Source organism: Schistocerca piceifrons, chromosome 6 (genome assembly GCF_021461385.2).
Source record: "Schistocerca piceifrons isolate TAMUIC-IGC-003096 chromosome 6, iqSchPice1.1, whole genome shotgun sequence".
Taxonomy (NCBI): domain Eukaryota; kingdom Metazoa; phylum Arthropoda; class Insecta; order Orthoptera; family Acrididae; genus Schistocerca; species Schistocerca piceifrons.
In genome coordinates this window covers 434,226,394-434,298,482 of record NC_060143.1, presented here as the reverse complement: position 1 = coordinate 434,298,482, position 72,089 = coordinate 434,226,394, and positions in this window count along the sequence as shown.

The following is a 72,089-nucleotide window of genomic DNA, read 5'->3' as shown; positions in this document are numbered from 1 at the left end:
ATGTTTAGGTTGAAATTTATAGAATGTAGAGATCCTAAGATCTGCTACAGGAGGTAGTCAGACAGGGCCAAATCTTCATTTTAGCGTTTATTATTTTCCGTTGCGCACATTCATTTTACACCCGCCTGGAATAGCATCTTGGAAAACGTTGGAAGTAAGATGGACTGATTAGGTAAGGAATGAGGAGGTTCTCTGCAGAATCGGCGAAGATAGGAATATATGGTAAACACTCATAAGAAGAAGGAGCTGGATGATAGGACAACTTTTGAGATTACTTACATGGTACTAGAGGGAGATGTAGAGGGTAAAAACTGTAGGATAAGACAGAGATAAGAATACATCCAGCAAATAACTGATGATGCAGGTTGCAAAGTGCTACTCTGAGATGAAGAGGTTGACACAAGCTAGGAGTTCCTGTTCGTGGCAGACTTTGTCAAATCAGTCAGAGGACTGATGCCTGAGATACCTCACAAGAAGAGCTTGTGGCAATTGATACCAGAAGTGTCGTGGACGTCCATCTGTAGCAGGAACTTCATTGGGCTCAAATGTTCAAATGTGTGTGAAATCTTATGGGACTTAACTGCTAAGGTCATCAGTTTCTAAGTGTACAAACTACTTAACCGAAATTATCCTAAGGATAAACACACACACCCACGCCCAAGGGAGAACTCGAACCTCCGCCGGGACCAGCCACACAGTCCATGACTGCAGCTCCTGAGACCGCTCGGCTAATCCCGCACGGCTTCATTGGGCTCAAACCAAAAGCGCTATCAGCAGGAATGACCACCAGGAAGAGAGACGCGCGCTTAAGTAACCGTGGACGAGCAGAGTTGCAAGTTGCAAATCAGACCGAGTCTTTCTGGGTAGTTCCCGGAGAACGTTGGTAGTGTCTTCAAGACTTCAAGTCGTCGAGCGAGATAGGAGCAGTGGCTGATAGATAGATAGTGGTTAGTCTTCAGTAAAAACAGAACAGTGTATAGAATTGTCACGTACGGACAGAGAACGCCTGCCTAGGGATTTAACTAGTACTTTTAGTTTGGAACTGTTCTTCGAATATTACATCAAGATAGAAGATTAGTTTTCTTCCGACTTCAGATCAGAGAACATCATTTCTTGGAATTGTAGTCAACGCAGGACAGATAGGCTAAACCTGCATCCTACAATTTCTGCAACCAGTGTTTAGAAAGTTGAGTAATATTCCGCGTTACTTTCATTGTGCATGTGCTGCCCTTGAATTCACGCATCCTGTCCTACCAGGACACCAGAACACGTTTATTTGCTTCAGAGGCAGCGAGACTTTCGTCCAAGTTGAAGCTCCCAGTCCTGTGGTTCGCATAAAGAATGTTTTCTGGTAACTCTCCGTCTGGGCTCGAATCTCTCTGATTTTATCTTCATGGTCTTTTCGCGAGACATCGAGGGTGTCCAGGTAGTAGGGACGAGTATTAAAGTGATACAGAACATTCAAAACTTATTGAAAATGTAATTTTTTTCTTTTTTACAAATCCATTAAGTAACTTCTCCGATTTACGTATGAAAATTATATCCTCCACATGACCACCCAAAGTCGCATGGCAACGAGCAATGCGTTCATCGAAGTTCTCGATGACGTGTTCACAAAAATCTGATGGGATGCCGTTAATAATAAATTTCATCCTTCAACTGTTGTATTGTTTGTGATTTATTCACGTACATTATTGATTTCACAAATATACACGAAAAATAGCCACAGGGTGTAAGATCGCAAGATCTCGCAGGCCGTTCCTGGTTGTCACGCGAAGAAATACTTTTTTAGGAAACTTTTGATTCAGCAGAGTTATCGTTCCACGGAATGTGTGACATGCCGCACCGTCTTTTTGAAACCAAAAATCGTCATTTTCATGAATAAGAGGGAAAAACCAATCTGAAAGCGTATTTCGGTAGCAGTCGCCGTCCACAGTGACGGCAGCTCCCTCAACATTTTCAAAGAAGTTCGGGCGGATCACTCCTCCTGCCCAGAACCCACACCACCCCTTTGTAGATGCATCTCATCTTCCACAGTCACTTTCGTTAATGTACCCCAAATTCTGCAGTTCTGCTTATTGACGTAGACTCTGATGGGGAAGTGCGCTTCATTTGTAATGTTCTCGTTCTCCTCTTTTCGAGCCAAGACCCGATGAGCAAATCGATGTTCTCCGTGATCTGCTGGCTTCGACTCTTCTGTAAGTTGAATCCTGTACGCACAAATTTTCAGATCTTTTGAAAGGATTTAATGCAGTGAACTTGATGATAAATTCAGTTGTTGAGATCATCGGCGAAACCCGTTTTTGGGGCTTAAGGTCACGCTGTCACGCACGACAGAAATGTTTTCTTGTTTTCAAACAGAACCCGGTCGTCCTGTTTTCTTAAAGTTTGAAACGGGACCCGTGGTCTCAAACTTTCGGATCAACTTCCTTGAAGCAACATTACGTCCGAGTGTCACAAGCAATTTACGAACGGTTCCCGTGTGACTTTCACTGGTCTTTTTTAACAACTTACTATCACTTGTATACGTTGCTCAGTTGTCATCTGCTCTATGACAAAAATAGACATCAAACAACAAAGTTCACAACACAAAAGCTATCAGGCTACTAATGGGAAGGATCGCAAATAACAAATACGAAAAAACCACGACTACCATACGTCATATGACAAAAAGGCGCAAAATTCAAATTTGTCCTTACTTCCTGGGCACCCGTTACATAGGAGGAAAGAAAACTCTCGGAATTTTAACAGTAATCCGTACCGTGATGCATAACGCTTTCCTTTCCAGCGTCCGCTACTGGTGTTCACTGAACATCTCTGTGATGGTTTCGCACATACTGAATGAACCTGTGCTGCTATTCATTGGATCTGCTCTATTTTATCTATCAATAGTATCTAATGTGAAACCCAGACTGAGGAGCAAAGTTCAAGTATTGGTCTAACGAGTTCCGTGCAAGCTAGTTCCTATGTTGACGGACTACATTTCCTCAGAATTCTTCCAAGGGGTTTCAGTCTGGCATCTGCCTTGCCCGCTTTTAGTTTTAAGTGGTCATTCTACTTAAGACCGCTCTATACGCATACTGCTTCACATTTTTGGAACTAAATGCTTCCAGGGATTGTTCTTGAATAGTGTAATCATACAATAAAGAGTCTTTATGACTATGTATTGGCAATATGTTACATTTGTTTACGTTGAAGTTCAATTGCTACCCCGTGCACCTAGAGTAGGTCCTCCGCAGGCTAATTTTTCTATCATTGCAAATTATCCATATAAATCATTACCGAAAAGCCTCATGTAACTTCCTACCTTAACCATAAGGCCATATAAGTGTATTTTTTCTTTTCTGTTTTTAGTCATCAATCTTCTGACTGGATTGATGCAGTCCGCCACAAATTCGTCTCTTGTGCGAACCTCTTCATCTCAGAGTAGCACTTGCAACCTACGTCCTCAATTATTTGCTGGATGTATTCCAATCTTTGTCTTCCTCTACAGTTCCCTCTAGTACCATGGTAGTCATTCCGTCTTAACAGATGTCCTGTTATCCTGACCCTTCTCCTTGTCAGTGTTTTCCACATATTCATTTTCTCTCTGATTCTGCGCAGAGCCTCCTCATTCCTTACCTTATCAATCCACATAATTTTCAACATTCGTCTGTAGCAATACATGTCAAATGCTTAGATCCTCACAGTTCAAAAAATTGTTCAAATGGCTCTGAGCACTATGCGACTTAACTTCTGAGGTCAGCAGTCGCCTAGAACATAGAACTAATTAAACCTAACCAACCTAAGGACATCACACATATCCACGCCCGAGGCAGGATTCGAACCTGCGACCGCAGCGGTCACTCGGTTCCAGACTGCAGCGCCTAGAACCGCTCGGTCTTACCCACAGCCCATGGTTCACTGTCACACAATACTGTGCTCCAAACATACTCCAGTCGTACATTCTCAGAAATTTCTTCCTCAAATTAAGGCCGATATTTGATACTAGTAGACTTTTCTTGGCCAGGAAAGCCCTTTTTGCCAGTGCGAGTTTGCTTTTGATGTCCTCCGTTCTCCGACCGTCATTGGTTATTTTGCTGCCTAGGTAGCATAATTCTTTACTTCATTTACTTTATGACCATCAGTCCTGATGTAAGTTTCTCGCTGTTCTCATTTCTGCTACTTCTAATTACTTTTGTCTTTCTTCGATTTACTCTCAACCAATATTCCATTCAGCGGATCATGTAATTCTTCTTCACTTTCACTCAGAATAGCAAAACGGCAAGGTGTCGACAAATGTCTTGCAGGGACCAGATATTTATTGAACGGCATAATCTTAGTGTCTCCAGCAAAACTTTACGATTTTAGTACAAATTACAGGGTTAGCCTAAATGATTCATCGGATTTCGAAGGACTGTTTATTTATAAGTATTTGAAGTACATAGACAGGTGATGCATAAAGGATAGGTACACTCACCAACTTTCTGGTACAATACACAAACGTTCGTCGTGGGCGCCCTTGTTCACTCGACACACATCCAAACGGTAATTCATTTCCGTCCTTACATTCACTAGCAAGTTTCCACCAATGCCTGTCACAGCAGCGGTGATTCGTTCCTGCAATTCCTGCAGCGTTCGCATTCGGGATGATGACGGTTCAAACCAGTGTCCTGGTTTAGGTTTTCTGTGATTTCCCTAAATCGCTTAAGACAAATGCCGGAATTGTTCCACTGAAAGGGCACGGCCCCTTTTCTTCTCCATTCTTCCCTAATCCGAGCTTGTGCTCCCTCTCTGATGATCTCGGTGTCAACGGAACGTTTAACACTAATCTCCTCCTCCTCCTCCTCCTCCTCCTCTTGCAGCGTTGTTGGCACTGCAAGGGGGGGGGGCGTTGGTTCATAATCTCTGTCTTTCACATAACCACACAGGAAGGTAACACATGGCGTGAGATCCTGCGACTTTTGGTAAGGGTGGGGAGAGAGTGGGGGGGGGGGGGGGGAGTACTGCAACAGTCAAACATCAACCAGACCAGTTCGCCCTATCCAACGATTAGGCAGCTCTCTGCTAAGAAAAGTGCGGACAGGTTTACTTTAGTATGCTGGAGCCCCGTCTTGTTGAAAGATAAAAGTCGAGGAGTCAGCAGTCATTTGTGGCAACTGCCACATTTCGAGATACACAGTACCTGTCACCATGTGCTCGATGAATAAAAGCGAGGGCACACGTTCGTGTCAGATATGGCACGGAAGACGTTCACTTTGGCGAATCTCTTTCCAGCTCCAGACGGACATGCGACAATTCTATACTGCACACTATCTAACGTGACATCGCGATGTCATCATCATCTTCCGTAGCTTTCTGCGTTCGGATGCAACATTCCAGTTGACAGGCATAGGGTCTGAAATGCAAACGAGGTCGCGCAAAAACATTCCACGCTGTTTTCTGTGGACTGCCTAGTTCACGGCTTGCACGAAAGGTTGGTTTTTGCGGGTTGCGCTCAAGGCTCTGTCTCGCGTTCTCCACCACTTCCTCTGAGACAGGCGGTCGTCCGGCGCGTTTGCCTTTACGCGGACAACAAGCATCACGAGACTGGCGAAACCAACGCAAAATGCTGTGGTGACCAAGTGCAGCTATTCCGTTTTTGCGGACGAATGCACCCTGAACGCTCGTAACCAACGAACACCTCCCATATCTTAACACACGAGAGCTCTTCTTCTGCGTTGCCGCCATCTTGTAGAGTGCCGTCATAGGTCTGCCATATAGCGTACACGCGAACCACGAGGCGGGATGTTTAAACTCGGCGAGTGAGCCGTGCGTCACTCGTGTTCGTGCCACCTCTTATTTGACATCCTGGTTTTGCTGTACTGCCACCCCATTATGTTAGTTTCAGTTAGTTGTGTCACTGAGTTGCTGCTATGCCTGCCCGTGAGCGGCAGCAGCAGCGCTTATCGATAGAAGCCCTGCCGTATTATCTTTGCTGGACTGCTATTACTTCCCGGTCGTCGTGTGTCGATGAGTCAGTTGGAACACGCCAGTAGTTAGTTGGGACCTGGCAGTGTCTGAGTTGACACGCGGCACAAGTTCAGTCGGGGCGCGGCAGCAGCGGGGTCCGGACCGCCATGACTCGCCCGACGCTTGCCGACACACACGATTCGAGTGGCGACGACTTTGGTTGGTCGACGGTCGGTTGTCTTGCCCGACGACGTTTATTTGGCCGGCGATCGCTAATGGGCTGGCTGAGTGTGCCGACTCGTGATTCGTCCCTGTTATTGTACAGCCACTGCCGTTAGTATTGTCTGGTTCTTCGTGCAAGTGTTCGTGAAACTGTGTGTAGTTCTTGTAATTATGGTTGACAAGTTATTTGAAATGTTGTCGGTGTAGGGGCTCTGAGAAGTCGGTCGGTTGGCGTGGAACAGTGAGGAATTCTCTTCGCCGGCCGAAGTGGCCGTGCGGTTAAAGGCGCTGCAGTCTGGAACCGCAAGACCGCTACGGTCGCAGGTTCGAATCCTGCCTCGGGCATGGATGTTTGTGATGTCCTTAGGTTAGTTAGGTTTAACTAGTTCTAAGTTCTAGGGGACTAATGACCTCAGCAGTTGAGTCCCATAGTGCTCAGAGCCATTTGAATTCACTTCGGGGCGTAGTTTGGCCGGGGCCCGTCTGGCTGTCGCAGTATGTGGCGCTGTTCCCATGGCTACGAGGTCCGTGGTTCACCAACCCTGGACACCAAAGTTGAGTTTTGATTTAACCTACCAGCAAGTCAATACTGTTCACATTCTGCCGTTTGGCTGTTGGGATATTCCCGCGAGCAACAACGTGGTTTTCAAGTTGGAAAATTCTAGCCACCCTCCGGTGGAGTTTCACTGTATTTGGTTATTTGAATTGAAGTGCACCAGCGGAATCTTCTGCTTGTGGCCGCTAACGTTCCGGTTACCTGCTGTGGCCGTTGACGTAAATTTCAGGCAGTGTAGTTTCCTCATCGCGTTGTTGCTGTCCAGCACGGTGTGTAGTTTGACAGCTCCGTGTGTGATTGTCTGCTCCAATATCTTCTACGTTGTTCCGTTGAACTCCCTGTTGTGCCCTGGTCGGTGGGTCCTCTGACAGTCGATTGGTTGGGTTGTCGTCGGATCGTGAATGGTTGGCCCGAGTGCCTGTCTCACCTAAGCGAGCGTTAGTGTTTGAATTACAGGCCGACCCTCGAACATCTGCGCGCCCTTGTGTGGACTGCCTTATTTATTTTTTTTTAATTTGTTCTTGTTGTTGGTACTTGTATGGCTTCTAGCCGGTTTTGTGTTTCAAATTAGAGTTGTTTTACTCTTAAGGCCTTCAGCCTAGTTTAAAGTACTGTTTCACGTAAGTCCTTTGGAATTATTTTAAAAAAATTTCAATTTTTTAAGTCTTCGGCCTTCAACCGATTTGAATTTAACTTTTTTACTTCAACCTACTGAATTTTTAAGTCTTCGGCCTTCAGCCGGTTTGACTTTCAGTTGTTTGTTTTCAAGGCCTGCAGCCTAAATTAAAGAACTGTTTCACGTAAGGACTTTCGTATTTTTTTAAAAAAATTAATGTTTTGGAGATTTAAGTGTACGGCCTTCAACCGATTTGAATTTAACTTGTTTCCTTCAGCCTAACTAAAGAAGGGGTTTTAATATAAGGCTTGCCTTTTAAATTTCTGATTGTTTTTCATTTTAAGTTACTGGCCTTCAGTCGTTTTTAAATTAAAGTGACTATCAGCTATTAATTAGGTCCCAAAGATTAAAGCTGTGTGCTTAAAAAAATTTTTTTTGGACTCTTGTAATGTTTGATCAAATAATAAAGTTGTACATTCGAGTGTAACTGACAGCCCCTTAATTTGGCCCCTTTCCACAATGTATCCTATGTGTCCTGTCCTGCGGGTTAAGCAGGGTAATTCAGGGAGTATACTTATCTTTTCATGCTCATCCGTTTTTATTTGTCGTGTGCTTGTCAATAAATAATGCTTTGAAGCCCAATGAATCATTTAGCATCTGCCTGTACATGACATGTTACAGACTATGGGTTCATTTTCGACTGTGAGATGTGAAACAAATCTCTCCAGACACATTAGGAAGCAGGTACACTGCGATAAATGCTATGACCAGGGGTAGTCAAAAATTTCGACCTGTCGCCTTGTTAGGTAACGAGTTGTCAGGGTGTGCTAGGAGCATACAGAGATGTTACGCTAGTACGGCGAGAAGGATTTCCGGCCGCCCCAGGGCAGCACTTTGCAGATGTGTTTTCCTCGTAAAAGCCGTTGCTGATCGGACAGGCAATCTCCCCCGCCCACTGCCCCTTGCGAGGAGGAAGATTTTCAAACGGACAGCATAACCGCAGGACCGGACCGTGGCACGAAATCGTGACTCCTAACATTGCAAGGAATTTGCACAGTTCTTGGTGAATATGAAAGTTTTTAAGAGGATGAAATATAATGGCTTCTCTGAAAGGAAGTCCGCCTCCGTAGGTAATTGGTCAGAGCAGCAGAATGCAATACGAGGGGCCTGTGAAATGGAACCGGTTAGCAAAGTCATGAGCTAGTTACACAGAAAAGAAATATTTTTGTCAAACTGTAACACATTTGTGTCCCAGGATCTTTTTGTTTCTTCTCTCCCCTTTTTTTAAAGGAAACTTGGTACAGTACTAACCCTTGTATGAAATCATCACCAGACCCATGTACTGAGCTCGCTTATTACTGCCTTTATCTCAATTTTAAATAAAAGGTTTCAGCTAAAAGAAAAGGTAGAAGAAAATTTAACATGTTTTTGACGCACAGTGAATCTTTCAGTACTCAGTGAAACCTGGTACTCAAGGAAGGCAGGATTCGGTTACGAATGTGGACGGGCCGTAGTCAGTTACTGTTGGTTCCCTTTTGCAATTACACACATTTATTTTAAATGGAAATTCCAGACTCAGCAATAAATAAATATATCACACGTTATTAATGAAATGATAAACAACTGTGTAATTAATAGTGCTTTCAGTGCGTTACAATTTACCAAATGAGCGTAAAATAGAGACACAGTTAATAATGTTTTAAAAACAAGCCAATGAGATCCTAATTAGAATTATAAGGGAAGTAACCACAGCTGAAGGCCTTTAACGTCAAGAACGGCAATTATAAAAAATTTAACAAACACACTGTAAAACAGCAATGCAATAGGAAAGGTTAATTTAAAAAGACGGGCAACTGATCACCAAACGGGCGAGACAAAATGATGGTTAACTTGGTAGCACAACCACTTAAACCTGCTCTAACGCCAAGAGTGGCAATTATACAACAAATTTAAGAAAAACATACAGTAAAACAGTAAATACAACAGCAAAGATTAATTTAAAAGAACAAGCAACTGATCAGAAAACAGGTGAGACAAAATTATGGTAAACTTGGTAGCACAATCATTTAAACCTGCTGTAATGCCAAGAATGGCAATTATATAAAAAATTTATAAACATACAGTAAAACAGAAAATACAGTAATAAAACACAAGGGTCAGTCACAGACGGTGCACCAGGAATCGACCTCTGAACGGGTCCGACAACAAACACTTTCGCGAGCGATGAAATAGGCAGCCAAGAGTTGCATTCACTTCACTTAAACTAGTAGCAGTCCAACGAATGACTAATAATAATCTTGCTGAGGCTACATGACGTCCAATAAACCAAATGCAAAGATGTGAAAATACGCCAAAGCCACAACCGGCGGTCTGTACTCCATCTGCAGAATACTGTGCTTAGAGCTCCCAGAATGAGAAAGGAATCATTACCACCAGAGTAGAACCTACAATCAAGAGAGCTGTCAAAGCTACACGCCTCACCGGACGGCAGTGGCAAGGCGAGGAAATATACACTGCCGTTACATACACTAACCCCCAGGGCATGTATGGTTCAAATGGCTCTGAGCACTATGGGACTTAATATCTATGGCCATCAGTCCCCTAGAACTTAGAACTACTTAAACCTAACTAACCTAAGGACATCACACAACACCCAGTCATCACGAGGCAGGGAAAATCCCTGACACCACCAGGAATCGAACCCGGGAACCCGGGCGCGGGAAGCGAGAACGCTACTGCACGACCACGAGCTGCGGACTCAAGCAGATAAAACTGAAGGCTCTAAGACCATTAATTCCAAAACAGAAAATATTCACACAATTCTGATAAGATTAACACTACGTACATCTTTCACACAGAGACAAAATTTAATTATAAGAAACACATGAACAAAATCGGTGAATGAACTAGCTTCGGTAGGAACGAGAGAAATGGCGACGTGCTCCTTGCACCTCACACGCTCGTCCAACCGCCAACAGGAGCGAGCTTAATACATAGAATGAACCACGTAACACACAGAGTAAAAAATCCGGGCTACCAGAACGGCAATCACAGTTCACAATAGATACTGCGGAACTGCGGGAGCAAAACAGGTAACAAAATTTTACGTATCTTCCATATAGTTGACATTACAAGGTAGCTGAAGTGGAACACGAATCCAGAAACTGACTGTTGACGGTATTGCCACGAACTGCCGTGTTTCCATCCACCAACTGTCTCTACAGTGTCTTAACGGGAAGCGGTTGACTATTTAAACGGGCAGGCTCGGCCAGCGCTAAGTACCCCACTGACTGCCACGCCCCCGGTGTCCACACAGCGACCGGGTAAAACATACAGGCTGACAATTATTGAACTATATAAAAAGAAACGTAAATTAGTTACAAAGTACGGCGTTCACACACTTTATTCAACATGTAAACGTCACTACAGATATTCGGATATAGGTTATGCCATGCTCGATATGCCCGCCCTCATTGGCGATGACGTGGCGCAGACGAATAGCGAAATTCTGCATGACCCGCTGAAGTGTCGGAACACGTCTGCCGTCGATGACCTCCTGAATGGCTGTTTTCAGCTCAACAATGGTTTTGTGGTTATTGCTGTACAGCTTGTCTTTAATATAGCCCCACAATAAGGAGCCGCATGTGTTCAGATCCGGAGAATAAGGCGGCCAATCGTGGTCCATGGCAGAAGCCTCTGCGTACCACAGAGGCAGAATGCGGTCCCCAAAGTGCTCCACCAGGACATTAGACACTCTCCTGCTTCGATTGCGTCGAGCTCCGTCTTGCTTTAACCACATCTTGTCGAAATCAAAGTCACTTTAGGTAATGGGAATGAAACCATGCTCAAAAACTTTCACGTACCGTTCGGTAGTCACTGTGCTACAAGGAATTCCGCACAGATTTTGGTGTGACTGGACACTGAACATCACATAATCACCCGTTGAGCATGAAGGGACTTAGATCCTCCCCCAGACGCGGCAATTTTACTTATTGACGAATCCATCCAAATGAAAGTGGGTTCCGTTGCTAAACCAAATCATACACCGCACATTAATTTCCATCATGCCCCGCTGTCAACCGTGCAGTTTTAATGTCCTAACGCAAACCCTTCAGAAGTTATCAAGATTTTATTTCATGTACTTCAATAATAGCCGCGTGGTATGTGCAGCAGTGGAATCAAGTATCTCTGACTGACTCCAGAACAAATCGAATCGCAACACGGCTCAGCCTGAGTTCGATTCCCAGTCGGGTCGGAGATCTTCTCCGCTCGAAGACTGGATGTTGTCTTCATTATCGTTTCATCCTCATCGACACGGAAGTCAAGACACCGAAATGGCGCAAATAATAAGACTTGCACCAGTTGACCGGTCTGGTAAAAGGGAGGCTCTAGCCACATACCAATTTCATTTCATTATTAAAGGGAGACGCATGTCTCTAGTGAAAGGAATAAAATATTATTATCTTGTAACAAGGGAAGGCGGCCTTCCTTGTGGCTGGGGAATTTGACGATCGCGTATTGGCTCATTTCGAAACCACGTCGTAGAGTACAACACAGACGCCAGCCTACTAAAACCCGTGATAAAGGTCTTCACTTTTGTTTGCGACTTGACCGGATGGCCCCAGGGGCTGCACAATATTAGCTGAATAAAACGTTCCCTGGAACTGCAGTAGTACACATGGATGAGCAACAGTTACGTAGCGCATTAATTATTTCGAAGATGTCTTTCGGGTACAGATATTTAGCTGTAGAAGTAGCATGTGAGTAAGTGTGAATGCGTTAGCATAAATGTAGGATGATGAAAACAGAGTAGCCAAGAAAGTTTTCAACAATCTTAATGCAAGCAAATTAAAAACCTTTTGGATGAAAGAAGGACAATATCTGCAACAGTTGAAAAAGTCAGAAGTAGATACTGAGGACAGAAAACAATTCAGAAATAAAATCAAAAACAGGAAGCACGAACTAGCCTAAATGAAAGAAACAAAAGGGAGAAATGGACAGACGATAAGAAGAAAGAAACGCAGTGAATTAATGAAGAGATTTTGGGCAGAAAAGAAAAGAAGACAACACAGGCATGAAGAGACGCATGAAGGAGGATAGGTTCAAATGGTTCAAATGGCTCTGAGCACTATGGGACTCAACTGCTGAGGTCATTAGTCCCCTAGAACTTAGAACTAGTTAAACCTAACTAACCTAAGGACATCACAAACATCCATGCCCGAGGCATGATTCGAACCTGCGACCGGAGCAAGGAGGATAGGGAGAGAACGAGGGCACGTAGACTGCTTCTAGTATTTTTAAGTCGTGAATAAAAGTGACTGGTCATAGTTATTTGTGAGCTTTGATTTATAACAGGCTTGCTCCTATAGAGTAACGCACACTGAGCTAACTTATGAGATGTGGAGATAACCTAGATCAGAATCGAATCTGGATGGAGGATTGACGGTCGTGTACACTGGCAAGTCTGAGCGTGATTTTTAGGCAGTTTTCCACGCATATTTAAGCAAATGCTGTGTTGGTGTCAATCACCGGCTCGGAAGGTACGATACACAAAGAGTTAAAACACAATAACTCACAGAACGTAGCTTACACGATTCACAGACAGATGCCCCACATAAATTCCCTACGTAGCTAAACTGAAAACTACGGCGCAGTAAGGGTATACAGTCACAAAATTAAAATAAAATGACTCTGCCAAATTATGGAAAGACAGTAGATCCAGTACAACGATACCAACGCTACGATGTGAAAGAGATACTTGACACTAATAGGAAGCAAGCTAAGGTGTAACCTAAAATGTTTGCTTTCGGATCGATTCACTTAGCTCGGAGAGAGTCGAACCCAGGATTATGCTCCTTGAGGGACGGGAAGGCAGCTGAGCGCTTAGAAATTCTGTACCCCAGTGGCGTCTCAAAATTGCCTAAAGTACCATATTTTACGGCTGCAAGACGCTACGGATTATAATACTCACCTTAATTTTTAAGAATTAAAAATGATAACATTTTTACCTTTTTTGTTATTAGACTGCAAAGCCAGACTAAAAAAAAATCTTGGTTTATAAAACCGAACTGATTTTTAAAATTCATGAAAATCATCATCTTCTAGTTTTGGGCATTTTGCATTCAGTCCTCTATTTGCACATCTAGTCTTCCGCATTTTCTTCGGTTCATCTTTACTTGCCCGCCAATCGCGAACGGTTTTTTCTGTTGGCGGAGGGCCCAAATGCCGCTCAGCTGCACTGTTTCCATGCTCCTGTGCATATGCTGTTACTTTCAATTTATAGCTCGCATGAATATAAAAACCTCTTACTTTATCCTTTACGAAACCAGCTACTAACAAGAAATTGGAAATTTGTGGTAAGTTCCATGGGACCAAACTACTGAGGTCAACGGTCCCTAAACTTACACACTACTTAATCTAACTTACGCTAAGGACGACACACACACCCATGCCCGAGGGAGGACTCGAACGTCCGACAGGGGGAGCCGCGCGAACCGTGACAAGGCGCCTTAGACCATTCTAACAAGAATATAGTACTGTTACGATAGCACAGATCACTTTCAATTCAAGTTCACTGGCACCATTGACTGCAGTGACCCATCATAGGCTAGACAGTGCTCTGGGTTGTGGCACCAGGACAGGAGGGGGGCAGTGTTAGCAAGCTTGTGAATCCTAGAAATCAGTTCGTCGCATCGGTGCACTGATGCTGCCAGTTGAATCCAATTTTGCCATATAGAGGAAAGGTTTCCCGCGGAATCGAACACATGGCCATTTTTAAGACTAGCTGGAATTTTAAAGCAAATAGTTGATATTTTTATATTAATTTCGATTATAAGGTGCTCCTAAATTTTGGAGGCAATATTTCGAAGAAAAAAGGTGCCTCTTATAGTCCGTAAAACATGGTAAATGATGGTGTTTTCTTAATCTACTACACGTAATACCGACTACAACACCCAGAAAATGGTTCAAATGGCTCTAAGCAATATGGGACTTAAGTTCTGAGGTCATCAGTCCCGTAGAACTTAGAACTACTTAAACCTAACCAACCTAAGGACATCACACACATCCATGTCCGAGGCAGGATTCGAACCTGCAATCGTAGCGGTTGCGGGGTTCCAGAATGTAGCGCCTAGAACCGCTCGGCCATCCCGGCTGGCTACCCAGAAAATTTTCGATTGAAGTTGTACTGCAAATAAGTTTTTACTGGAGGACGGGAAGGGGGTAGCCCCATAGCATAGCGATGGCCACACAAATGAAATACGTATAGTTCTTCTAACAGGAAATATAGAACAACATGAGATAAAGTAGTATTTACGTAAGGAACAGCGAAAGATTGTCTAGGAAGTTTAAAAATTACGTCTGCTTGGGAAGCAGAGATTAGAGACGATCTCGAAAGAGATGGAACCACCAAGTTCAAATCTGGTACGGACCTGTAAGCTAAATAGTGATCCGCTGATAACAATATTGAAAACGATTTCCGCTTACATACATCATTAAATAATCGCGTTAACGCTGTTCTTCCTTGAAATGTGTCATGAAATAAATTATAGTAAGATGAACACATTGAAGAACTGTTGTCGAAACTACATTTTAGTAGTGATGAGATTTGTACATAGAGACTTCAAAATGTACGTTACACATGTCATCTCATTCTAAGACCATTTCGCAAGAAGAAGAGTGGCGCGTTGTCAGAAGAGGTTAGACGTCCCATGTTTGCTAAAAACCGTGGAATTCTGGGGGGTATATCGACAAAATGTAGTGTGACGCCAAGCGGTACTTAAATGGTCCCAACAAACATGAGTGATCATACATGGGAAATGCAGATTTTTGACCATGTGATTTCCGCAAGCTGAAAGAAAACTGAGGGGGATATATTTTCTATGACGAGGACGTTCACACAGCGGTCCTCAAATGACTCCGTGACAAAACAGCGGATTTCTGTCCTCCAAGAATAGAACGGCTGGTAGAACGTTCCGACGTTGTTTACGGAAACTAGGTAACTATGTTGTAAAATAGTACCATGTATCTGTGGTCACTTGGAGTCTACTGTTACTTGGCCTGCCATAGTAGTTTTTAACTTGCTGGGGAGGGGGGGGGGTGGACAAAAGTATGGGACGAAAAAAATACAGCACATTACCCTGCCTAATAAGGGGTATGAAAACTGTTGACATTCAAAACAGCCTCCAGTCGTCCCGGGAACGATAAACATAGGTCCTGTGCAGTTTTCAAGGGAATCTTACACCTTTTTTCCGGCAAAATAGTGGCAAGTTAAGGTAACTATGATGGAGGAGGATAGGGGTCACAGAACGCATTAAATAAATTTCGTTTGAATAGGGCCTTCCGTCGGGTAGACCGTTCGCCGGGTGCAAGTCTTTTGGTTTGACACCACTTCGGCGACTTGAGAGTCGATAGGGATGAAATGATGATGATTAGGACAACAGAACACCCAATCCTTGAGCGGAGAAAATCTCCGACCCAGCCGGGAATCGAATCCGGGCCCTTAGGATTGACATTCTGTCGTGCTTACCTTTTTTTTCTTTTTTTTTTAATTAGCTCTCAGCTACCGGGGGCGGACACAAACCGCACTGAAACCTGGTGACAATAGTGGACAGGGGCGATGCGACAGTTCATCCTCGTACTCTCGAAACCAACCCTGGCCGATGCGAGATATGAGAAAAAGGCCCTGTCGTCTTGGACCACAGTACCACAATTAGGGAAGAAACAGGTTACCGTGGAATGGGCTTATCAGCTAAAATGGTCCCATAACCCCAGGCAGTAAGGCGACAGTGTGGAGTAACATCGGTGCCCATGGAATATGCAGCCCAAATCATCACCCAACCGCTGCCATACTTTACTCTTGGGTCGCAAACTTGAGTAGAAGTGGGAAACGATGTGAAACAAGACCCGTTCGACCACATGACATTTTTTCATTGCCACAGGTTTTGTGGCTTCGGAAGTACGTATTTTTGTTACGAGTGTTCTATCACTGATGAGTGATTTTGGATTTCTAGTTCGTCCAACAGTTCTCTGCTTATATTTCGGTACTGAAGGGGCTTGCGAGTATAAGATTCTGTCCTGTAATGATTTTCACAGCTTTTTCTTCGAAAACACACTTTTTCCCTATGACTGCATATGTGTTTTCGGCCTTAGGGCAAATGGTTCAAATGGCTCTGAGCACTATGGGACTTAAATTCTGAGGTCATCAGTCCCCTAGAACTTAGAACTACTTAAACCAAACTAACATAAGGACAGCACACACATCCATGCCCGAGGCAGGATTCGAACCTGCGACCGTAGCGGTCGCGCGGTTCCAGACTGTAGCGCCTAGAAGCCTTAATCCATTTTCATAATCGTCTGACTTGTTTTTGACATCGCAACACCTGAAAATGGCGTAAGATCGTAATCTAGATAGCGAAATACACGCATTATATGCATTTAGACCACGGAAAAATCTTTGCATGAATTTTACATGACTGTGGTACCAGAAAAGAAAAAAAATCATTAATCACTTTTGCAGCTGTTGCCCTCTTACTTCTGGTAAAAATCCTCTTCAGTGACAATCTGCCACGACCGCTCGACAGACACATGCGTCCTCGTTGTGATTTACCGGATGATGTTTCGTTTTGAGTGCATGCGGTATAAATCTTCCATATGGTACCTCTTGAAACACGGTTACGGAACCACCCACCACATAACCACCAACAACTTGCCCAGGTTCTAATTCACTTAGCACCGACATAATGCACTCACAACTACACAGATCAGACCACTACTGACACTCGCAACATACTGAGGACACTGCACAGGTGCCGTTCGTGCTCAAATAGAAAAGCGCAACCTGCTGCCTCGGCTTTATTTATGTTCAACCATCAATTTCCCGCGGTGTTTCCTTTTTTTTTTTTTTTTTTTTTTTTTTTTGTCGAAGACTTCTTGAAGTCTCCTCGTATATGGGGCAGTTGGTGATAACTACTCGAAAAGAAATACATGGAAGTGTTAAAATTCAGTGGAACGGTATTGGCAAATCAAATAGCGTTTTACGCAATAAGGTTTCAAATGAAACGTTTTCAGTTAGTACATATTACCTGCCTGGAGTTTTGGCAGTGATGCATAAACTTCCTAATGCGAAAATTATTGAAAAACTGATGTTTGAGCAGCGATTAACGAACTGATGTATGTTTGGAATTATTAGAAGAAACAGCGAAATAAACAAATGGAAGAGGAAACAGATGGGTTACTACTAATGTGTAAATATAACTATAATTGCAAACTGAGGTTAGCTGAATGGCAGCCAGTCCAGGAAGATGGATGATAACTGAACCAAAGAATTTGCTTCACTGAGTTCCATGAGATAAGAAAAGACTACTACCAAGGGGAAGTTGAGGCGGTTCTGCAACACTGGAGAGGAAAGATTCGGTAAATGAATCATTTAAATGTCCGCCGTCCAGCGATGCGCAGTTGGATGAAGTCTGTATTAACGGGACACGGCGCTCTGTTCTCATCCTAGTGCTAGCAAAGGTCAGTCAATAGCCTCCTGCTAGACCAGTGTTGTGTAGCCGCGGCCGGCCGAAGTGCGGCAGTGTAGCCTGTGTCAACCTCACCACCTGCAATCTGAGACACAAGCACACGGCACATGACGATCGAGTCATGCGTCTTACTCTGTACACACATGAACAGATATATTAAGATATGAATTAGGCTTTAATTTTTCTGTGGTTCCCAAGGGCCCGGAATTAAATTAAAAACAGTTCTCATCATTTGGTTCTATTCAAGGTTATCGAGAGGTTGCTCTTTTTGTAAGCCAAGTTCCACACGAGAAAATCCTTTCCACAACTTAGAATACAGTTCAGGTGTGTGGATCACATACCAAATAGAACTGACAGGAGGATTAGAACGTGTACAAAGAAGGTCAGCAGGAGTGGTCACAGGTTTGCTTGACGAATGCTGGGCTGTTGCAATGGCGGGCATCTGCGGTCGGCACGGTTTGCCTGGCGTAATTTGAGCAGCGATCCGTCAGACGAGGGCGGCCCTTTCTTGTATTTGTCGTGTCCGCTTTCAAGCTGCCGTCTCTGCATCTTACCCGACACAGCCAGTACGTTATGGGCCTCTTTCTTCGACATCTTGACTTCTTGAAATTATGTTTCCAAATGAAAATACTGACATAATTGAGCCGTGCTCACTCCCAACTATGAGTTTTCGTGAACTGTCTATCTATGTTTGGTTTCCCGCTCTTGTTGCGGTTACGTCATGGTTCTTCTTCCTTCTATTTGTGGCAGCAGTGATGTGTATCGATATTTGTGCCGTGTACCATCCTTGGTTAGCTGCATATGGTACACGTGGTCTAGGGGTAGCGTCTTAGATTCGTAATCAAATCGTCTTCGGTCCCGGGTTCGATCCCCGCCACTGTCTAAATTTTGATAAATAATGAGCACTGGCGGCCGAAGACTTCCAGCATAAGAAGTCAGCCTCATTCTGCCAACGGCCTTGTCAAAGAGGGCGGAGGAGCGGATAGAGGTTCAGGGCACTCTCTTGTCCTAGGGGTGGGAAATTGCCCCTAAAGGCGGAAGAATCAGCAATGATCAACGACATGAGGATGCAGAAGGCAATGGAAACCCCTGCATTAAAGACGCGTAACGTGTATCCACAGTAGAGTCCTGCATCACCGAGTAAGCGAGCACAAAATACGAGGTGGGGCGAGCACACCCTAACTCGATAGGCTGCCCGCACTAGTTCTAGTGACCGAGCATAGAAGCCGTGACCGAATACGTAGCACGTAACTTCAAACACATTACACGTATCATTAGCCGTGTGACATTGCAGGCAGTACGGGATTCTCATTTGTGGCGTGTCTCTCTATGTAATCATGCACCGCGAGGAACCAGTGCAGTGAGACGTAAGATTGAAACCAATATTTACACATTGAAGAAACGGGAAGGTCTAAAAAGCCAAGCATGGAGTACATTTCTGTTAGTTGTAGACGAAAACAGTGCGTCTACTGGGTACGTATCGTACCTAAACTGCTCCACATTATTGTGTTTCCAGTCGGGAACCACTCATTTAAAGAAACACAGTTGCAAGAAACCTAACAAAGATACACCTCCTTCAGGGATACCGGCAGTAATAAAACATCCAACCAGGGCGCCAATGTGATAAAGGCTTTGGAAAATCACTAAAGGATTCCTTGTGCTGCTCACTGTATAAACACAGCACTTAGTCACATTTTCGATGAAGATAACTTCTTGTTAAATCATGCCCGAACATCGCATCAACAATAAATACTGTAAAATGCATCGTAAGGTACATTAAGAAAAGTGGCCTCTGCTCGTTTTTGAAACCATCGTTGAAACAAGAGGTCCGCACACTCTGGAACAGCTTGCACACTATGCTGGAATCCTTACACACTCAGTTTGACGAAGTTGCTGCTTTGCTGACGGCTGCTTACAGATTGAAAAATTGCTTAATTTCTGAGACCATTTAAAGAGGCCACAGATGAATTAGAAGGCGAAAAAGAAACAGTCCAGTTATTTCTTCTTTGGTTTCACAAACTGCAACAAATTTGCAGTGTCTATGACATTGTCTGTCAGGTGAGTAATTACTGCAGTTAAAAGCACTGTTTCATCGTGATACGTTCAAATGGTTCAAATGGCTCTGAGCACTATGGGACTCAACTGCTGAGGTCATTAGTCCCCTAGAACTTAGAACTAGTTAAACCTAACTAACCTAAGGACATCACACACATCCATGCCCGAGGCAGGATTCGAACCTGCGACCGTAGCCGTCTCGCGGTTCCAGACTGCAGAGCCAGAACCGCGCGGCCACTTCGGTCGGCCCTGTGATACGTGATAGATTTATAATTATCTACCGTAATGGATGTGTACTAACAGATATGTATTTTTCAACAGGAGGTACAAAGGATTAAAAATCGAGGCTTGACTTTCGTTTGTCAGAAGATTATGATCACTTCCAGAGATAAAATTGCTTCGTTTCTTTGGCCGTCTTTCCGTGACCTTAATATGCTTGAAATAAATGAAAAGCAGGAAATTCTTAGCAATGTGCGACAAATGTGTGCTACTTACGCAGGTACGACATGCAATCATTAACATAATCGTTTTTGGTGGATAGTGTATTACAGAGCAATGGGAATGTTATAATTTGAATAATATTTCATTAACGTAAAACATCTCGTTTTCACGGGGACGTTTCGATGATTTCCACATCAGTTCTGTATTACTTGTCTCTTTTGTTTATTGTCATACATCCTTCAAGTACTGTGTCCTCACCACCCAGAAAGAGAGCTCGTTTCAAGGAATGGAGGAACAACAGATCATCCGCAGCAGATGACGTAGATCTGTACATTTTAATGCACCCCGGAGGTGATGATGACATCTTAAAGTGGTGGAGCAGACATGAAACAGATCTGCCAGGCCTGGCTGCAGTTGCAAGACGTATTTTATGTATCCCAGCAACAAGCGCACTTAGTGAAAAATGCTTTAGTAAAGCCGGCATGTTACTAACAAATCGCCGCAGCCAATAAAATCCGGAACGCTTTAGCGATTTACTGCTGATCAGCAATAACTATAATTTTGTTTCTGTTGCAAACAAGTGAAAAGTATGACCAGTTACGTTTGTAAATGTTTAATGTTCTTTATATGCTTTCTTTATGAAGATCGTTGTCTTCTAAATTACAGGGAAAGCACTTATTTAATGTTTCTTGTTAATGAAAGGAAAAATAAATCTTCTGTTTGGAAATGAGACTCGTCTTCTATCCGCATTTGTACTGAAATATCGTTTTACTTTCCAATTTAGCTGTGTCACGTACCCGTTCTAGGAAACATTACTTTTGTATTAAAAGAGAGAAAGAGACAGAGATAAATACATTGTATATATATATATATATATATATATATATATATATATATATATATATATGTGTGTGTGTGTGTGTGAGAGAGAGAGAGAGAGAGAGAGAGAGAGAGTGAGACAGAGAGAGGCCTTGGATTTGTACAGTGCAGTGCAGCGAGCGGGGGCGGAGCGAGGTGAGACGTCAGCGGTGACCGGTCATGCTCGGTTATCCGCGTGTCCGGAATCCGGACATCAGACATGAGGCGAGCACGTGAGCGAGCCGAGTCGAGTGGGGCCGGACACAAGCGGCTCGGTCCCTGCGTCAACAGGCGAGTCGTGACCGGCCAAACACAGAGCGTTGCAGCACTCTAATCCACAGGACATGTGGCCTGTAATTGAAGAAGTGTCATGATGATCTCTCCATTGGCAAAAGATTCCGGAATAGTCCCCCATTCGGATCTACGGGAGGGGACTGCCAAGGGGGAGGTTACCATGACAAATAGATTGAATAATCAACGAAAGGATAACGTTCTACGAGTCGGGGCGTGGAATGTCAGAAGCTTGAACGTGGTAGGAAAACTAGAAAATCTGAAAAGGGAAATGCAAAGGCTCAATCTAGATATAGTAGGAGTCAGTGAAGTGAAGTGGAAGGAAGACAAGGATTTCTGGTCAGATGAGTATCGGGTAATATCAACAGCAGCAGAAAATGGTATAATAGGTGTAGGATTCGTTATGAATAGGAAGGTAGGGCAGAGGGTGTGTTACTGTGAACAGTTCAGTGACCGGGTTGTTCTAATCAGAATCGACAGCAGACCAACACCGACTACGATAGTTCAGGTATACATGCCGACGTCGCAAGCTCAAGATGAACAGATAGTGTATCAGGATATTGAAAGGGTAATGCAGTATGTAAAGGGGGACGAAAATCTAATAGTCATGGGCGACTGGAATGCAGTTGTAGGGGAAGGAGTAGAAGAAAAGGTTACAGGAGAATATGGGCTTGGGACAAGGAATGAAAGAGGAGAAAGACTAATTGAGTTCTGTAACAAGTTTCAGCTAGTAATAGCGAATATCCTGTTCAAGAATCACAAGAGGAGGAGATATACTTGGAAAAGGCCGGGAGATACGGGAAGATTTCGATTAGATTACATCATGGTCAGACAGAGATTCCGAAATCAGATACTGGATAGTAAGGCGTACCCAGGAGCAGATATAGACTCACATCACAATATAGTAGTGATGAAGAGTAGGCTGAAGTTCAAGACATTAGTCAAGAAGAATCAATACGCAAAGAATTCGGATACGGAAGTACTAAGGAATGACGAGATACGTTTGAAGTTCTCTAACGCTGTAGATACAGCAATAAGGAATAGCGCAGTAGGCAGTACAGTTGAAGAGGAATGGACATCTCTAAAACGGGCCATCACGGAAGTTGATAAGGAAAACATAGGTACAAAGAAGGTAGCTGCGAAGAAACCACGCGTAACAGAAGAAATACTTCAGTTGATTGATGAAAGGAGGAAGTACAAACATGTTCCGGGAAAATCAGGAATACAGAAATACAAGTCACTGAGGAATGAAATAAATAGGAAATGCAGGGAAGCTAAGACGAAATGGCTGCAGGAAAAATGTGAAGACATCGAAAAGATATGACTGTCGGAAGGACAGACTCAGCATACAGGAAAGTCAAAACAACCTTCGGTGACATTAAAAGCAACGGTGGTAACATTAAGAGTGCAACGGGAATTCCACTGTTAAATGAAGAGGAGAGAGCAGATAGGTGGAAAGAATACATTGAAAGCCTCTATGAGGGTGAAGATTTGTCTGATGTGATAGAAGAAGAAACAGGAGTCGATTTAGAAGAGATTGGGGATCCAGTGTTAGAATCGGAATTTAAGATAGCTTTGGAGGACTTACGGTCAAATAAGGCAGAAGGGATAGATAACATTCCTCAGAATTTCTAAAATCATTGGGGGAAGTGGCAACAAAACGACTATTCACGTTGGTGTGTAGAATATATAAGTCTGGCGATATACCATCTGATTTTCGGAAAAGCATCATCGTGGTCTAGCGGTTCTAGGCGCTCAGTCCGGAACCGCGCGACTGCTACGGTCGCAGGTTCGAATCCTGCCTCGGGCATGGATGTGTGTGATGTCCTTAGGTTAGTTAGGTTTAAGTAGTTCTAAGTTCTAGGGGACTGATGACCGCAGATGTTAAGTCCCATAGTGCTCAGAGCCATTTGAACCATTTGAACCAAAGCATCATCCACACAATTCCGAAGACGGCAAGAGCTGACATGTGCGAGAATCATCGCACAATCAGCTTAACAGCTCATGCATTGAAGCTGCTCACAAGAATAATATACAGAAGAATGGAAAGGAAAATTGAGAGTGCGCTAGGTGACGATCAGTTTGGCTTTAGGAAAGGTAAAGGGACGAGAGAGGCAATTCTGACGTTACGGCTAATAATGGAAGCAAGGCTAAAGAAAAATCAAGACACTTTCACAGGATTTGTCGACTTGGAAAAAGCGTTCGACAATATAAAATGGTGCAAGCTGTTCGAGATTCTGAAAAAAGTAGGGGTAAGCTATAGGGAGAGACGGGTCATATACAATATGTACAACAACCAAGAGGGAATAATAAGAGTGGACGATCAAGAACGAAGTGCTCGTATTAAGAAGGGTGTAAGACAAGGCTGTAGCCTTTTGCCCCTACTCTTCAATCTGTACATCGAGGAAGCAATGATGGAAATAAAAGAAAGTTTCAGGAGTGGAATTAAAATACAAGGTGAAAGGATATGAATGATACGATTCGCTGATGACATTGCTATCCTGAGTGAAAGTGCAGAAGAATTAAATGATCTGCTGAACGGAATGAACAGTCTAATGAGTACACAGTATGGTTTGAGAGTAAATCGGAGAAAGACGAAGGTAATGAGAAGTAGTAGAAATGAGAACAGCGAGAAACTTAACATCAGGATTGATGGTCACGAAGTCAATGAAGTTAAGGAATTCTGCTACCTAGCCAGTAAAATAACCAATGACGGACGGAGCAATGAGGACGTCAAAAGCAGACTCGCTATGGCAAAAAAGGCATTTCTGGCCAAGAGAAGTCTACTAATATCAAATACCGGCCTTAATTTGAGGAACAAATTTCTGAGGATGTACGTCTGGAGTACAGCGTTGTATGGTAGTGAAACATGGACTGTGGGAAAACCGGAACAGAAGAGAATCAAAGCATTTCAGATGTGGTGCTATAGACGAATGTTGAAAATTAGGTGGACTAATAAGGTAAGGAATGAGGAGGTTCTACGCAGAATCGGAGAGGAAAGGAATATGTGGAAAACACGGATAAGGAGAAGGGACAGGATGATAGGACATCTGCTAAGACATGAGGGAATGACTTCCATGGTACTAGAGGGAGCTGTAGAGGGCAAAAACTGTAGAGGAAGACAGAGATTGGAATGCACCAAGCAAATAATTGAGGACGTAGGTTGCAAGTGCTACTCTGAGATGAAGAGGTTAGCACAGGAAAGGAATTCGTGTCGGGCCGCATCAAACCAGTCAGTAGACTGATGAAAGAAAAAAGTTCCCGGCTAGGGGGTCTGAAGGCAGTCAGTCGGTTGTTGCGGATGATGGAAGTTATCTCCTCGCGGTGCAGTAGGCTGGGGCCGCTGGCAGCCCCTGCGCAGTGTTGGGGTTTGTGTGGAGCTGTCCGATCGCTACGAGCTTCGTGGTTCACAGACCCAGGAGGTCAAAGTTGAGTAGTGGTTTCAACTACCCAATCCACTTTCATTCATGCTGGGGTCGATCGTTTCGGTGTTGGGGAGGTTCTCCTGTGAGCAACACCGAGTGTTCTACTGCTGAAATGTAGCCGCCATGCGGTGCAATTAACTATTTTGGTCGACTACAATTTGAGTTCACCAGTGGAATTTTCTGTCTTGTGGCCGTTAGTGTTTCAAATACCTTCCCTGGCCACTAACGTAATTTCAGGCAGCGTCCTTTCCTCACCTGTTGTCGCTGTCCAACATGGTGTGTAATTCTGACAGATAGTACATACTCCATTGTGGATTATCACGTTTGTAACCTTTCCGGTTTGAGTTCTCATGTACTGATTGACGGGGAGCAGATCGTTGTGTCGGTCGGTCCGTGGCTGTCCCCTGGTTGGGTTCCGACAGATCAAGTGTAGTTGGGCTCATCACCTGTCTCGCCTAAGTGAACGAGGGCAGACCGACCTCCCTGGAGGCTTCTGAGGGCCACCGGTGTTTAATTATCTGTTTTCAGCTACTTTAAATTCAAGGCATATGGTTATTTTTTTATTTTCTTAAAAATTTTGCAAAATTAATTTTTACATTTATCATTCAAGCTTAAACATTGCGGCCTTCTGCCTTTAAAGGATTATGGTAACATATTTTAAAATTTTGAAAGTTTATTGTGGCCTTCAGCCATTGGTATTTCACCTTGGATATGTGTTTCTATCTGCATATGTGTTTCTATCTGCTTAGCCTTAAGGCGTTCCACGTACCCGCGATAAGTTTTTTTTTATTTATTTGATTTGCCTCTTTAATGGTATTTTAATCTTGTTGATTTGTCAAGATTTCTTGTTTGGAGGTCTTCAGCCGTGAAAGAGTTTCATTCGGTAAAGGTCCGGCACTGTTCCGCTTTGGTTGTAAAGGTTATTAAATTACAAAAAATGACAATTAGAAGGAGAAACTGATCTCGACCTTTGGCCCTTTCCACAATCCTATAACCTGTTCTGCCCAGCGGGTTTAGCGGGCGTATCAATAATTATTCATAGTGTCCCACTACACAGATGGATTTTTGACGCAGTAGTTGCATAATTCTAGCTACTGTTCTATTGTACCTAAATATAGAGCTTCTTTTCCGTATCTGGAAATCGAAATATTTAAAACTTTTCAGAAACGAAGGCACTACCATCGACTATATCAACATTTAATTAATTTTTCCAAGCATAAATCTCCCTGTCTATTCAGTAGCTTCTTTCTATATTTATTTTTTGATTGCGAGAGGAACAATCCATCGCCATGGCAGGAACAGGAAAGGAACGATGTATAATGCAAAGGACCGCTAGTCATTTTGAACGTAGCGTTTATAGTTGTTTTAATTACTATGTCTGATAGTTCAAAAAAAAATAAGGAAAGATGAAATGACTATGTGAATGGTTGAAAAGAATAACGATACACTGCACGTTAATTTACTAAAATCCGCTATCCCTTGTGGCGAAAAATTCATTAATAACGTGTTGCGCAACAACGATCAAAACAGAGAAAGAAAATATGGTCACTTTGAACGTTCTAAAGCAAACCATTCAGAAGTGACGATAATTTCATTTCATATAGGTCAATAATTGTCACCCTGTATCTCGGATAACTGCATAGTTTCTTCTCAAGTTGTCCTCCTCGCCCTCTCCAACTTCGTCTTCATTTCCAAAGCTGCAACATCAGGTGATCCACAGAGAAGTTCTGATACGTCAAACACTTCTACGTTCTTCGAATATATCCTTCCCTTGCCATAATCCTGTTTCTTGGCGTAAGTACACCTACATAACGGCACCTTCTTGAGATGCTTTCAGTTTTCGATACGCAGTCGTTGTAGTAACTTCCATGCTGGTGGCCACAGTAGGAACTACGGAAGCAAAGTGAGGACAAGGACTTACGTTGTGGCAGCGTGGCATTATCCCAAAGGAAATCTACGGGTGGTGGGATTGGAGGAGGAGGACACGAAGGTGACCTACCCGTCAGAGTAGGTAAAAACGCAAATGTTCGGGGTGCAAGTATCCGCAATCGTAAGTGCACACACATCATTTTTATTTGACAGGAAGTTGAACATAGACCAACAGAAAATAGGCTCAACACCGAATAGTACACTCATGCTAATAAATTAAGGATAATTGGAGAATGTGGTGCCACACAACGTGGCACTACACAAAACTGATGCTAATAGGATAGGCAGATAGGGAACACACACTACACAAATCTGTAAGTCCACGCTTTGGTGATAAATTTAGAAAACCGTCCCGAAACACTTGTGCTACAAAACGCCACTGTTTCCTGCCCATGTACCCCGACATCAGTTTGGGATATGATCACCATGCACTCTTACACAGGCCGCACAACGGGTTGGCATACCCTGGATTAGGTGGTCGAGCAGCTGCTGGGGTATAGCCTCCCATTCTTGCACCAGTGCCTCTCGGAGCTCCTGAAGTTCCTAGGGATTTGAAGACGTGCAACGATACGTCGACCGAGAGCATCCCAGACGGGCTCGATGGGATTTGGGTCTGGAGAACAGGCAGGCCACTCCATTCGCCTGATATCTTCTGTTTCAAGGTACTCCTCCACGACGGCAGCTCGGTGGGGCTCGTGCGTTATCGTCCTTCAGGAGGAAGGTAGGACCCACTGCACCCCTGAAAAGGCGGACATACTGGTGCAAAATGACGTCCCGATACACCTGACCTGTTGCAGTTCCTCTGTCAAAGACATGCGGGGGTGTACGTGCACCAATCGTAATGCCACCCCACAGCATCAAACCACGCCCTCCACACAGGTCCCTTTCAAGGACATTAAGGAGCTGGTATCGGGTTCCTGGTTCACGCCAAATGAAAACCAGGCTACACCTGGACTCGTCCGTGAACATAACCTGGGATCATTGTTCCAAGCCGGCCGCGGTGGTCGTGCGGTTCTAGGCGCTCCAGTCCGGAGCCGCGCTTCTGCTACGGTCGCAGGTTCGAATCCTGCCTCGGGCATGGATGTGTGTGATGTCCTTAGGTTAGTTAGGTTTAATTAGTTCTAAGTTCTAGGGGACTGATGACCACAGCAGTTGAGTCCCATAGTGCTCAGAGCCATTTGAACCATTCTAAACTGTTCCAGGGACATGTACTGTGTTCTTGACACCAGGTTTTACGGGCTCTCCTGTGACCAGGGTTCAGTGGAATGCACTTTGCAGGTGTCTGCGCGAATAAACCATGTCTGTTCAGTCGTCTGTGGACTGTGTGTCTGGAGACAACTGTTCCAGTGGCTGCGGATAGGTCCCGAGCAAGGGTACCTGCAGTACTCCGTGGCCGTCTGCGGGCACTGATGGTGAGACATTGGTCTTCTTGTGGTGTTGTACACTGTGGACGTCCCGTACTGTTGCATCTGGACACGTTTCCTGTCTGCTAGAATCGTTGCCATAATCTTGAGATCACACTTTGTGGCACACAGAGGGCCCGTGCTACGACCTGCTGTGTTTGACCAGCCTCCAGTGCCCCTAATATTCTTCCCCTCATAACATCATCAGTATGTGTTCTTTGAGCCATTTTCAACACACAGTCACCATTAGCACGTCTGAAAACGTCTGCACACCTACCCGCTGCACTGTACTCTGACATGCACCAACACACCTCTGCCTATGTGGACTGCTGCCAGCGCCACCGTGCGACGACCGCAGGTCAAATTCACTGCTTGGGCATACCCCGAGGTGATTTAAGCCCGCAAACCGCCCACCAGAGCGTTTTATCACAATGTATCAGCATTATCCTTAATTTATGAGCATGAGTGTAGTTATCGACATAAACTAATGCTGCTAGGATTGTTTGTAAATTTGAAATATTACATCTATTCAAGTTTTACACCAGTCGCATAAGACTGGCGCTAGTACTGCCATTATGAGGATGCAAATCAGATACGCTTTAAATACACTGTGACGGTCGTGAGCATAAGTTATCTTTGAAATTGGACGTAGTAAGTTGTGTTAGTCAAGAAGGTCTTTAAGACCTCAAAGACGCCACTATCAACATCTCATTGAGTTTGAACGAGGTCGGTAACATGGGTATTAGAAGCCAGATGTTCCTTCTGTGGAACTGTAGAAATAACTGGCAGGAATTTATTAACCTTATATGATTGCTGGCAGCGGTGGTCACGGGGCATGGTCGCAAGAAGACCGGGCTCCAGATAGGCAGGTGGCACTACTGAGAGGGAAGACTATCTTTTGAACGTATGGCTCATGCGCATCCTACTGCATCTGCAGCAGCAATTTGAGCAGCACTTGGCAGCCAAATAACACAACTAACTGTTACAAATCGGTTTCTTTCAGTACAGCTCGGAGTCAGGCGCCCTGCGACGTGCTTTTCACTAACCCCAAACCACATTCATTGCTGTCAAGCAAGAGCTCATTGGAGGGCAGAATGGAGGTATGTTGGGTTTCTGATGAAAACTGATTCTGCATCAGTGCCTGTGATAGCCGTATGTTGGACATAAGGAGGCCAGTTGAGGGTCTGCAAGCAACATGTCTGCATGCTACGCACACTGGTCCTTCACCTGGAATTATGGTCTCAGGTGCGAATTCATACGACAGCAGGAGCACTCTCGTGGTCATCCTATCCACTGTGACTGAAAATATTCGACCTGTTGTGCTGCCATTCATGAACAGCATTCCAGGGGGTGTTTTCCAACAGGATAACCCTCGCCCACATACCGCTATTTTAACTCAACGTGCCCTACAGCGTATCGACATGATGCCTCGGGCTGCTCGATCACCAGATCTGTTTCCAATTGATCACATATGGGACATCATCGGACGATAACTGCAGCGTCATTCACAAACAGCACTAACCGTCCATGTATTGACCAATCATATGTAATTGGCACAGAACTCCATCCCACAAACTGACATCCGGCACCTGAGCCGTGGCTGGCTCGAGTCATGCTTGTCTTGGGTTAAACCCTGGTTGTAGTTCCGTTGTTTTATTTCTCCTGCGGTTATCGCGATAATGTTGCTGTCCTCTCCGTGAATGGCAGCAGCAGCGGGTGTCGATACTAGTACTGCTGTACTATCTTTGGTGTGGCGTATAGTGTTGTAGTGTGAACTGCTGCTTGCATGTGCTGCGAAGTTCGTCGCCCACCGATGTTGGACATGAAAGTTGAGTCCTCACTTAACTTTCTATCGAGCCTCAACTGTTTAGATGTCGTCGTTTGATCCCTGTTGTCGCTTTTGGCACATTCCCTCAAGCAACAACGTGTGTGTATTCAAGTCGGCTAAGATTCCACCCGTCTTCCTGCGGAGTTTAGCTTAATTTATTCCCTATTATTGAAGTTCACCAGCGGTATCTTCTGCCTCGTGGCCGTTGACGTTCCGGTTACCTGACCTGGTCATTGACGTAATTTTCGGCAGTGTATTTTCCTCGTCGTGTTGTTGCTGTACAGCGTGGCGTGTAGTTCGACAGCTGAGGTGTTGTTGGTCGTTGTGGGCGACAATATACTGTGTGTCGTTGTATTGAAATCTTGTGGTCAGTTTGTTGGTTGTGTGGAGCGGAACTGATTTTGTTGATTGGTCGGTCGGCTGTCTGTCGGTTGGGTTGCCTACAGAGTAAGAAGTCGTTTGACAGGCTGCCTGTCTCACCTAAACGGGCGTTAGTGTTACAATCCCAGGCCGATCACTGGAAACTTCTGAACTCCGCTCCATGTGTGTTGCATAGTAATTTCCCTATTTGGGTTATAGTTATTTGGTTGCTGTGTGGCCTTCAGCCGAGTATCACTAGCTCTTAAATTAATGTTCTTGTCTTGCCCTTAAGGCTTAAGATTGTTATGCTTTTGTATGGGGCCTTCAGCCGAATTTTGCATGAAATGTTTTAAGATAAGGCCTTCTGCCTTTTGATTGAAACTCTTCTTATTGCCTAAGGTGCAGCCTCCAGCCAAGTTCCGTTAAAATTAAATTGCTAAGTCCTTCAGCCTGTTTAGATTGAAGATTTAGAAAATATTTTAGGTGAAACCTCAAGAAGAAACTTGTATTTCAATTTCTTGCTTAGGCCTTGTGTCTTGGATTTTGAGTGTGGCCTTCAGCCGATCTAAAGTTAATCAAAGGAGGTCGATTAAAGTTCTGAGTGTTTTGCATCCTTGTTGTAATATTGCGTGTTGATAAATAAAGTTTGTATGTTGAGTGCAACTGACAGCAACTTATTTTGGCCCCTTTCTACAACCTAATCCGCTCTGTCCTGCTAGCCCAGGCATTTCAGCACCTGTACAATACAATGCATGCGTTTTGGCATGTTTACATTTAATATTCTGGCGGGTACACCGGTCATTAAAATACCAGCATTTCACATTTTCAGTGACCATCTCGCGCTCTCGCTGTGATCTTGCAATGTTAATCACATAAATGTGTTATCTTAAGAAAATTTTCGAAATTTTATTACTCTACATTAACATTTTTTGGCTTTAACGTTTTTTTTCCGTCAGTCAAGATCTCAATCACCCTGCGAAAGGGTACTTACAAAGTTTCAAGCATCAGCATTGAATGATGAATCTAACGATACAGTATATTACGGCGCCCGGTTTATAGCTCACATTGGATCACGGAGACGAGATCGGACTAACTGCAGCGGGCACAGATAAGCAGTTCCTCTCCTCGCGCTGCAAGCATGATTGTAACGGGAGGAGATCCTAAAATGCAGTACCCTGTGCCATGCATTCAGAGTGGTTTGCAGAGATTGTTTGCAGATGTCGACACCGAAACCTGTCCTCGCTACGCCTTAAGCCGTTGGCACACGGACCGTGCATCCGAACGTTGAGCGTTGAGCGTGCCGAGTTTCTGACGTCATAGCGTGAAATAGCACGTTCGGGAGTCTTTCCGAACGTGCAGAGCAATATCTGGCATGTCAGATAGTCTGAGCGTGCGTCTGAGCGTTGACCAATGAGATGGCACAACGCCATCTACGTCACACGCACGCCGTCTCCCTTCAGTACAGCGTTGTGAGGCGCCATATTGGCATTCATTTCAAGCCTATATGTATATATGCCGTTTCTGAGCACCAGCAAATTGAGAATCACTGGAAAACCCGTTGTTAGCTGTGTGATTCGTCACAATAAAATGAGAAACATATTCGTGGCAAAAGAATTATTGTAACTTGCGTATTATGAGAGTAGTGTATTTGAAAGCAGCGACACACTGAAGATCCACCCAAAACGTATATTTCTTGGTACAAGATTTTATAATAAAATTTCAATCAGTAACATATCTACGATTAAGCAAGGGGTAACATAATACGCGTACATGCAACGCGTTTGGTGTTGGTTTAGCGTAATGAGTAGCGTCGGTGTCTTAGGTGGAGTTCATAGTCGGGGCGGTGATTCGCATCTAGACATTACCAAATTTTTTTTCCTAACATTCGCGTTTTTATTAGGTTCTGATACTTTATTATTAGTTTAATATAACTACGTACTAAAATATTTGATGTTATGTAAATATAAGTTCACCTTTTTTTTAGGGGTGACTTTGTTCGATTGGCTTAATCTACAGGACAGCTTGCGCTACTTGCATAAAGATATTTTGCTCCTTTACCTTTACGCTTCGTAATTGACATGTTGCAAAGATTCTGCTATTGGGTAGGAACAGTGATCAAGTAAGCCTGACCTTGGGGTTTTACTAAAATGTGGGGATCATGAAATAATGTTTATCTTATGCGGAGAAGTATTCCAAATTTGTAATACACTGCTTGTAATGGAACTTTTATAAGCCTGTGTCCTTATTGATTGGACATGGTACTTTCCTTTTCGTGGACTATGGAGGAAATGTGCGTTTTAATAGAGCTGGCGTGGGAATTTTACGCGAGCCCGTTGAGTAAACAGTGTGATTTACGAACTAGAAGCATTCCTCAACTGCCGCTGGAGTGCGTTGCTATCGCGTATACCACGTTGGGGCCCACGTACCATTTGCACAAGTCGCATCACTCCTGAGCGTCCAGCAGCACGTTGAACTTGGCACGCTCAACGTTAACGTTCGACAGCACGGTCCGTGTGCCGCCGGCTTTAGTGCGTATGGAGTCGCCCGTCCGCTGCAGCGGGTCCGCATCGGTAACCGGAGCCCGCCTACCCTGAGGCGGAGGTGTGTGTGGGGCTTTTTTATGGCGGAGGGTGTCGCGCGGTGAGGGAAGGGTTGTACCTGGCGGCCACGCGCCTCGCACGCGCCGCGCACGCGCCTCCTACCTGCTAACCCGTAACTCCGGCCGGTTTTTTGTGCGCGGCCGGCCACTTAATCGCTGAATAGCAAGCGCCGCCGGCCACCATCACTCATGCACCAGGGGACCGCCGAGTACACCTGCTTTGCATGCGCTCCCTAACCCATCCACCAGCAGCGCCCAGCCCGTCACTCTCACTGAAACGAGCTTCCGACGGCGAGGCTGTTCCACCTGTCTTACGTCTGGTAGTTACACAAGGTGGCGCCGTTAAATTCTCGAGATATGTTAATTAAATTATTAAGTCATTTTCTTGTTGTGGTCTTCAGTCCGAAAACTGGTTTAATGTAACTCTCCGCGCTACTCTATCTTGTGCAAGCCTCTTCAACTCCGAATGATTACAGTAACCCACGTCCATTTCAACCTGCTCACTGTAAACACCTCATGGTCTTGAAACTTCCTGTCTGCAGCTCGTGGTCGTGTGGTAGCGTTCGCGCTTCCCGCGCCCGGGTTCCCGAGTTCGATTCCCGGCGGGGTCAGGGATTTTTTCTGCCTCGTGATGACTGCGTGTTGTGTGATGTTCTTAGCTTAGTTAGGTTTAAGTAGTTCTAAGTTCTAGGGGACTGATGACCATAGCTGTTAAGTCCCATAGTGCTCAGAGCCATTTTGAAACTTCCTGGCAGATTAAAACTGTGTGCCGGGCCGCGACTCAAACTCGGGACCTTTGCCTTTCGCGAGCAAGGTACTGGCAGAAGTAAAGCCGTGAGGACGGGGCGTGAGTCGTACTTGGGTAGCTCAGTTACTAGAGCACTTGCCCGCAAAAGGCAAAGGTTCCGAGTTCGATTCTCGGTCCGGTACACAGTTTTAATCTGCCAGGAAGTTTCATATTAGCGCACACTCCGCTGCAGAGTGAAAACCTCACTCTGGAAACTTCCCCCAGGCTGTGGCTAAGCCATGTCTCTGCAATATCCTTTCTTTCAGGAGTGCTAGTTCTGCAAGTTTCGCAGGAGAGCTTATGTAACGTTTGGAAGGTAGGAGACGAGGTACTGGCAGAAGTAAAGCTGTGAGGACGGGGCGTGAGTCGTGCTTGGGTAGCTCAGTTAGTAGAGCACTTGCCAGCGAAAGGCAAAGTTCCCGAGTTCGAGTCTCGGTCCGGCACACAGTTTTAATCTGCCAGGAAGCTTCATATCAGCGCACACTCCGCTGCAGAGTGAAAATCTCATTCTGAATCTCATGGTCTTCCTCTGCGATTTTTACCCCCACACTTCCTCCCGCCCCCTAACCCTAAAATAGTGATTCGTTTGCAGTGAGGTGACAAGAATCCTGGGATACCTCCAGGTATCATGTCGGTCCTCCTATTGCCCGGCGTAGTACAGCAACTCGACGTGGCATGGACTCAGCAAGTTGTTGGAAGTCCACTGCAGAAATACTGAGCCATGTAGCCTCTACAGCCGACCATAATACCGAAACTGTAGCCGGTGCAGGGTTTTATGCACGAACTAGCCTCTCGATTATGTCCCATAAATATACGATTGGCGTCATGTCGGGCGATATGAGTGGCCAAATCAATCTCTCGAATTACCCAGAATGTTCTTCGAACCAATCGTGAACAGTTGTGGCACAGTGACTTAGCCCATTCTCATCCATAAATAGTCAATCCTTGTTTGGGAACATGAAACCCATGAATGGTTGCAAACTGTCTCCAGGTAGCCGAAAATAACCATTTCCTGTCAATGATTGGTTCATTTGGAACAGTGGACGCAGCCCGTTGTGCACACAGCCCACACCGTTATGGAGCCACCGCCAGCGTTCACCACGTCTTGTTGACAACTTGGTTCTGTGGCTTTGTGGGGTCTGCGCCACACTCTAGCTCTACCATCAACTGAAACTGGACTCAAGTGACAAGACCACGGCTTTGCAGTCTAAAAAAAATTGTTTAAAGGGCTCTGAGCACCATGGGACTTGACATCTGAGGTCATCAGTCCCCTAGAAGTCAGAACTACTTAAACCTAACTAAACCCAGGACATCACACACATCCATGCCCTAGGCAGGATTCGAACCTGCGACAGTAGCGCAGTCGTCTAAGGTCCGACCGTTATCATTACGAGCACAGGAGAGGCACTAGAGGCGATATCATGCTGATGGCACCCGCGTCGGTCGTCTGCTGCTGTAGCACATGAATGCCAAATTTCGCCACACTGTCCTAACAGATACGATCGTCGTACGTCCAACATTGATTTCTGCGGTTATTTCAAGCAGTGTTGCTTGTCTGTTCGTACTGCAACTGTACCCAATCACTGCTGCTCCCGGTCGGTAAGTGAAGGCCGTTGGCCAGTGCGTTGTCTGTGGTGAGAGGCAATATTCTCCTCATGCTCTTGACACTGTTGACCTCGGAATTCTGAATTCCCTAAAGATTTCCGAAATGGCTTGTCCTGTGCGTCTAGCTCGAACTACCATTACGTGTTCAAAGTTTTTTTATGCCAGTCGTGCGGTCATAATCAGGTTGGAAATCTGTTCACGTTAATCACCTAAGTACAAATGACAGCTCCGCTAATGCACTGGTGTTGTAGTATGTGTATGCGACACTACCACCATCTTTGTATGTGCATATCGCTATTCCATTACTTCTGTTACGTCATTGTATGTCTCAGAACATGTTCTGTCAACAGATCCCTTCTTTTAGTCGAGATATGCCACAAGTAGGCCCTACCTTTTCTTACCAATTCTGCTTAGCATCTCATCGTTAATAACTATATGTAACCATCGAATCTTCAGCATTCTTCTGCGGTATCACATTTCAAACGCTTCTAGTCTCTTCTTGTATAAAATGTTTATCGTTCGCACTTTGCTTCCGTAAAAGGCTAAATTCCAGACAAATGCCCTCAGAAAAAACTTCCTAACACTTTATATTCAATATAAAGAGATTTCTCTTCATCATTCTACATTTTATATCCACTATACTTTGGCCAGTGTCAGTTGTTTTGCTGCCGAATAGCAAAACTCTTCCACTACTTTTAGTGTCTCACTTCCTAATCCAATTCTCTCGTCGCTACCTGATTTGATTCGACTACATTCAATTTTTCTTTCTTGTTGATGTTCATCTTATATCCTTCTTTCAAGACATTTTCCACTCCGTTTAACTACACTTCCAAGTCCTTCGCTCTCCTGACAGAATTACGATTTCAGTGACAAATTTCTTCGACGTTTTCGTTTCTTCTCCCTGAACTTGAATTCCATCTCCAATAGTATTCAGCACCGTCGCCTTAAAAGTAGTCCCCTTGGGAGCGAGTACATCAATCATAACGTTTCTGCCACTTTTCAGATGTATTCTGGAAGTCTTCAAGATTTTAAGTACCCTCTGCAAAAAAGGTTTTTATCTCCTCCAGTGCGTGAAACCTTCGATCCTTCATCTCGATTGTCGTCTTGGGGAAGAGAGAGAAGTCACTGGTGAGTACGACAGGGAAGGAACGTCTTATTCTTGGTCAAAAATTTCAATAATGAAGGCCGTATGTGGACGTGAATTGTTTTAGTGTAGAACCCAGAAGTACGTGTGCATCTTCCGTGAAAGCTTTCGCCTTAGACGTCTTAGATCATCACACTTGTGAGTGGCACTAACAATGACAAAGGCGTGATCTAGTAAATAATAGTCCTTAGGCATTGCTCGTTATCTGGAACTTTTGAAGCTGCGTGATGAGAGATTACCGTACTGTCATCAACTGGTAGCGTAATAGTGAGTAATGATTTCGTTAATCCGCGGAAGGCGCTCGCATTTATATATGAAATCAGTAGAGAAAATAGTATCGTCGTTCTTTGTGGCTTCCGTTTTCGGAACATATTGTTGTTTGAACAGTTACGAAAAGGTCACCGCGTACAGTTATAAAGTGAACAATTAATTCGCAAAAGCAATAAATCAATGATCCTTGCTGTTACCCTTTTAAAGTAACATTATCCACTTTAAATTTGAGGAACTTTAATTTACTTCAGAAACTTGGCTTTAAACCTTTATGCGAGAGACAGCACAGCCATAAGTTGCTGTGCTGTGCCTTCTCTTTTTCACCTGCCCCTTCAAAGCTCTGCCTAGAGCATTTGTGATCAATATTTCCTTAAATGAGTGAAGTCTTGTCTTAAATTAACCTTGTCACTGATACGATATGCCTTTGTTTCTAGCGTACTATTTTTCCTCAAGGTGACGGCGAGAGCACATTATATCGTCTTTGTTTCTTTCTTCTTTTTTTATGAATGATATATGTTTGTAACGTTTGCAATCATGGATGAAAATGTTTAATAGTCGTGACGTCGCGTATGTTTTGCACACTCGTAGTAGCAGCTAAAATATACGTCAACAATCATCAATATTGCTATGTATGCAAATAATTCTGAGTAAAAGTACTAGATTTACTTATTTTGGGTGACTAAAGGATGCTGCGGTCTCGGATGGGTACACAACAATTCAAGCAAATCACATTAATAGTTTTTATTACAAATAAGCAGATTGACAATACTTAACTTTGTATTTACAATGGGTTATCGCAAGCGATGGGAGACATGCATATAAGTAACGTTCTTCGCTGTAGACAATGTCTATGAAGGCAATGGATATGGATCACTAATAACTACTGTCGTAGTGTCGGTATACATTTGTACTGGTCTGCGAGTCCCGGTCCGGTAAAGTGCGGCTACTGTGCGGCCATGACTGGCAGGAGCGGCGCTTATACACTACTGGCCATTAAAATTGCTACACCACGAAGATGACGTGTTACAGACGCGAAATTTAACCGACAGGAAGAAGATGCTGTGATATGCAAATGATTAGCTTTTCAGAGCATTCACAAAAGGTTGGCGCCGGTGGCGACACCTACAACGTGCTGACATGAGGAAAGTTTCCAACCGATTTCTCATAAACAAACAGCAGTTGACCGGCGTTGCCTGGTGAAACGTTGTTGTGATACCTCGTGTAAGGAGGAGAAATGCGTACTATCACGTTTCCGACTTTGATAAAGGTCGGATAGTAGCCTATCACGATTGTGGTTTATCGTATCGCGACATTGCTGCTCGCGTTGGTCGCGATCCAATGACTGTTAGCAGAACATAGAATCGGTGGGTTCAGGAGGGTAATACGGAGCGCCGTGCTGGATCCCAATGGCCTCGCATCACTAGCAGTCGAGATAACAGGCATCTTATCCGCATGATTGTAACGGATCGTGCAGCCACGTCTGAGATCCTTGAGTCAACCGATGGGGACGTTTGCAAGACAACAACCATCTGCACGAACAGTTCGACGACGTTTGCAGCAGCATGGACTATCAGCTCGGAGACCATGGCTGCGGTTACCCTTGACGCTGCATCACATACAGGAGCGCTTGCGACGGAGTACTCAACGAACGCGCATTGGAAGCGCGTGTTCGTCATCGCCATACTGGCGTATCACCTGGCGTGATGGTATGGGGAGCCACTGGTTACACGTCTCGGTCACCTCTTGTTCGCATTGACGGCACTTTGAACAGTGGACGTTACATTTCAGACGTGTTATGACCCGTGGCTCTGCCCTTCATTCGATCCCTGCGAAACCCTACATTTCAGCAGGATAATGCACGACCGCATGTTGCAGGTCCTGTACGGGCCTTTCTGGATATAGAAAATGTTCGACTGCTGCCCCGACCAGCACATTCTCCATATCTCTAACCAACTGAAAACGTCTGGTCAATGGTGGCCGAGCAACTGTCCCGTCACAATATGCCAGTCACTACTCCTGATGAACTGTGGTATCGTGTTGAAGCTACATGGGCAGCTGAACCTGTACGCGCCATCGATGCTCTGTTTGGCTCAATGCCCAGGCGTATCAAGGCAGTTATTAAGGCTAGAGATGGTAGTTCTGGGTACTGATTTCTCAGGATCTATGCACCCAAATTGCGTGAAAATGTATTCACATGTCAGTTTATCCAATGAATACCCGTTTATCATCTGCATTTCTCCTTGGTGTAGCAATCTTAATGGCCAGTAGTTTATTTTCTTCTTGTAGAGGCCCCTCCTGTCGTGGTGACGTCCTAGTCAGCGCGCTATTGGCTGATGTCGTTTCACAGCCTTCTCTACTCTTGTGTTCTTCATCTTCATGCCGGCGCTTGTCGATACGCCGGAACACCTACGTTGTCAACAGACAAGGTTTGCTCAAAAATGCCTGTCGTTTGTTTAAAACTGTAGTAATTAATGTTCGATAAGTAAATATTGTTGCAGACAGAGACACAGTATAATCACCTTCGTAGCTGCGCCGTTATTCTCAATGTAACGTAAATTCTTTGATAAACACTGACCTTTTAGTCTTTTAGTTATGACTTGAATAATATTTATAGCAGGGAAAACAAGATTTTTACCAGTCAGCGATTTATACATAGCAAGCCTGAGCCTCATATTATTATTTATTATCTTTGCGCTCGTCGTATATAATTAATGAAAAGTTTTCTGCAAAAAAATATTTGAAGTATTTATTTCCTATTACCTTGTGAGTGAAGTTCGAAAATGATGTTATTAATTATATTCCACACAATGGCTGCCAATGCACTATTACCATAAAGTAACGGCAGACGGTCAATGATAAAATTTGAATTCTAGTGATAATTAATTATTTTCACTTAATTATATTCTCATGGAGGGATATGTATGAAATCCGATTACGAGGACAAACATTTTTTATACATATAGTCTGAAGAAACTTATGTACCACGCATCCAGAAGCAATCCCGTACAAAATCGTCTAGAAGGTTCGACAGCTGACACCAGAGTCCTCAATTTATTCATCCAAGTATTTATCACACAATTGTATAGAAATCATGTGAGATGATATACTCATAGTCTTTGTTATTCCTAGTATTTGTTACAGAGAAATATATTTAGTATTAATATTTTTATTTTCAAAACACATAATGATGTAGAGTTTTCTCGTTCAAAAATAATATTCCGTCATTGAGAGCACATTTACTTACATAAACAAGAATACTTTTGTTCGTTATTGACACAGTTCACCTATGTTTATCGTAATACACTCCTGGAAATTGAAATAAGAACACCGTGAATTCATTGTCCCAGGAAGGGGAAACTTTATTGACACATTCCTGGGGTCAGATACATCACATGATCACACTGACAGAACCACAGGCACATAGACACAGGCAACAGAGCACGCACAATGTCGGCACTAGTACAGTGTATATCCACCTTTCGCAGCAATGCAGGCTGCTATTCTCCCATGGAGACGATCGTAGAGATGCTGGATGTAGTCCTGTGGAACGGCTTGCCATGCCATTTCCACCTGGCGCCTCAGTTGGACCAGCGTTCGTGCCGGACGTGCAGACCGCGTGAGACGACGCTTCATCCAGTCCCAAACATGCTCAATTGGGGACAGATCCGGAGATCTTGCTGGCCAGGGTAGTTGACTTACACCTTCTAGCGCACGTTGGGTGGCACGGGATACATGCGGACGTGCATTGTCCTGTTGGAACAGCAAATTCCCTTGCCGGTCTAGGAATGGTAGAACGATGGGTTCGATGACGGTTTGGATGTACCGTGCACTATTCAGTGTCCCCTCGACGATCACCAGTGGTGTACGGCCAGTGTAGGAGATCGCTCCCCACACCATGATGCCGGGTGTTGGCCCTGTGTGCCTCGGTCGTATGCAGTCCTGATTGTGGCGCTCACCTGCACGGCGCCAAACACGCATACGACCATCATTGGCACCAAGGTAGAAGCGACTCTCATCGCTGAAGACGACACGTCTCCATTCGTCCCTCCATTCACGCCTGTCGCGACACCACTGGAGGCGGGCTGCACGATGTTGGGGCGTGAGCGGAAGACGGCCTAACGGTGTGCGGGACCGTAGCCCAGCTTCATGGAGACGGTTGCGAATGGTCCTCGCCGATACCCCAGGAGCAACAGTGTCCCTAATTTGCTGGGAAGTGGCGGTGCGGTCCCCTACGGCACCGCGTAGGATCCTACGGTCTTGGCGTGCATCCGTGCGTCGCTGCGGTCCGGTCCCAGGTCGACGGGCACGTGCACCTTCCGCCAACCACTGGCGACAACATCGATGTACTGTGGAGACCTCACGCCCCACGTGTTGAGCAATTCGGCGGTACGTCCACCCGGCCTCCCGCATGCCCACTATACGCCCTTGCTCAAAGTCCGTCAACTGCACATACGGTTCACGTCCACGCTGTCGCTGCATGGTACCAGTGTTAAAGACTGCGATGGAGCTCCGTATGCCACGGCAAACTGGCTGACACTGACGGCGGCGGTGCACAAATGCTGCGCAGCTAGCGCCATTCGACGGCCAACACCGCGGTTCCTGGTGTGTCCGCTGTGCCGAGCGTGTGATCATTGCTTGTACAGCCCTCTCGCAGTGTCCAGAGCAAGTATGGTGGGTCTGACACACCGGTGTCAATGTGTTCTTTTTTCCATTTCCAGGAGTGTATATTACTACGGTTTTTAGAAGGCTTTCCATGAGACGGTAGTTATCTCAAGGTATTTGTGGATTTCCTATGTATTGTGAGTCTCAGTTTTCCATGGGGTTGTCCGCAGTCCAGAATACTGAGAAAACGAAAATCACAGCTACCTCCTCTTTCCATGGTACAAGCGGTTTTAGCGTGGTTCATGTGGCCAGATGATGAATATGTCATATACGTAACGGAGTCCTTCCTCCAAAATCTTCCGTTAAGGTATGTCCAGGGGAAAACCCATTGCCAGTTATCTACTCATTCAGTGTATTTATAAAATACTTCTCGCCTATTGATGTAGATGATTTACATGCAGTTTCTGGAGACACCTTTTCCTCCACTAGGTCCAAAGCTCCTTGTACCGAATTATTCATGTCCAAAGAATGTATATCAAGATTAACCAACATACCTGTTGGAGAAATCTTTATTATCTCGATTCCCCCAAAATGTGTAGAATCCCTCACAAACGTGTTGGACTTTCCCAGTTAGGTAACGATTTCCTAGATACATATGTCAATAGTAACGATGACATGTTTATTCAGTTATAACCTGATACAAGCGGCATTTTGCTTGTGGATATTGTACGACAATAAATTATAACCACCAATAATAGAGTGATTGCATCCAACAATATCACTAAACGGCAAATGACTAAGATTTACGGCGATAAACACTGGAAATAGTCCTCAAACTAATGGAAAGCTGATAGTCACAACAATGACAGCCAGTTTCCGTAAAAACGTTGGGTACACAGATTCTGCAAGAATGACACTGTAGCAACGTACAAGAATATTAATATCATCTCAACGGAGATAGGAATGTCGTTAACGAAATATATAACACATGATGTTTTACTTTGGATGTTTTCGGAATTCCAAAGCTTGCTTTTGTCTCTTTCATTGCTTATTGAACTGTCGAACAGAAGGACTGCTTGATTTCTTTACCCTTTCGTTACTTCGAGTTCTTCTGTCTTAGTCTTTCATTCTTACTGATCGCTGTTACACTTTGAGAGTGGCCTATTAATTTGGCTATTTCGTTTTTATCCAACATATTTTGCTTCTAGTATATCGATATAGTAGTTATTGCAATATTTTGCTTGTATATGCTACACTCAGTGTCGGTTATTGAAATAAGGTCTTTGTGCAACTTCTTTGCGGTCCACTGAGGCGCTTCTCGCATCTTTTGGATGTCGGGAAGCTCTCGTGAGCTTTGAAGCCACGAGCTTTCTTTGTATTGGCGTACATCCAAAGTTCTGTTTTCTGTTCTCATTTTGGTCACGTGTCTCGTCAAGTTCAGTTCTGTTTTTGCTTTGGGAAGAAGACTGGCTCCATCTGGTGTCGACCTGAGATAGTCTGGAAATTCTACAAAGATTAAGAAATCGAGAGAGAGCATTTCAATTATTTACCGTAGTGAATATTAGACAAATGGTCACATTAGTTCTGGATAGCATCTAAATTTCTCCACAGTTTACTTGCAGTAACCACGTGTTTCGTCTTCGGATCGTGGCGAAATGACAACTCGCAGGTTGCTCATTTTTGCTTAAATTGAAACCGATTGTAGGAGTGAACGTTACCTTTCTCAATCAGTCATGCTGCAGTTTCAAAGTTTCCTCTCCTGAATTTTGGAAGAGTCGTTGCTTCCTTTAAAGATGTGTTCTGAGGACATTCTTACAGTTAAGCCTGGGAGATTCACTTCTGAGTTCAGTGCTGTGTGAACCCCTGTATGCATACAATTCTATCGGTTTCTTTTGGCAACAATACATACAAATTAATAGGATTCTTTTATGAATTATTTCCATCAAAACCGAGTCGTTTCAGTACTATGTTTTCTCGTCACTGCGGCATATTACCTCGCCGGCTTATTGTTATTTGTACTTGACGGGTGGCCGTGCGGAGTGGCCGCGCGGTTAAGGGCGCCATGTCACTGATTGCGCGGCCCTTCCCGCCGTAGGTTCGAATCCTTCCTCCGGCATGACTGTGTGTGTCTTTCTTAGCATAAGTTAGTTTAAGTAGTGTGTAAGTCTAGGGACCGATGACCTCAGCAGTTTGGTCCCTTAGGAATTTAGACACATTTGAACATCTACTTGACGGGCAAACTGTGACAATTTAATATTCTGATGCATCGGCTGCTATTTGATGAATTAGGTCTGCAGCTGCATATGAGCAGTAATAAGGTTTACTTTATATGAAAGTACTCGTAAGTTTCTGGTGTAAATAGATGAATCACCGGCGGCTGTTGTGGACTAGTGCTAATTTCTAGGTGCACTACGGAGTTATGTGGCATATTATTGAAATATAAAGGGTGTGATATCTTTTATGCTGTTCCTTAATACGTACACGTATCAGTGTGCTGGTTGTTTTTTCTCTACATCGAACAGTCTCTCCACAGACAGTTACAAATTTTATGACCTGATGTGTTCCGCACGGCCATAATTGCTTCAGTAAGTGTACAACGCTTGTCAGTATAGACTAAACGTTTTTCGGCCATGTGTCCATAATTGAACACTTGACTTGCTGCCCAGGTGAAAATAGGCATTAATGGCTTCGTCTTGCCACATGTACGTGCAGATACTACGCAACCTAAAAACATATTACTCCTAATGGCTACAATTATTAGTCTGCAAATTAACTAAATACTGATTTAATGTTGTTCAGTACACCTCTCTCAGTTGCCAGTAGAAATATCTACACTTATACCCACCACATATATCGTGATATGCAGGACTGTGTGTGGCTTACTAATGATAACGTTAGATGAACATTTTGTTCTTAACCTGGGTGTTGATAATAATAGTTCAGTTATTCTTCCAAGTCCAGATTCTGTGATCACTAATCTGAGGAATCACCCTGATGTGCACTGCTGGACGATATAAGGAGAGAGTAAAAAGTACAGTTATTCAATTCTTGATCAGTTTCTTCATGAATCATTAATTTCTGCTTAATGTCCAAACAGCAGGCAACTAAAATCCAGTTTCAGTTGCTCTTAGGTTATGTAAGTGTGTGTGTATGCGATTATTCTGTTGAATATTACACTTTGTGTTTCCAGTTTCATTCTGGGGCTTGAAGGTTCATGTCGGACAGCTGAAAAGTTCGGTGTTCCTCTTTTCATTGGTCGTGGAATGATTCAGTTCTTGTCACTAAACAAATCTTATAACATGTCATATATACCCGTTTTTTTCTGCAGCTTATGCCTATTTTCACGAGAATTTCAAATATCTTGCACCATTTTACATTGTACGACCCTTTTCTGTGTCATCAAATGAAATGAAATTGTCCTGATTTTTCTTAAGTCTTGTGAGTAATATCAGGGGTAACGCCTAAACTTCTGCTTTGGTGCCTTTCTCTTTCCTAAATCCAGACTGATCATCATCTACAGATCAATTTTCTTTTCAATCCTACCGTATATTTTCTGGCCAGTAACTTGCGTACATGAGCTGCTAAAATGATTAGGCGATAGTTCTTGTATTTATCTGAATTTGCTACCTTCCAATAATTTTTTGGTTGCTACGTTCGCAATAATTTTACAAATTCCAAAAAAATTTTTTATGTCCATTCTGCTACCGCTGTATGGTGCTCCAGTTTGATGGGTATCATTAATAACGTCAGCCATAGAGGTGGATAAGAATGTAACGTGTACATGTGGTGAACCGTTTCCACAATAGCAGCAAATGTGTATGAGATATCCTTGCCAAATGGAGTTCCTTAAGTTCGCTGGAGATCTTCGTCAGTTAAACCCTTCTACACTCCTGGAAATGGAAAAAAGAACACATTGACACCGGTGTGTCAGACCCACCATACTTGCTCCGGACACTGCGAGAGGGCTGTACAAACAATGATCACACGCACGGCACAGCAGACACACCAGGAACCGCGGTGTTGGACGTCGAATGGCGCTAGCTGCGCAGCATTTGTGCACCGCCGCCGTCAGTGACAGCCAGTTTGCCGTGGCATACGGAGCTCCATCACAGTCTTTAACACTGGTAGCATGCCGCGACAGCGTGGACGTGAACCGTATGTGCAGTTGACGGACTTTGAGCGAGGGCGTATAGTGGGCATGCGGGAGGCCGGGTGGACGTACCGCCGAATAGCTCAACACGTGGGGGGTGAGGTCTCCACAGTACATCGATGTTGTCGCCAGTGGTCGGCGGAAGGTGCACGTGCCCGTCGACCTGGGACCGGACCGCAGCGACGCACGGATGCACGCCAAGACCGTAGGATCCTACGCAGTGCCGTAGGGGACCGCACCGCCACTTCCCAGCAAATTAGGGACACTGTTGCTCCTGGGGTATCGGCGAGGACCATTCGCAACCGTCTCCATGAAGCTGGGCTACGGTGCCGCACACCGTTAGGCCGTCTTCCTCTCACGCCCCAACATCGTGCAGCCCGCCTCCAGTGGTGTCGCGACAGGCGTGAATGGAGGGACGAATGGAGACGTGTCGTCTTCAGCGATGAGAGTCGCTTCTACCTTGGTGCCAATGATGGTCGTATGCGTGTTTGGCGCCGTGCAGGTGAGCGCCACAATCAGGACTGCATACGACCGAGGCACACAGGGCCAACACCCGGCATCATGGTGTGGGGAGCGATCTCCTACACTGGCCGTACACCACTGGTGATCGTCGAGGGGACACTGAATAGTGCACGGTACATCCAAACCGTCATCGAACCCATCGTTCTACCATTCCTAGACCGGCAAGGGAACTTGCTGTTCCAACAGGACAATGCACGTCCGCATGTATCCCGTGCCACCCAACGTGCTCTAGAAGGTGTAAGTCAACTACCCTGGCCAGCAAGATCTCCGGATCTGTCCCCCATTGAGCATGTTTGGAACTGGATGAAGCGTCGTCTCACGCGGTCTGCACGTCCAGCACGAACGCTGCTCCAACTGAGGCGCCAGGTGGAAATGGCATGGCAAGCCGTTCCACAGGACTACATCCAGCATCTCTACGATCGTCTCCATGGGAGAATAGCAGCCTGCATTGCTGCGAAAGGTGGATATACACTGTACTAGTGCCGACATTGTGCATGCTCTGTTGCCTGTGTCTATGTGCCTGTGGTTCTGTCAGTGTGATCATGTGATGTATCTGACCCCAGGAATGTGTCAATAAAGTTTCCCCTTCCTGGGGCAATGAATTCACGGTTTTCTTATTTCAGTTTCCAGGAGTGTATTTACTTTCTTTTATTCATTTATTTATTCATTTTTGTTTTTAGTTACCAGTCTTCTCACTGGTCTGAAGCAGCTCTCCTGTTCCAACCTTTTCATCCCAGAACAGCGCTTGCAACGTACGTCCTCAGTTACCTAATTTCTAGTATCATGGGACTTTTTCCCTAAGGTCTTAACACGTGTCCTATCATCCTACCTATTCTTCTGAGTGTTTTCCATATATTCTTTCCTTGCCGATTCTGCGTAGAACCTCCTCATCGCTTACCTTATCAGTCCACCTAATTTTCAGCTTTATTCTGTAGCACCACATCTCAAATGCTTTGATTTTCTTCTTTAACGGATTTCCCACAGTCCATCTTTCACTACTTTACAATGCTGTGCTCTAAACTTACATTCTCAGAAATTTCTTCCCAAAAATAAAGGCCTATATTTGATACTAGAAGACTGCTCTTGAACAGGAAATCCCTTTTGCTCAGTGCTAGCTTGCTTTTTGTTTCATACTTGCTCCGTCAGTCGTGGGCTATTTTGCTCCGTAGGTAGCAGATTTCCTTACTTTTATCTACTTTGTAAGCCCCAATTATGTTATTAAGTTTCTCGCTGTTTCGGTTCTGCTTGTCACTGTTTTCGTTTTTCTTCGTATTTACTCTCAACCCACGTTCTGTACTCATAAGAGAGTTAATTCTGTTCAAGAAATCCTGTAACTTCTCTTCACTGAGGATAGCAATGTCACCAGCGAATCTTGTGATTCATATACTTTCACCGTGAATTATAAACCTACTCTTGAACCTTTATTTTATTCCATCATTACTTCTTCGATGTTTAGATTGTGCAGTAGGGGCGAAAGACTACATCACTGTCTAACACAGTTTTTAATCCGAGCGCTCCCGCTCCTACTAATTGTTGCACGTATTGTATATTATCCCTATTTCACTTATAATATTGAACATCTGGCACTATTTTACACTATCGAACGGTTTCTACGGGCAAACAGATCGCATGAACCTGTCTTGATTTCTCTTTAATGTTGCTTCTTACTTCCATTGTCAACTGCAAAGTCAGAAATGCCTCTCTTGTGCCTTTATCTTTTCTAAATCCAAACTGATCGTCACCTAACAGACCCTAAATTTTATTTTCCATTCTTCTGGATACTACTCTTACCAACAACCTGAACGCATGAACTGTTAAACTGATTGCTATCTTCGGAACCTATGTGGATGATGGAACTTCCTGGCAGATTAAAACTGTGTGCCAGACCAAGACTTCAACTCGGGACTTTTGCCTTTCGCGGGCAATAAATTTGAAAAGTCAAGCGGAAGGCGAGCGCCAAGCTGCTTCGAACCCAAGCAACAGCATGCAACGGAGACAAAACTCTGGAGAACGTTCAAATGACGCTCATAAAGCAGATCTTGGATCTTTCCTTGACCAAGGAACCCAAAGAAGACCAACGCGGCGAAATCCCGTGGTGAAGGTGTTTTGGTCGTCTAATGCAGGAGCGGTTCGACGAATCGCGCGAAACTTTCCAGGATCAAAGCGAGTACTGAGTGTATTAAGTACAGCCAGGACGGGACTAGGCTGGCCCAGCACGTCACGCCAACAGCCGCATCTCCCTGCACGAGGGAAACGGTGCGCCGACAAAGCTGACCAATTGCTCTCCAGGAAGACCCTGCGTTTCACCAGACACACCGTCCACCCCGCCCAGCCCCGACGACCACCCTCTCCAATCGTACAACGCAATCCCTCTCGTCCACCAGAGTGAAAACGAAAGACCCTCTTACCGACAAAGAAAGTGCCCATCTCACCGGGCGCGAGCTATCGAACTCGACGCAGTTCAACAAATTCTCCAGAAAGTTTTAAGAAGACAAAAGTGTGTGCAACGTCCACCTGCTTAGCTGGGTGCTTGCCTCCCGTGCAAGCGCGCCCGGGTTCGATTCCCGGCCGGGTTGGAGAATTTCTCCGTTCGGGGACTGGGTGTTGTGCTGTCCTCATCATCATTTCACCATCTTCGCCGGCGTGCAAGTCGTCCAATGTGGCGTCGACTGAAATAAGAGCCGGCCGCGGTGGTCTAGCGGTTCAGGCGCTCAGTCCGGAACCGCACGACTGCTACGGTCGCAGGTTCGAATCCTGCCTCGGGTATGGATGTGTGTGATATCCTTAGGTTATTTAGGTTTAAGTAGTTCTAAGTTCTAGGGGACTGATGACCACAGATGTTAAGTCCCATAGTGCTCAGAGCCATTTGAACCATTTGAACTGAAATAAGACTTGCAGTTGGCGGCCGAACTTCCCCGGATGGGGCCTCCCAGACGACGATGCCATACGCTCATTTCATTTCAGTGTGTGCAACGTTTGTTGCACTTGAGTCTCGAACAAAAACAACGACACATGGACGTCTGCTGCGACGTAACTGGAATGCAAAATGCGGAATGTTCTTTTCCGGTCAAAATTATCACGGGTGGGGAGTGTTGGTGTTAACAACTCGAATCTACTGCAGAACTGACACTGTGCAGAAATTCGCATAAAGGGTCAACGCTTTAATCACATAACACAGTCGAGCCAATGTGAGTTTAACAACACCCCGAGCAATCCATTCTCGAAACTTTTTATACTGACGACGCAAAGCACACATCGTGTGCTACGAGTTTGCTTTGCATTTACTTCCGCATGAACTCTCGTAGCTTCCTGCATTTTTAAAGGCAGGCATCGCGCCACCTTATTGTCTCTGTGTCGGCGACCTCCAGCCTCTTCTGATGTCAAACGCAGTCTTAGAGGACAGACCGATGTTTTCCATGCCATCTCTCTACTGTGGACTCACAGCTAGTATCTCCAATTGTTCAGCGCTACATCGTTACCATTTCTGACAGATTATTATTATGAATATTATTTTTGATTAAAGAACAGGTCTTTGCTTACCGTCAGTTACATAATTCGTGTTGTGAATGCGCAGAATAACTACGATGGGTATCCAGTAAGTAATACAACACCAATATTTTTCCTCGACCAATCCTGCCTAAAAAATGTGATTTTGCTTGCGACATTGCATTCAAACATTCCTGCTGGATCTCATATATTTCCGGTAATTACCGACAGATGGCAACGTTATAACGAGTCTTTATCTACATCTACATGGCTACTCTTCAGATCACACTTAATCGCCTGGCAGAGGATTCATCGAACAACCAACACATTAGTTATCTATTATTCTACTCTCGAACAGCACACGGAAAAAACGACAGCTGTATCTTCCCGTGAGAGCTCCGATTTCCCTTATTTTATTATGTTGATAGTTTCCTCCTGTGTAGGTCGGCCTAAAAAAAATATTTTCCCATTCGAAGGAGAAGGTTGGTGACTGAAATTTTGTAAGAAGATCCAACCGCAACGAAACGTGCTGTCCTTGTTTGAACTTTCTCGATATCCCCCGTTAATCCTATCTGATAAGGATCCAACCCGGCGCACTAGCATTCCAAAAGAGTATGGACAAGAGTAGTGTAGGCAGTCTCTTTAGTAGATCTGTTGCATCTTCTTAGTGTTCTGCCAATAAATCGCAGTCTTTGGTTCGCCTTCTGCACTTTCTAATTCAAGTTGTTCGTAATTGTAGTTCCTACGTATGTAGTTGAATTTACGCCCTTTAGATCTGATTGATGTATCATGTAACCGAAGTTTAACGGACTTCTTTTAGCACACATTTGAGTGACCTCCAACTTTTCATTATATTGAGTCAGTTGCCAATTTTTGCACCTTACACACGTTATCTAAATCGTTTTGTAATTGGTTTTGTTCTTCTGACGACTTTACTAGACGATAAACGACAGCATCTTCTGCAAACAAACTAAGAGAACTGCTCGGATTGTGTCTTAAATCGTTTACAAAGATAAGGAACAGCGGAGGGCCTGTAACACTACCTCGAGGAACGCCACATATCACTTCTGTTTTACTCGATGACTTTCATCAGTTACTATGACCTGTAACCTCTGACAGGAAATCACAAATGCAGTAGCGTAACTGAGACGATATTGATTACAAGTCGCTTGTGAGTAGCATCTGCAACTGAAGTGCGTTCCAAGCAGAGAGCAGTCATTAAATTTGTTTTGGCGCAAAACCAAACCATGACAAATATTCGCAGGCGTTTACAGAATGTCTACGGGCAACGGGCAGCAGATGAGAACAGGGTGAATCCGTGGGCGAAGCGCCTATCGTCAACAGGCCAAAGAGAGGCAAATCTGATCTACCAAACGCAGGCCAGCCGCACACAGCTGTGACCCCTGCATTATTACATTTTTCATGCACTATTATTAGAGGTTATCGACGAATAACAATCAAACGCCTCTGTGCTCAACTTGAAATCTCTCTTGGAAGTGCTGGAAAATTGGTCCACTGGGCTTCTAGAAGCCTAACTGAAGAGCATAAAAAGGAGTGAAGGAACACCTGTACTGAGTTTCTTGCTCACCATGCTCTTGCTGATGATGTCTTGTGAAACTATGGTGTCGTCCGAAGAGCGAGGTACGAAAGAAAGTTTGGTACCTCGCAACCCAACCACAAGAAAGGATAGTTGCTGCAAGCCACATCGACCAATAAGCGACACCATCGTAGCCACGCCCCGAAACGTTTCTCACGCCGCCGCAACGGATCTTCTACTTACGACCGTGTACAGTACCGTTCAGCCCAGTCCTGGATCATCGACTAAGATGATAACATCGTCTTTTAGCAAGCCATATGTGTGATCAATATATGATGCAGAACTGTTAGTGAAGTTCTGTCAGTTGTGCTTCAGGTGAGAGACTCGTAATCTGTCAGTCTCAAACAGTACTTTAGTGTTCAGAAGAAGTGTTAAATACTCAGTCATTCCCGTGGAAATGATTGTCCAAAGTTAAGTAATTCTTGTTATCCATATTGTAATAAAGTCAACTAATATTTTATGTAGCATCAATTCGGTGTCCTCCTGGAGCAAACCAAAGGACCCAACGTCGTACTGATGAGTGTATTTTTCAGCGGTACAATACAAACATTGTCACAGGCGATGAAACATGGATTCACCACTTTCAGCTTCAAATAAAAAGCAACTCATGGAGTGTCATCATACAACTTCTCCTTCGAAGAAGTTCAAAAGAATACTGTCAGCTAGTAAAGTTTTCTTGTCGGGCTCGGCTAGCACTTGGATGGGTGACCATCCGGTCTGCCGAGCGCTGTTGGCAAACAGGAGGCACTCAGCTCTTGTGAGGAAAACTGACGAGCTACTTTATTGAGAAGTGGCGGCTCTGGTCTCGGAAACTGACATACGACCGGGAGAGCGGTGTGCTGACCACATGCCCCTCCATATCCGCATCCAGTAACGCCTGTGGGCTGAGGATGACGCGGCGGCCAGTCGGTACCTTTGGGCCTTCATGGCCTGGGCGGGGGGAGTTTTGGTTTTAGTTAAGTTTTCTGGGATTCTGAAGGGGCTATTCTGTTCTGTATTCTCCCTCATGGTCAAACGACTAACTCTGAAGTCACCTGTGGAACTCGTAAGAAATTGAAAAAGTGATTACTGCGTGCCTATGTTCACAAAATCAAGTCTGTGCATCCGGGAGGAGATGATAATGCTTCTGTGGACAGTTCTTCCTCAATAGATCTACAGCCCGGATCTCGCATCTTCTTCCGTCTTCTTGGTCCATTGAAGGACGGACTCTGCAGCAATGATGGATAAGTTACTGATGCTACAAGATCTGGGCTGAGACCTGCAAAGTGGTATCACGTCGGCATCCAAGGTCTCACATTAAGGAGGCGTAAGGCCATAAAACTTAATGGAAATTACGTTGCAAACAAGAGAACAATACGGTGAACTTAAATCGTGAATCAAAGCACCATGTTTTGAGGAAAAGTGAACGACCCTCGTAACTGCACCGACTTGCGATCTGGCTGCTACGGCTCCTGCGTACGCTCGCCCCCGCAACGGAGTTTTTTTTTCTCTGCCTACCCCTGCGCCCTCGGCAGCAGACACGCTGTGCGCCGGCGCCGAAAAGGCGTCGGGACGCAGACGTCGATTTGAATACGGCGAGTAAAAAACGGCGCAGCCGGCGGGGGCGTGGCGTGCATACGGCTGCAGCCAATGGGGCCGCTTTAAAGCGGGCGAGCGCGCATGCAGATGAGCGCGCAACCCTCTCCGGCCCCTGCCCTTCTGCCCTCGAGGGCGTGTCTAGCAGCGTCTGCCGGTTGGCCGCCTCGCATCCTTCATCCCCTGACAACCCGCCTATGCCGCCCTGCTGCGAAGACCTGGCCAAGCCCCGGCAGAGGTCGTAGGAAGCAGAGAGCCAGCGAGGAGAAACTCCCCTTCCTACACCCTGGTATAGATGTCATTTCAGGTGAATGCTGTAGAAGTCCTTTTGAATGGATCGCATCTATAATCAGCCCATTCTCGCCCAGTAGTTTTCTCGTGGAGATCAGCGGTACGGCAAATTACTGGAAAACTGAGTACAGGCTCGACTGCAAAAACATTTATTTTGTGCTGACTATCTTCAGACCTTCATACCATGATGGTAGGCGGTGACGGTGAGTGCAACGATTGTTCAAACTTCAGCAGTTGACGTTGGCCAGATCTTACCGTCATAGTATGAAGATCTGAAGATGGTCAAAACCTGGCCGAAACCGGCTTATTACGCCGGGAAAGCCTACGTAATCACATGTTAGTGTTTATTTTTAAAATACATTCTTGTTCATGTTAAACTTGTGCTTCTTCCTTAATGAACCCACTGACAATTCGAATTTGAACGCCAGCTTCCCTTCATATGTCGAAATTCGGTGCGTTTACAGCGTACTTGTACCCTTTGGGCTGTTCGGAGGTAGTTTCTTTGAATAGAATTTAATGGGGTGCTTTCCCTAGAATGCTTGACGAAAATGGAAGAATGGTTTTTCTGGTAAGGCCATGGAGGACTTCACTCCCAATCCTTTTCCAATTCAGTCTTGTGGTCCATTTGTAATAATATCACCGTCGACGGGACGCTATTCTTCTTTCTTTCTTTCCTTACATTTGGCATGTAAATACTGTTTTAGAGTTTCACTACCTTAAACTACTGTTAAGAAGTCAATTCAAGCCAAATGATGTGGATGCTTTCTTCGGCACTCGTATGTTACTCGTGACGTACAATTTTGAAGATGGTCAATGTATGGCCGAAACCGATAATGATTATAATCATTTTCTGTAGTCGTGTCTAAGGAACAAATAAAATAGTGTACCAAATAAGTTTTTTTCTCACAATTTCTTACTTTAGTTTTGAAATATTACCTCTGGTTTGAAAACTTTCATAATTATAAATTTTCGGCATTGATTTAAGCTTCATGCATAGTAATTAAAATTTCTCCTTCTGTAACCCTTCCTACAGCAGGCAATATGCACTCCTTTCTGAATGACATTTCGTTGTTGATCGCTAGAGTAGGTCTGAGAATAGTTATGCACCATCGAACGAAAACGTATTATTTAAGCACCATTCTTGGATATCAAATAAGAAAATTAACTTATCCACAGGATCTTATCAAATTATAATTGGCGTCAGTTCGCACAGTTCGAGTCTTTTACTGAGGAGTATCTAGTCTTATCTTCAGGTAACAACAAAATTTTTATAGCTGTTAACAATCTTGCAGCGACTGAAGACAAGACACCTGTAAGAGAATCTATTATTCCTTATAAACAACTGACACTGCTGCCAGTGAGAAACTCAACAGTCACTATCCCAGTCGATTTATACTGCTGGTCATTCAAACTGCAAAACCAGAAACAACATCGAATTATGAAGTGTACTTATTGTGCATATGCAGCAAAGTGGTAAGAATACATAATTAAATTTATGTTTTATTGATATACAAGGAGTGAAATTCACGACACAGAGCTGCCGCCTCAGGCAGCAACAATGAGCCGAACTCAGCATCGAGTCGAGCTGAACTTGGATGTCAGATGCAACTTCATCATTCAGCGCTGATTCAATTTGATACCAGAGTTCATGGGTCGTATTAGATGGCGAGTGATAACGCACGAGTTTTTCTGCAACACGTGACCAGATATTTTCAGCTGCTGAGAAATCTCCAAAATGTGCTGACTAGGGTAAAAGTCGAACAGCCTATGTTTCTACGTAAGTCAAGGCAGCACGGACGTAATGCGGTCATGCGTTATCTTGTTGAAGGATAATGCTATTGGGTCCTCGAAGACAGTGGACAGCCATTGGCCTTGACATGACAGGAATGAAACGACTGCTGTCCAAATTACCCGATATACGAAACACATGTAATCGACTTGTGTACGCAATGACAGCTCACACCATCGTGCAAAGTGCTAAGTGCTACACCCGTATGACTTTGTGTCCTACGCAGAAACGGGATAAGTGAGAAAAGATGTGCCCTACAATGTCCAGTGTTCGGAGCACCTCTGTCGGTGCATCATTCTTTGACGCTGTCTCAAGGACTATCGTGACAATGGTCGACACGCTGTCAGTCAGTGTGATCCAAAAGCTGTCGCGCGTCCGTCTGGATCCTTGCCTTGATGTATTCTGCCCATTTTCTAATTCAAAGCAAGTGACGTTGCTGAGCCATCCTGCAGCAGTTTATTATAGCCCTCTTGAACCCACAGATCCTATAATCGTGTGACTGTCATGGAAAGAACCAACGTGATACTGTGCAGTCGTGAATAACAGATTTGATATACTACGATTGCACTGTGATGTTTAAAGCTTTCCCGGGGTACTGACTGTTCCATAAAAACACGGGAGAACTGCCGGATATCAGCAACGTCCTGCCACGATATTTCGGCGCAGAGTCTTCTGGCCATCTTCAGGTGAATGCCACTGTAGTAGTACTGGCGAATACGCTTTTTTTTCCTTTATTGTATTTCAATTCCCCATCGGGACGGGCTGGCAGCAACATATGCGCTGCTCTTCACCCGAAAGAAAGGGTGAGGTAGAAATCATGGAGGTGAAAGGAGCGAGTGGTGCGGCCTATGATGATTGCCTGGGTTTTGGAGGGGTTGAGATGGAGGAACCACTGGTTACACCAAGTGGTGAACTGGTTAAGGTGGGTTTGGAGGGTACGTTGGTACCGTTGAAGGGTAGGATAGAGAGCCAGGAAGGCGGTGTCATCAGCATACTGGAGAAGGTGGACTGGTGGGGGTGGCTTGGGCATATCAGCCATATACAAGAGATAAAGGAAAGGGGAGAGGACAGAACCCTGGGGGACGCCAGCCGTGGGATAAAAGATACGGGAGTTGGTGTTGTGGAAGGTGACATAGGAAGGACGGTGCGAGAGGAAGGAAGCGACCACACGGACAAATTTGATAGGCAGGGTGTAGGTTTGGAGTTTAAAGAGGAGACCGGGATGCCATACACAGTCATAGGCATTTTGGAGGTCAAGGGAAACAAAAATGGCAGAGCGACAGGAGTTGAGCTGGAGGGGCAGAAGGTTAACGAGGTTGAGGAGTTGGTCTTCTGTACGTCGCTGTGTGTCCACCTCCAGCATTCGTGATTACCACTCACGGAAAGGCTTTCATTTTTACTATCGCGGCCTTGCCTAGGAATGAAATACGAGTAGTATTTGCAGTTTCCGTGTTATACGATGTATTATGCAATGTCTTCCAAACATATGTGCACATTTTCACTGCACGGAACAACCTTTTCTTCCACGTAGTCGTTCTTATTTAAAAAAATATTTGGCGTATGCCCTTCAGTCGTCTCTTTGTTTACTGAGACCCTCGAAAAGATCGGGTCGCTTTACAACCGGTCGGTCTAAGAAACTTCTGTCATACGTGGACTGTTGGATTTGTTGTTCGAGGCCGTTGTCTGACAATCGGTTTAGTGTTACTACGCAAGACATTTCGTCCTTAACGTCAGTAATGTAAACTTCACTTTTCCAGTCGATACTAGGTATATAAGTCACCATCTACTAGCATCGTTTGCTCGGGATTTGTCCACGCTGTTAGGTCAATCCATCAGCTGACCGGGAGAACGGCCTGGCTATTAATATGTCCACCGAATTCGGTTACTCTTGTTCGAGTGGGTTCGCTAGACCTAATGCATTTGATTGGTGCGATAAACACTCTAATTTCTGGAATTTATGTTTGCTATATACGCACAAAATTTCCCATGCTACTTAAGAGTTTCAGCAAACTTTAAGCTCCTAATGTTACATGAGGGCCATTGCTTGAGAGAGCTTGGCAACAGTTTGATGACAAAATCACCTAATTCATGTTCAGTTGTAATAAAAATGCAGCCTGAGAACTTGTATAATCACCTGTGTTCACTTTAACCGTGGTTACCAAATTTTACGAGAATGAGACCATTACCCTTGAACGAAAACAAGTATCATTCAATGCTCCACTAAGGTACGGCATCTAACTAAAGTTTAGATTTAAAGAGAGAATCGCCCCTATTGTTAATGTGACAATATGGAAATAGTACGTAGCAAACGGTGGAAGAAATAAAACTGAGGTTTTTGTAAAGAAGTTTGATTAAAGCAGGGAATAACCAGTCTCTGAGACGCACTTCGCACATTGTTAGTCCTGCTTCTATTTCAGACAGGTTCTCGCTTTTGTTGTCGTTGATAGAAAACTCAATATCCACGTTCATACATGATACTAACAGCTATTCAGTACAATTTTGCGTAAATTTTTTCCATTTCTGTGTCACCCATGTCTATTTTAGGTGAACTGTCTTCATTACGTCTAAGAAAAAGCGTTTTGGCTCTATTATCTGCAAATTTTGGTTGTAGTGTGCGATTTAGTTCGATTGGGGCTCGGATTGGGGGTTGTGCAAGGGCACAATTTAATAATTATTTTATTTAATATCAACAGAATAGAAATACAATTTTGCTGAATCAGAATATTTCTGCAGCTCATAAATACCGGTAAATAGGGCTCTACACAACCGATACAAAAATGTATTACATAAAATAAAACAATAAAATCCAGTCTTTCACCTATATACCTGTACAAGGATGCGTAACACTAACAGCCTACAATGCCTTGTACTCGTCTATAGCCGGCCGGTGTGGCCGAGCGGTTCTAGGCGCTTCAGTCTGGAAGCGTGTGACCGCTACGGTCGCAGGTTCGAATCCTACCTCGGGCATGGATGTGTGTGATGTCCTTAGGTTAATTAGGTTTAAGTAGTTCTAAGTTCTAGGGGACTGATGACCTGACATGTTAAGTGCCATAGTACTCAGAGCCATTTGAACCTCGTCTATAAGCAGTCATCATATTTGAGAAAATTTGAACATTAAGAAGGAAAAACAACTTTTAGACTCTACTATCTCTTTCCTCTTGACCTGAAAAAGAAACTTGTACGAAAATTTATACTTCAAATTATTGATTACAACGATGTTTCCTGAAAGGACTTTCTCTGGACAGCTCGCGGCCCCTAGAACTGAAAATGAACGCCTGTCGAAATATCTGTCACGTTCGACTCTTTGATCACATTTCACCATCATATGCATGGCATCCTGGCCACGAGCAGACAGGTGTAGAGATATACACACACTCTGTCCCTTCTAGTGTCTTATCGACGTTCACTGTCCCTCATATGTTTCCTCGACCTTAGCGCTCTTGTCAGAATAACATGTCCGAAAGACTTGTTCCCATCAGAGCTATCCACTTTATCGGTCAGGCACTTCCTCGAAGTCCTTTTCAATAACAGGAATCCAGCTCTGGAATAATCTCGCCCATTGAATTAGAGAATAGAATAACATATCCAGTTAATGACATATCTACTGAATCAACAATGATGTCTACCGCTGTCCAGGTACACATTCAGCGAATTTTATTATGTGGTCGGTCTCACAGAGCACGTGCTCCGCCATGGCCAATTTCTCCAACTGCCGCAACCTAGAATATCTCTTATGTTCGGGGATCCTCGTGTTGATTGATTGTCCAGTCATAACAACATAGACTTATCCGCATGTACATGATATGTGGAATAATCCCAATACTGCAAGCGGGTCAGTTTACTCCTTTGCCGGTCTAAGACACTCCTTGAGTGTTTCTTTGTCGGTTTATAAATAGTCTTTACGTCGTGTTTGTGCAATATATGGCCGATTCTGTCCGTCACTATGGGAATGTATGACAGAAAGACCGTACCCGACATTTCTTTTCCGATGTAGCACTTAACCGAGTGTTTGATTCTGTGACACTTATTATGTAATTGGTGAAGTAGCCATTGCTGCTCAGGTGTTGCATCTCCCTTCTGAGGTGCTGCGTCTCACATATTCGCTCTACTCGCGTTACAAACTTATTAGTCATGCTTCTTTTCTGGCTCGGGTGGTGATTTGGCAGTTGGTGCACGAATCGGTCCACGTGTGTCGGTTTTCGATACACGCTGTATCCCAGGTTTACACCATCCATCGCGGATAGCACGTCTAGAAAGAGTACCTGTTGGTAAAGTTTATGTTGGAGTGGAGGCTGGTCAGGCGTCTTAGAGAATCACCGAGCAGTCCTTCACCATGGCTTCAAACAGTGAAGGTATCGTCGACGTATTTGTACCACACCTGTGCACACGCTGTCTGAGAACGACTACAGAGTAAAACTCGCCAACACGGAAGTTCTTGCTGTAGAGAAAAGCTATCACACCCGCTTGTTTAGGGAAACTATAGAAATACACAAATATGACAATAGCTTAAACAAGATAGAAGACAGCCTCAAGGTGAAAGTCCTGGATTTGCGTGCTACAGCGATCGACAGTTGCACGTAGCAAGGGGAGAACCGCAGCGTTAATGACCACGGAGAATTCCTCAGACGTTGGCGCGTCGTGTACGTATAACCTGCGGCCGTGACGTCGACTATAATCCGCCACCAGCAATGCCAGCCAGTTGTGGTGACGGAATGTCAAAAAAAGGTCATCAAACAAACGTCGACCGAAAAACCTGATACAGAAGTCAACAGGCAATTTGCCACTGTGACTATCATTATCATTATTATTTTTATGTCCACCCCGGTAGCTGAGTGGTGCTGGCACGGTAGGCTAGACCTGGCTGGTCTCTGTAATGAAAAAAATTAAAAAAAACTGAGTGACAGGATCAACAACGAACTTCAATGGATGTCATGTGACGTCCGCTACGACCAAGTACAACGAAAAAAATCGAACGGAAACAAAAGAAAGTGGTCAACGCGACGGAATGCCGTGCCAAGGGACCCCTTGTCCTTATCCTCATCATCTCATCCCCATCGACACGTCAGTCACCGAAGTGGAGTCAACTCAAAAGACTTGTACCAGGCGACCGATCCACCCGACTGGAGGCCATAACCACACGACATTTAATTTTTTTCATCATTATTATTATCATAACTGTTATTGGAAGCAGCAGTTGTAGAAGTACAACCGGTATTAACTTTATTTGCTCTAGTCATTATTATTTATTCACACTGTCTGTACATACAGTCAAATCATTCTATTGTTACTTGCCATATTAAAATTAGACCTACTGTTATTTCATAGGTAACTAGGATAAGAAAGGTACTGTATGTATCAAAGACTGGTCCGATGTAACTGAGACCCTCAAGGTCCGAATCTGATCAGGTTAAATAAATAAATAAATGTAATAACACACAACTACGCGTAGATCTACTATTACTCCCGTCACCAGACAGCTACTACAAGCTATACACTGCTCTCTACTATACTACCTATGCTTATATGAATTCTTACAGAATAACACAGAAAATTGATTAAACACATAGAAAAATTCCATACTAAATAATTCATTCTCTGGAGGCGGGAAAATCAACCGTGCAGCTCGACACGACACTGTGTCTTGGAACTGAGGATTTTATTTATCTGTCTTCCAAATCAGGTACATAGATGCTAATAGAATTAAGTGCTGTTGACAAGTGTTGACTTTTAAGAATGGATGCAAGCAAGAAGAGCGAAATAAAAGAAACATTTAAATTGGTGTGGGATGTTGTTAGTAGACTAAATAGATTTCTCAGAACGAAGGCACTAGTGTGTCTGGAACTAAAGTCTCAACCAATATGTACTTTTTTTAATTATGTCTGGGAGGCGGACTTTTCAACGTGATATCAGTTCACAAACCTCGTTGGTGGTCAGAGAGCAAGCTGATCAAAGAAAGACTGAACTCGAAGGAGTAATTATGAGAGGAATGAAAGCGAAGTGTAGCTACGTGAAGGGGTGGTACACGGGCAAAAGAATATCCGTGCTTAATTGCAAGAGACGTGAAACGGCTGACGGACAACCTAATGAGAAAACCATAATTCAACCCTTTCTTTTTTATTACTCAAAGTATTTGATTTTGACACAGCCCCCACCCTCCACCATCCGTCCAGGAAGTAGCAGAGGTACGCTGCCGGAAAAAAAAATTAGTACATCCTTTTAGAGCTTTCAGAGTCACTCGAGGTTTACTGTTGCAACAGAGCATATGCAGCACATGAAATGATTACATTTACAGATCAACAGCACAAGCGGTTCTTGAGGGGCCAGGTATCGACCCATGTGGAAGCACCCATATTAGTACGTGGTGTAACACGCACGGGCTGCAGTGCAGGCGATGTCTTGGCATCCAGTTAATCATACAGATGGTTAATACTGTCTTGGGATACATTATGACGCGCCTGCTCGACCTGTTCATGTAGTTCTATAACAGTTATTGGATGACGATCACTCGAGCACTTCTCATCCCGTCATATCCACACGTGCCCGACTGAGGCAAGTCCGGTGATGGTACTGGCTAGGGAAGCTGCCGTACGTCTTGCAGAACATGCTGAGTTTCACAGGCAGTGTGTGGACGAGCAAGATCCTGTTGGAACAACACATCTCCTTCCCGCTGAGAGAATAGCAAGAAAAGAAAAGAAAAAGAATCTAACAACATTCTGCAAGTAGCAAGCGGTAGTTAGCATCCCCTCCAGAAACACCAAAGGTGAGCGAGAGTTGTAGCTTATCGCACCCCAGACCATAAGGCCTGGGATGGGGTCAGTATGTCTTGTACGAATGCACTTTACGACACAGCGCCCCCAGCTCTAAGCAGTACGCGCAGACAGAATCTCGTTTCATCGCTGAAGACCAAAGTGCACCATTCTGTCTTCCAAGTGATCCTCTGAGGGCACCAGGGCAGAAGTGCAGGTCGATGCTGTGCCGTAAGTGGAAGACGTTCTAGAAGTGTGTGTCGCTTACTCCCACAGCTTGTAACCGGCCCGCAACAGTTCGTGTTCACACTTCTGGGCTCCCGATCCCTCTTATCTGTACTGCGGAGCTGTACGATGTGCCACTGCCGCCCTTACAATACGACGATCCTGGCTTATGTCTCTGCTGTGTAAATGTCTAGAAATTCGTCTGTGGGTGAGAAAATGTTCACGTGACCACGGATACCAGCATCCTTACACAACTGACGCAGCACGTCCAACCTGCATCGCATTTCTCCGAAAGGTCATCCCGCCACTCGGAAGGCCACAATCCGCTCTCTTCCAAACTCGCTCAGTTAGCTATAGGAAGAACGACTGGGTGTACATGGTATGGTTACCTGCTTGCTTCACAAGTTTGCACCACCCTGGTAAAGTGTAGGCGCAGATGGAGCTCTGGTAGTTATGCCTCTGTTGGTGGACGACGTCGAAACGATTATCAGTAAATATACTATATCCCAGGTGCCATATGCCGTCAACGGATCAAAATAAACATCGTCTTCCCCTGTAGCAGGCGCGGCTCCTAATTAAAGGCTCTGAGGCGGAGCCGCCCCAAAATATATGTTAAAGTAAATTTCGCAAGAACATATTACAAAATTTAAATTATCAGGAAGAATTTCGCACATTTCCCATTCCGATTAAAATAACGACGGTCAACGTTTTTGGAACTGTTTGTATCGATAGATGTTTTCGGAACGGTTAGTAGTGTTTAGGCTGCGCCTTGGAACGTCCGTAAGCTGCATGTAGTAGCGGCTTGGGGGCGTGGCTTCTACATAGTACCGCTCTTTATGGGCGACCCGAAGGCTCAGAGCTTACAGCCTAAGGGTGTCATACCAACCACCACACGTTTTTCACGTTCCACTATCTATGTAATAAAGGAATGCAGAGTGGCCGAAACTTCGCTATCCAATCTCTGTCTCTGCACATCTCTACTACGCTTCGATGCGTCATTAATCGACGTTTAGTATTATTGTTTTGATAATGTTTTACATTGTTGTTTTGTTTCTACCATTGGCTATTTTATCCACATTTAGAATAAGTTTGCAAATATCCCGCCAGAGTGCACTAGACTACCGTAACTACAGGCTCTCTAACCGTAACAACAGTACTGCCATCTAGCGAGAGTTTCATAAGTGATAAGAGGACAAAGCGCGCGAAATTTGTCCCGTGACTTTACTTTCCTTGCTTGCTGATGCTGACTGCTTTTGTTGATATCGTGTGATATTAGCAAGTTTCTTTTTCGGAGTGTATTTTGCGAGATTTTAGTGAGTTTTACTTGCTTGTGAAACCAGCGCAATATGAATTCAGTGTGCAATTCAATAGGTAAAAACTTGGAACACGGCCATAGGATGCAAGTGAAAGAACTTTGTGCACCCAGACCCGATCTAACGATCAATCAAGAACAGAAACAGTGCAAATCTAGGCAAGGATACAACCGCAGTTTTAATAGAGCAATGTACGATGCAGCCGAGTGGTTGTGTGGTTGTGAAGTGAAAAATGCATTTTTCTGTTTCACCTGTCTTCGTACAAATAGTACTGACAGTGCCTGGACTGAAACTGGTATCACTGACTTAAAGAATTTTCACGCAAAGGTGAAAAAACATAATTCCAGCGAAAAACATTTAACTTCGAGCTTTGGAGGTAAACTACAATAAACGCCTTAAATTTAGAACTGAAAACACCAAAAATATTAAGCAGCCGCAAAGTTAACATTCATCGCATTAAAGATCTCTCCGAAACGCGTCTTTTCATATGATTTGCTGCAAAGTGTCAGAAAATGTAATGATGACGTATAAAAACACTAACCAAAGATTTTAACTCGAAGTTAGCCTCTAATGATATTTAATAAATACCTGATTATAGAAGACATAGTACGTAAAATTATGGGTAGAGAATGATCTGCCCACCCCCCTCCCCCTGAATTCTTAGTTGTTTATGTCAGACTAATCTGTAACGTAACCAGAGGTCTATATTGGCTCCGATTGATAAATGCCGCAGCCTTCCCCAGTATAGAAACCACGAGCCGCGCCTGCCCTGTAGTGTAGTTTTAATTATTACCCCTCTAAGATGCTACCGCAGGCACGAAAATGAAGATTTGGCCCTCTTTGACTATCCCCTGAAGCAGATCTTAGAATCTGTTAATGGTGATTTTCTCCTTCTTGCTCTTTAACATATAAATTACAACATAGACATAAATGAATGATCAAGGGAAGTAGTAACTACCAAATGATAAATGCTGTTTCCACTTATACATTTATTATAGATTAAAACCCCTTCATATTACAAATGTTTATATAGCAATGTCCAATGGACATGAAGAGATACAAATGAATGTCCTGTCTAATACCATTGATCAATTGCCCCTGCCCCTTTTTATGGCTACGCAATCTAATATAAATAACGCGAGACGACATCATCTACGTACCAAACACTAAAGACACTACTTTAAAGGATCATCTACGGTGGTGTGCAATCTCAGTGGAAATAAAATTCACGCGATCACAGCTATTTAGCTTTATAGCCCCAATAATCCGAAGCAATTAACAATATCACCTTATGTACTGCATCCGGTGCGTCGGAGTGATGGTTCTCGTACATATCTGTGACGAAGGAAGGACCCCATCCACAAAATAAAACTCTTTCAAACACTAGGACGGCAGAAAGCGGACCTCTGACTACTATAATCTAATACCGTCTCTTAACCTCTATGTGTTCTACAGGCAAGAATCGCGAACTCCCAGCCACAAGGACGGAATTCAGGTAATATTTCTACGCGAGTATAGAGAGAAGAAGTGCTCTCAATCACTGAACGGTGTGTTCTCAACGACGACTCCCTATCCCGAGGCTAAGTCCAGAATCGTATAAGTTCACAACAGTATTGTGCCTAACCGTTCTAACTATAAAATCTCCTGAGAGCAAAGGCAGCAAGTCTGTCTGTACCAACAAAAGCTGATACTGAACGACCATCAAAACCAGACGCTCAAAGCAGAAGACTTCCTTTCTCTTCTGCTGGCTTCCTAGCATAGCTCGGCTCCCCTCCCTCGTACCTCAGAAGGCGAATCATATTCTCGAAACCACTGAATGTTCTCCCTCTCTACAGATTCTTCCGAATGCCGAACAACCGTATTTTAGTCTTTTGTCGTCGAGTGCGAAAAGTTTGCGAGGAAATTCCTATACTCATATAATGGTACGATTCTCATGGTAAAAGTCCTCGGAAATAACCCAGCCTGCGATTTCTGAGGTAATGCCTCCTCGTTCTTCTCTGCTGCGTTGAAGATTTTCAGAGTTTCCAAAGTGATATCCGGTTATGCTTCTGGCTCCCGCTACAAAACTGGCCAGCCGCTGCTGTATTGTACTTCTGCGTTCAGGTGCCCAGATCGTCCAGCAGGACCAACATACCTGTGCAGGATTTTCCACCCAGGGCTTGAGTTACGCCTGCCGTTTCATTTCCGCTGGCTTTCCAACCTCTACTAGTATAGGCAATCATTTATTACGCCGTTTTGATAATAAAGATGCTCCGTCACCTTTCATGCAATAAGCATTAACAATTATTTACAAGGCGTACGTGACAATGTCAGTCTTCATTAAATATTCATATATACGATGCTCAACCTATCAAATGATACCTAATTCCGGTTGTAAATCACGGCAAAGTATGTAGACGAGTGTTTGTAAGGTGAGAAACTATTGTCACCTTACACCCTGGATAAACTGAGCTGCGTGCTTATTCTTTTGTTTTTTTGTTTTTTCTTGTAGGTATTTGTCTGAGATTCTGGCTCACATTGAAACCCTTTTTCACAGTACCGTACATGCCGCTAAATGAGCCAAAACGAAGTGGCACAGTCCATTGAGAAAATAGAATATCATGTTGTTAATCGTTTTCTTCATTTGAAAGGGAACGATGCTTGAACAATCCATGTTGAGCTGATGGAGATGTGCGGCAACAATTCATTATCATATTGGTTAGCTGACGTACACTCTTCCATTGTGATGAAACACGTTTGAGTAACGGGGAACGAAGTGCCAGACCCTATCTCTGTGAAGGACTGGAAATCGAGGCTCTGGTGTTCGAAGACTTGCGTATCGCAACCGAGTCGATAGTGAAAGAAGTGTAACTCTGTCATGCATCGGTATTTAACACCTTGCAAGACATTTTGGATTTGATAAAGATCGCCACAGATCGCTGAGTCGCCGCGCGGAGTGGCCGCACGTTTAGATGCGCCATGTCACGGATTGCGCAACTCCTCCTGTCGGAGGTTCCGGTCCTCCCACGGGCATGGGTGCGTGTGTTCTTCTTATCATATGTTAGTTTTAAGTTATCTTCAATAGTATGTAAGCTGAGGGATCGATGACCTCAGCAGTTTGGTCACTTAGGAATTCACACACATTCGAAGATTTTGTTAGCTGAGTTCCGCGAATTCTCACACCCATCCAAAAAACCTATCAAACAGAGTGGGGATGTCGCAGCTGTGTCAGGCCGGTCTAAATGGCTTCTTCTGTCACCTAATTTCCGTGCACGATTGCTGGGTATGTCACTATGACCCCTTGGCAGAGGAACCTGTGGAGAAAATATGTTGATTCACGACAGCCAGAAAAGACGACGACTCAACTGTCATCGCACAAGGTCCCTGGTGCTAATGGTGCTAATGCTATGGATTCTGCTAACAGATTCTTCTCTTAAGGAACAAGCAGTCACAGGAGGACACCACCGACATCTCCCGACGTGATTACAAGTGGCTGCCAAGTCGAAAAGTCATGGAGGATGCCCAAGTTCAGTCTGCACATGATACATTTACATGTGGTGCTTATTTTGTCCACAAAATTTTTCGTCACCCTGGTATTGTACAAACATAACACACAGTGAATTATTGCTCTTTCCTCAGACGAAGAAATCATATTACATGGCAGCTACGTCCAGAATGACTACGAGGGTATTTTTCAGGGGCACCGTTTCCAGAATAGCCAAAATAGACTTCAACACCCAAGGTCTCCGTCAAGTCATCCATCACTGGGAAGATGTGTCACACTGCAGGATGAGTAAAGAACTAACTGCATTATCAAGTTTTGAGGCCGCAAATTGGTATTTTTCGAGGTGGCATTTAAAACTTATGACCTCTGTGGTGTCAACGCCAGACACCACACTTGCTAGATGGTAGCCTTTAAATCGGCCGCGGTCCGTTAGTATACGTCGGACCCGCGTGTCGCCACTGTCAGTGATTGCAGACCGAGCGCCGCCACACGGCAGGTCTAGAGAGACTTCCTAGCACTCGCCCAGTTGTACAACCGACTTTGCTAGCGATGGTTCACTGACAAAATACGTTCTCATTTGCCGAGACGATAGTTAGCATAGCCTTCAGCTACGTCATTTGCTACGACCTAGCAAGGCGCCATTATCAGTTGCTATTGATATTGTAAAGAATGTACAGACAAGAGCTACGTTCAACATTAATGGATTAAAGTTAAGTATTCCACCATCTGCGTCCGTTTTTCTAAGTTCTAATTTCCTTGTGCTGTTCCAGACCTCACGCCAGCCTGTGTGAGCTTAAACGCGTGCCATTCGGCTTCCTCTCTTCATACGGGTTGGTTCTCCTGCCAATCCACAACAACCTCCCCTTGTGATATTCCCCAAGTTAAGAACTATTCTGAATACTCTTTGTTATATACATTAATATTCTTGGTATTTATCGTAGCTGCACCACATTTGACCATCTCGAACTTTAGCGTGGTCTTCAGAGCGAGATTCTTTCCCCAACGATACCCTGTCTCGAAATCTGGCACAAATCCAAATAGACTGTAGTCGTGCGTATTAAGTACACCAGCGACTAGACAAAATCAGTTCCTTCTCCGCCGATAGCAGTGGTAATCTTCCTGATGATAGTGCCGCTAAAACAAAGTTACTAACCACGGTTTTCCAAAATTCCTTCACGAAAGAAGACAAAGTAAATATTCAAAAATTCGAATAAAGAACAACCACTGTAAGTAGGCTGTTTAGGTTTTTATGTTGGTAACGCCACGTAGTGCTCTGTACGAAAATCACTGAATGTGCTGTGTGCAGTCTGTGGCTGGTTAGCATTGTTGGAATATTTGCTATTGTAGTGTTGGGCAGTTGGAAGTGAACAGCGCATAGCGTTGTGCAGTTGGAGGTGAGCCGCCAACAGTGGTGGATGTGGGGGGAGAGATGGCGGAGTTTTGAGAGCGGATGATCTGGACGTGTGTCCATCAGAGACAGTAAATTTGTAAGACTGGATGTCATGAACTGCTATATATATTATGACTTTTGAACACTATTAAGGTAAATGCATTGTTTGTTCTCTATCAAAATCTTTCATTTGCTAACTATGCCTATCAGTAGTTAGTGCCTTCAGTAGTTAAAATCTTTTATTTAGCTGGCAGTATTGGCGCTCGCTGTATTGCAGTGGTTTGAGTAACGAAGATTTTTGTGAGGTAAGTGATTCATGAAAGGTATAGGTTATTGTTAGTCATGGCCATTCTTTTGTAGGGTTTATTGAAAGTCAGATTGCGTTGCGCTGAAAATATTGTGTGACAGTTTAGTGTTGATCAGAATAATTAAAGAGAGAAATGTCTGAGTACGTTCAGTTCTGCTCAGCTGTTTGAAAATCAAATAATGTAAGAGGTTTATTAGCACAATAATTCATAGATTTTTCTAAAGGGACTTTTCACCACCAACATGAATAGCTCACAGGTAAATATACTCGGTGTAGCGAAACAGCTTAAAGTACTAAGTCAGTATTCTAAATAGAATACCAATATCTTTCGTTTCACAGTATGCTGATGCAATAGCTCCATACTTAGAAATCATATACAACCGCTCGCTCGATGAAACATCCGTATCACAAGATTTGATTGTTGCCCATATCACACCAATACTCAGGAAACAGAAGCAGTCTTCTGAATTACGGTATCATGTCAGTAAAGTCGATTTGCAGTAGGATTTTGGAACATATAATTTCTTCGGACGTTATGAATTAACTCGAAAGTAGCGGTCTATTAATATACAGTCAGCACGGATCCAGAAAAGTTTGTGCTTGTGAGACACAACTAGCTCTTTATTCGCACAAAGAAATGAGTGCTAACGACGGGGGTCTCAAATTGATTCCATATATCTAGATTTGGACGCTTTTGACACCGTTCGTCGCAAGCTACTCCTAAAGAAATTGCATGCCTAAGGAATGCCGTCTCAATTGTGTGAATGGATTCGTGATACCCTGCCTGACAGGTCACATTTCGTAGCGATCGACGGAAAACCATTGAGTAAAACCCAACCGATATATGGCGTTTTTCAAGGAAGTGTTATAGGCCCTCAGCTGTTCCTCATCTACATAAATAATTTAGCAGACAATCTGAGCAGTTCTCTTAAATTGTTTCCCGATATGCTGTCATTTAGCATTTTGTAAAGCCATTAGATAATCAAAACAAATTGCAAAATGATTTACACAAGATACCCGCGTGGTGAGAAAAGTAGCCATTGACTCTGACTAATGAAAAATGTGAAGTCACGCACGTTAGCAATAAAAGGAATACGTTTAATTCCTGTTACACGCTAAGCCTCACTTATTCAAAGACTGCAAATTCAGCTAACTTTAGGGATTACAATTACGAATAACTTAAACTGCAATGTTCACTTAGATAATGTTGTCTAGCAAGCAAACCAACAACTGCGATTTTTGCCAGAAGAATTACAATTAGATGATACAACGGGTCCACTTTAACCACAGTCTGCATTACGCTAGCCGGTCATCTTCTGGAGTATTTCACCATGATGTCGAATCGGCATCAGATAGGATTGATGAAAGACATTGAAAATGTTCAAAGGAGGGCAACTCGTTCTATTTCATTACGAAAGAGAGGAGACAGTACCACAGATATTATAAGCAAATTGAGGTGACAGTCATTAAAACAAAGGCATTTTCCGTTGCGGCAGGATCTTCTCCTGAAATTTCAATCACTAACTTTCTCCTCCTAGTGCGAAAATACACTGAAGCACCAAATAAACAGGTATAGGCATGCATATTCAAACACAGAGATATGTAAACAGGCAGAATACAGCGCTGCGGCCGACAACGCCTATATAAGACAAGTGTCTTGCGCGACCGGTAAAAGACCCTGCAAGAACGGGATTTACGGCAACTGAACAGAATCGTTCAACGTGACGGAAGTGCAAACCTTCTTCAGGTTGATGTAGATTTCAATGCTGGGCGATCAACAACTGTCAGCGTGCGAACCATTTACGAAACGTTATCAACTGGGTTTTCCGAGGCCCACTCGTGTACCCTTGATGACTGCAAGACACAAAGCTTTACGCCTCGCCTGGACCCGCCAACACCGACATTGGACTGTTGATGACCGGAAACGTGTAGCCTGGTCGGACGAGTCTCGTTTCAAATTGTATCGAGCAGATGGACGTGTACGGGTATGGAGACAACCTTATGAATCCATAAACCCTGCATGTCAGCAGGGGACTTTTTAGGATGGTGGAGGCTCTGTAATTGCGTGTGTGCAGTTGGAGTGATCTGGACCCCTGATATGTCTAGATACGGCTCTGACAGGTGACATGTAAGTAAGCATTCTGTCCGATCACCTGCACCCATTTATGTCCATTGTGCATTCCGACGGAATTGGGCAATTCCAGCAGGACAATGCGACACCCCACATGTCCAGAATTGCTCCAGTAACACTCTTTTGAGTTTAAACACTTCCGTTATCCACCAAACTCACTAGAGATGAACATTATAGAGCATATCTGGGATGCCTTACGACGTGCTGTTCAGAAGAAAGCTCCACTCCCTCACACTTACCGGCATACCTGTAGGAATCATGGTGTCAGTTCCTTCCAGCACTACTTCAGAAGTTAGTCGAATCCTTGCGACGTCGTGTTGCGACATTTCTGCGTGCTCGCGGGGCCCTACACGATCTTAGGCAGGTGTACCAGTTTCTTTGGCTCTTCAGTGTTTTGTTGGCACCCACCTACATAGGGAGAACTGATCTCTATTGATCTCTGTAAGAAAATAAGAGAGAGCAGAGCTCCTACGGAAATATTTAAGTGTTCATTTTCCCCGCGCGCTGTTCGGAAATGGAACGAAACGGAAGTAGCTTGAAGGTGGTTTGAAGGACCCTTTGCCAGGAATTTAACTGTGAATTGCAGAGCAGTCATGTAGATATAGATGTAAATATACTGCAAAACTCGTGAATTTGCGAAGAGTTCTTTCCTGTGCGTTAATGTTTGTCTCCAAGAAACGGCAAGAGGCCTTGGGTGACTTCTAGTGCCCTGTAGACGCAACGAGCAGTTGCCTATGTAGTGGTGTACCATTCAGTCTGCCACAGAATGGTGCATCCAGAGGGTGGACGAACTCAGTGAGGGTGAACCAGATTCCTGGCTTCCTGCAGAAAGCAGAGTCCGCAGGCCCCCGCATTCTGCTCGCTTCACAGCTCCCTGCTAATTAGCTGGCCGCGTCTCTGCTCTTTCAGATCTACCGGCTGGTACGGGACTCGACAGGTTTCCTTTCCTCTGCTGGGCGTTGCACCCAGTCACTCCCTCAGGGGTTAAACCAATGGGAGGGCTGGCGCAGCAGCTAAGATGCCACGCTGCTATTCAAGGTTAGATTTTTTAGATTAGATTTACTTTCATTCCAATTGATCCGTAGTGAGGAGGTCCTCCAGGATGTGGAACATGTCAGAAAAACAACAATACATGACAAATATTTACAACTAAAACAAATAAGCTAATGTACCATTCCACAGGTCCCAAGTGGAATGATCGTCATTTTTTAATGAACACTAAGAGTCATTTTACAAATACTATTGCACTGAATTTAAAATAAAAAAGTTTTTTATTTATTTATAAGGTAAGAAACATGTAATACAACTACTGTAATACTTTTTTAAAATGAACACATTACTGCACTGAAATGGTGCAGAAGTTAGATTATACTTACACACTTACACACACAAGCACACACACACACACACACACACACACACACACACAAATTTTCAGTGAACACATTACTGCACTGAAATTGTGCAGAAGTTATGTTGTACTTATATACAAATCAGTTGGTTTTCCTAAGAAATTCATCAATGGAGTAGAAGGAGTTGGCCACTAATAAATCCTTTAGGCTTCTCTTAAACTGAATTTCATTGGTTGTTAAGCTTTTTATGGCTGCTGGCAAGTTATTGAAAATGTGTGTTCCTGAA